Source organism: Sapajus apella, unplaced genomic scaffold (assembly GCF_009761245.1).
Source record: "Sapajus apella isolate SASKATOON/1434 unplaced genomic scaffold, GSC_monkey_1.0 scaffold40, whole genome shotgun sequence".
In the NCBI taxonomy this organism is placed as follows: Eukaryota; Metazoa; Chordata; class Mammalia; order Primates; family Cebidae; genus Sapajus; species Sapajus apella.
Window position 1 is genome coordinate 3539963 of NW_022436980.1, and position 72089 is coordinate 3612051.

General features: G+C 37.3%; 1 long non-coding RNA gene across 1 annotated transcript; it reads left to right on the forward strand.

Moving 5' to 3' along the window:
- Positions 1-32276: 32276 nt before the first annotated feature.
- Positions 32277-48367, forward strand: LOC116565585. The gene is made up of 4 exons (XR_004275518.1): positions 32277-32287; positions 34403-34407; positions 39018-39022; positions 48085-48367. It is a non-coding gene; the product is annotated as an uncharacterized LOC116565585 (long non-coding RNA).
- Positions 48368-72089: the final 23722 nt, after the last annotated feature.

Here is a 72089-nt window from a genome sequence, read left to right on the forward strand (position 1 = left end):
TACCTGTATTGTGAAGAGCCAAAAGGAGCTTTCCTTAATAGGATATTATCTAGCTTCAGGTCCAGATGAGATTTTGAAGGTCATCTGACCGTTCTCTATCTTTCTGCTCCCCTCCCAAAGAGGAGATTCTCATGTTACTTATTATTAGAGGCAGAATTAGAACTAGACTCCCATCCCCCTGATTCTCAGCCAAAGGGTCTTTTCAATACGCTCTCTCTCCAAACAGACGTTTGTCCACATATCCATTAGGGTTATCCAAACCCATATTGTGGTGACAGCCTGCTGAAATGAGCATCTAAACTGATAATGATAGTTCATTTCATATGGGCCATAAAGTAGCAATAACTGTCTTTAGCTTCTTGGTTGAAGCCAGACCTATAATCTCAAGATAAATAGCTTTGCATGCATTTACCAGTCTCCTGAGCAAACGAGTCTCCCTTGTTCCTCCACTCAGAAGCAGCATCTGCTTAATTTTCAGACTAATGAAATGATTTCAAGGAGCTAAATACATATGATGTACTTGGTTAGTTGTTATTAAGTGGCTTCTTAAAATCCTGATGTTGTTATGTATCTGCCTGCTGATGCTTCCATTTCCAAATTGTACATCCTTTCTGAATTACACATGGTTAACACGTCTATATTAGATTCCATTGTATTCCCCCTTCAATACCACTACTTCCAAACAAATTATTTTGTTAATTCTGTAATCACTTATTATAAAGTACATGTAACACAAGGTTATGTATCCAGTGTCTCTATAAATATAAGCAGGAAGATTGCAGAAAATACTCTGAGTATTTTAGCAAATACAACTTTGGATCTAATGTAAGACACATGTTCATGAAGCAATTTTTCTCTAATATTAGATGTAGGCTAAATCTATTTGTTTCCTTAGTCTTTTTAATGACGTATCTTCAGCCTAACCTTTAACTAGATCGTTGTTTGGATTTCTTTGTATTTTTCCTAGCTTATCCTGATGTAGTTTTGAAAAGTGACCTAAAGATCCTGTTTCTCAAAATGATGACAACTTTTACTTTTCTTTCTCTTTCTTTTTCTTTCTACTTCTCTTTCTTTTTCTTTCTTTCTCTTTCTCTCTCTCCTTCCCTCTTTCTCTCTCTCCTTCTTCCCTCCCTCCCTCCTTTTCTTTCTATCTCTTTCTTTCTCCTTCCTTCCTTCCTTCCTTCCTCCCTCCCTCCCTCCCTTCCTTCTCTCTCTGTCTCTCTTTCTTTCTTTCTTTTCTTGACACAGTCTTGCTCTGTCGCCCAAGCTACAACGTAGATCTCTGCTCACTACTACCTCTGCCTCCCGGGTTCAGTGATTCCCCTGCCTCAGTCTCCTGAGTAGCTGGGAATACTGGAACGCTCCACCATGACCGGCTAATTTTTTGTATTTTTTTGGTGGAGACGGCATTTCACCATGTCGGCCAGGATGGCCTGGAATCTCCTGACCTCTTGATCTGCCCACCTCTGCCTCCCAAAGTGCCAGGATTACAGGCATGAGCCACTGCACCCGGCCAACAACCTTTACTTTTCTATATAATATCAAATACATTTTTGTATGTTTTGTGGTAATACCATATCTAACATGGTTTCCATGTGTGTTCTAAAAGTAAGTTATATTTCAAGTACCCAGTTTTAAAGTCCTTGGAGATGGTAGGGACTTGTTTTTCTTGCTTGGATTGAAAACCAGCACATGCATAGGATATTTTATTTTGGGGGCCAATCCACAGGGAATACTTAAGTCCCTGAAATATACAACTGTCTGTGAGTGCTGTAAACTGTGTATGTGCAAGAAAAAATATTAAAACATGGTTTCTGTTTTCAAATAACTTCCAATTGAGTGGAAAAGACAAATGCAACAAAAAAATGGAAATATTTTAGAATATTGCAAGATACTGTAGTACATATAAATGCTTTTATGTGTAGTATAGTTAAACCTTGGTGAGGAACATTAGAAAAGTTAGTAAGAACTGAAATGGAAAAATGTAATGGTGGACCTTGGGCTGAGAGCTGCCAGTGGGTAAAATTGGTTTAGAGGGGTAGACTGCATTGTGGCTGTCAAACATTCACTACCCTCCCTGGAGAAGATTATATTTCACTAGCCCGAGACTTGGCCATGTGTTTGGCTCTGGGCCAGTGGAATGTCTGTCATTTCCAGAAGGGAATCTCGAGGATCAGTGTTTGCTTAGTTATGGTTATTTTCCTTCTTCCATACAACTGGCAATGATTCAGATAAATGATTCATTGTGAAACAGAACCAGAGCCAACCCTTAATAGGCTTGTAGCAAAAGCAGAAATAAACCTTTGTTGTGGTAAGAAATTGATATTTGGGGGTCATTAATTACTATAATATAACCTAGTCTACCCTGACTGAAGCAGGTAGGAACAGGTGTTCACGGCAGAGCAGGAGGTCAGAATTAAATAATTAACAGTGTTCTTTGAGGGGATGAGGAGACCAGTCTAGCTTTAGAGAGAGCATTGATTCAAAAATAACAGCAAATAAAATTTAATAGTTAGAGTTGGACTAAGGATAGAAAGACTGATTGTTGCTTTTGAAACTAAGAGTTCAAGTTGACTAATGGCCAATAATGTGTTATTTTTTTCTTTACATTTCCTTCCTCTAGCATATGGTAGCTATTCACTCATATCTTGTTTGTTGAATTTATAGACAGAATTGAATTGACACAGTAAAATGTAGTGAAATTTTAGTTTCTAAAATACCATGAGAAAAAAATAAAAGACAAAATCATGACCTATAATTGTAATCTAAGGAGAAAAGTGATAAAAAAAATTATAGAATGACAATTATAGCTAACCAGTAGTAAGATTTCATAAGTGAATATGCTAGAATTCTCATCTCGAAGATAGTTTTTAACCATTATTATGCTAATTTGACCATAGATTATAAACCCCCTACTGACAGTAAATAAAATGCTTCTGCCTGGGAAATTTATTATATAATTTCTGGAGGGGGAAAGGCAACGGTAGGTATACTGCAATGATTTGTCTCTGTTATAGAATTTAAAGAGTTATTGAGGGTATTGAGAGATAATCCCAATCAAAATACGACATGCACTTGAATGAGATGAAGCTTAGCCTTCAGTGCTAAGCTGATTGGCTCTCAGCTGTTACCCTACTCCTTGTGGTTTATGGTCATTTATGCCAGTTACAAGTATGGTGGAATCACTGGGCTCTTCTTCCTCTTATCTTCATATTTTCAGATCTATAGTACTTTGAACTTACAGATGTAAAAGTTCTGGGTAATATTCATATAACCCTAACTAGGTTTATCTTTAGTCCGTCATTTAACTTAATAAATTCTGAACCTAGTTTTGGCCTGCATAAGTTCTGAGCAAATACAAATAAAATTTCCTTTATATCCACGGTAACATCCCTTGCTAAGAAGATATTAGACCCAGGAACTCATAATGTTTCACTTAACGCAGGATCTGCTTCATCTCATGCTCTGCCATGCTAGCAGTGTCAGAAGTAAAGTAATTCAATTTAGAATCCAATTCAGTAGCCAACAACAAAGTTATACCGGATTCCATAAGGATCAAGAGGAAACGCCACTCCAGGATCAGACACTGCTTCTCTACAGAGCTCTAATATCAAACACCTGAGCAGGTTTCTTCTCCTGGGTGCCGATATGTTATTTCTGATATCGATTTTTTTAAATCCGCTGCTTTTGTTTTCCTTGCAAAAACAAGGAGAAAACAAATGCACTGAGTTCCTAAGAGAAGGATACTGTTTTATTAATATTGCATGTCATACAGGTTCAGGTCTCTATATCTACTTATATGGGGATGGCGTTGGGGAAGAGGGAATAGTACAAACTGTATAAATTGCTCTTAAGCACCAAAATAGAAATCCAAGCAACTGCTTTCAGTCTGCACCTGGAACATCTGCAAGATGACTCCTCAATGTCCCAGTAAAATGATCACGTGTCTGAGAGTGGAAACCCTGAGGCTGATTGGCTAGATAGCTGGGTGAGATGCAGAATCTTGGCTTGGAATTCTCCCTTTAGACTCCAGATATTGTGTTGCTGTGTGCTTTCTCAGATTTTTGGCAGCCTGCCATTTAATAACAGTAATTTAGGCTTCTTTGCTTTTCTTTGTGCTGACCCGTTCAAAGAATGAAAAGGAAACTCATGATATTCAGAGAAACGCATCTGGGACTACAACCAGCTCTCAAGAGGCTGTGGAAGTGCCCATAAACCACTCTTGGGGGATTTGCAGGGCGGCAAGCGAGGACGCACCCCTCCCCTCCTGAACTTTTATTTTGCCCTTCTCCTGCTTCTGTCCTAGCAAGTAAAATCTTAGGGCCATACAGAAAGAGTAAAGTACTGTGGTGAGAGAGAGAGAAGAGGGAAGAAATATATTTCAGAGCTGCATACCCCAAACCTTTTCTTTGATTTATGTTCTGTATTTACATGTGTGTTTTTTTTTTTTGTAAGTAAAGTCTCATGTATCGTGTCCAGCATAAAAGGAAAATGAAATCTTCTTTAGTTCCCTAAGTAAACTTAGAATCAAACAAATTTGTGTTACAGTTCCACCTTCACCATTCAATAGCAATGTGACCTAGACCAAATTGCCTATTTTTGATCATCTAAATGTAAAAATCTTTTTTTTTTAAATTTTTTTAATTTTAAAGTTCTGGGATACATCTGCAGAACGTGCTGGTTAGATACATAGGTATACATGTGCCTTGGTGGTTTGCTGCACCTATCAACCTGTCATTTAGGTTTTAAGCCCCACATGCATTAGGTATTTGTCCTAATGCTCTCCCTCCCTTTGCCCCACAACCCCCAACAGGCCATGGTGTGTGATGTTCCCCTCCCTGTGTCCATGTGTTCTCATTTGTCAACACCACTTATGAGTGAGAACATGTGGTGTTTGGTTTTCTGATCCTGTGTTAGTTAGCTGAGAATGATGGGTTTCAGCTTCTAAATCTTGTATATAGCACATAAAGGCTTATTATAAAATGTAATTGACTTATTGTACAGATTGTACATATTTATCAGTATCATTCATAAGGGTGTAACTATGAATGACCATGGGGAGAGAGCATGGTAGAGTGTATAAATTGTCATTTAGCATTAAAAGAGAAGTCCAAGAAGCTGCACCAGGAACCTTGCAGATTGACTGAATATTCCTTTGAAATGATATGGAAGTGCGTGTCATGTGCCAAACACACACAGTAGGTGGTAAAAACACTAGCTGTCTTCCTCTTCTTTTCTTTTTTCCTCATCCCCCATCAAAGCTTTTTAATTTTTCAAAAAAGACTTGCTTTAAACAACATTTTCTTTTCATTCAAAATACTGTGGAAAAGTTCACACTAATATTTTCAAGAAAACTGTTGCTTCTTAATACAAATCATCCTCTTTTAAAGAGAACAACAATGCCTTTTAGTTTAGTTTCATTTATCACTGAGTATATTCCTTACAGCCCAAAATGGAGCTGAAAGCATGCCGGTAAGTATGTAGAAGATGTAAATTGTTAAAATAATGACAAGTGAGTGGGCTGGGGAAAGGAGAGATGATGATAATAAAACTTCATATGTAATCCAGTTTTCTTTCTTTTTTTTTTTTGAAATTTTTTCAGAGTCACCACACTTGACATTTATTTAAATTGTTTTTCCCCCTAAGAAATAGCAAGTACAATACTTAAGATGAGTATTAAAATTATCTAGTGAACATTTTATTATGTTTCTGCATGGTTGAGAGGCAATATAATATAGAGCAGTGATTTTCAAAGTATGATTCGCAGGCCAAAAACATCACCATTAACTTAGAACTTGCAGATTCTTGCACCCCATCCCTTATCTATTGAATCAGAAATTCTCGGGTAGAGCACCACAGTCTGTTTTAACCAGTTCTTCCTATATTTTGGATACAGCCTTTGAGAATCACTGATGTAGACAAATATGGTTTTGAACCTGACTTAATTTGGCTAAGTGATTTCAGGGTTTCTTTCCCCACTGGAAAATGAGAAATTTGGACATGTTCAAGTAGTTGTCATCTTAGGCTCTCTGGTTTTCTACAGTGTGTGAACGGTAACTCATAAGCAGTGAAGAAGATTCCTCTAGCCTCTAGAACAGTTCTTGTCACTGCAAGAATCTACGCTATGGATTAAATCCTGAATATGTCAGTAAAGTGACTCAAGTCCTTCCTACTAACTGTAAGAACCACACCAGGTGACACTCAAATAAAAACCAGCTCAATTCTCAATGAATTAGTAACATACTCTTTATTTACAAATGAGGACATAACAGCATGCTTTTAACTACCAGGAGTGCTGGGAAAAGTTCAGACAGGAACTTGATCCAAAAGCAATCATCGCTGTTAGTCAAAGCCTCTTTTAGTTCTTCCAGGGAAGCTCCATCAATAACCCCTGGAGAGTTTGTAACAACTAGAAAGCGCTAGACTTCCTGGGGCGTAAGCAAAGTTTATGCAGTTGTGACTCCGGTGCTTCGGTTCTTGTGTTTCTCCTTTCTTCAGAGGAAAGAATATTTTTCTGGGCAGTTTGGGTTAGTATTAGGGGAGGAATGTGAAGTGATGTAAAGGGCTTTGCTTGTAGCTTTAACCACGCTTAGGATGAGAGAGGAGGTAGCAGAAGAGGAAGGCTGAGATGAGCCAGAAAACTGGCTGGGTAAAGGTGAACTGGAACTCACAGAATCAGACCAAATAGGAATAAAGAGTCAGGGAAAGGAATTCCAGGTGCTCTAGCCTGGAATTGAATTGAATTCCCATATCAACACATTGCTGGTCACTAAGTGCAGTTTTATAGTTGTAGAGAACCACTATGCAGCTTCAGTAAAACACTGGCCTATTTTTCTTCTTCTTATTGGAAAGGCCTCTGGCTTAACTGTGAGATTACTATATCAAAATTTGGTCCGGCGTAAAATTAGAGCTATATTCTCAAACTTAAAAGGAGAACATATATGTCTTGGATTTGAATCTCTCATCAAGTCAGTTAGGGTGGTGATGATGCTTATGAGTATGATGATGATGATGATGTTAATAGCAGCACATATATTAGAGATTCAACTATGTGTAAGGTCTTGGAAAAACAGCCCTGTGAAATGAGTCATATTCACTTCAATTTAGATAAAGAAAGTGAGGATCAAAGAAGTTAAGCCACTGATCAGTGTTGTGCTGCAGCAGGATCCTACCTGGAGAGCCGAGGTTTCAAACACAAGTGTAGCTCTGGAGCTTAAGGTTTTGCAGACTACAACCTGCTGCCTCATTTGAAGAAAAGGTACTTCCTGACTTAAAATGCAGTGGTTTATACTCATTTTTTTGTTATTCTTCTATAATAGAACATGGAAATAAAAGGATACATAACAAGCACATGGGTTTCAGCTGAATGAATTGAGTAGAAGTATAGTAGTGCCATTAAGTAACATTTTTAGAAACTTTATTTCAATGAAAGAGCTCCCTAATTGAGGCAAATTCAAATCAGCATAGTCATTGTGATACAGTAGTTTGATTATATTCGTCTTTTACATGTAATTATTGTTTTTAGGGCCTTTGATTGTCTTCTGCTAAACAGACATTATTTAAGGCATCTGATCCCACACCAAGGATATTTATAGCCTCTAGAGTCCTGGATTTTCCCCTGCAATTCATCTTATCTACTGCAGGACTAGAGTAATCATTCCACGCGTACAGTTTAACCAGCTCAATTTTGCAAACACTGACATTTATTCTACTTTTGTGACTTCCTTGTCTGCATGTCTTCAAAGATGGCATGCATTCCCTGTGCTATTAAAAAGTGAACTTCTCTGTTTACCAAAACTGACCTGTACTTTTCATTGAGTTTGATTTACCACAAGTCTCCAGCATGGATTCTTCAGTGTAATCAAGCAGGTTTTCTCTGTGCATATTTATGATGTATGTATAGTTCCATCTCCCCTTTTTGTAAAAAGTATCCACATGCCAAGGTGGGGGCTTGCTTCTATCCTCAAATTCTGGATAGATTTTCAGACATGCTTCCTTTCTTATTTCTTTCATGATTTTTGGATATCACTGTCTTGTCTAAATTTGGATTATACCACTTATACTAATTACTATCACTTGCTGCTTCATTATATTAGTATCAGTATTATTTTCAAACTGGACTATGAAGTTATTTGAGTACAGTCTGTGTTTCATAATAGAACTTACCAAACATCGGTGTACATATGAATCATCTTAGATTCTTATTCAGTAGGTCTGGGGTGGAACCTAAGATTATACATTTCTAACAAGTTTCCAGGTGATACTGGGGCTGCTTGTCCACAAATCACACTTTGAGTTCAAGGTACCATATCATAACCTTGCCACAACACACACAAACTGCCCCATGAATAATAGGGGTGTAACAACTGTTTATTCACTAAGCACTGGGAAAGGATTTTATCTAAAACATATTAATATGTGTGAGCTAATATTTTGAGATCATAATAGGGTAATTAATTGTAGAAGGCTCCAGAATATTTGCTGCTTAGAAAAAATTTAGCCCCATCTGTCAAAAAATGACAATGTGACACTAATTTGAAACATAATGAACAAATCTTGTATTACTACTTCTTTTCTCAAGATAGCAAGAAGACATTTAAAAATTCACCCTTGGAAAAAACTTACAACAAACTCTATGCAACTTAGCATACTGAAGCCAAGCAAGCTAGAATGGATGGGAACTATTTTCTCAAGTTTTCCCTGCTGATCCTTAAGCACACGCTTCTGCTGTGGATGCATTTTCACTTCATTGTTTCCTGCCTATCAGCCACTTGTGTGTTCCCTGGGACTTTTTTCAGCCCCAAATAATCATTCTTTAAAAATATTAGACAGTTCCTCCCTCATATTCCCACTTGCAGTTTCTATGAAACATTGTCCTGAAGATTGTGTCATGAATATAGTTTTTGTTGAAGAAATTAAACTTGCTATGTATATAGGTGGCTAACAGCAAAGGAACAACACAACTTTTCTTTCTCACCCCTCAAATAAAAAGAGTGCTTCAAATCAGGGCTACTCCCATGATTTGTGCCATATCTACTTGCTTTATTATAATGCTAATATTTTCTTTAAATATTATTTTTTACTTAAATGTATTCTTAAGAAACACTTTATTACTACCATGAATAGAAAAACTAGTCTCACTTGCCATAAATAAATGAAAAACATTAAAAATAATCAATAAAATGAAAACAAAATATTACTTTTTTTTAACTAGATACAATTTCCCCCGGAAGATCCTGAGTTTAAGGGCTTCTTTACTTGTTAACATGGGAATTGACAGAGTAGTATTCAATGCAGAAGGTACCAAAAGAGCCTTTTTTTCCTAACTTGATCAAAGGATTGGAAGAGAATTGAAGAGAGAAATGGTGCACACTATATAATTTAATAATATGTAAGGCTGCAATACTGCACCATCTCTAGTCATTTCTCTTATACATATTACAGTTAGCAATTATCTAGTCTCTTCTAGATCACAGGGAATCAGTCATCTGTGGGAAATGTCAATTTCACAAGAAAAGCCAAAAAAGTTATTAAGCTTGAAATTAATCTTTTTAAATTTATAACTTTCTTTAAGAATGTCACTGTGTCTTAGAGACACACACACACACAAAATGGACTGGACTGAATGTATTCTCTCCTTTTCTTGTTATCAGAATTACAGCTATCATGATGAAAACTTTAGTATAATGTAAAATAAATAATGTATATGCTTCCCAGAAGACTCTGATCTAGGGGGAAGAAAGCTCCTCTTGTAATTTTAAGTTAAGCAACGCTGATGGCTTACCTGGTCCAGTAAGGTAATAGGTTTAAACACATTCTATATAATATGATGCAGAACATATGCTAAAAGGAAGGTAATGTCACTGAAAATCAGAAAGATGACCTCAACTACTTTCAGGAATATAATTCTGTCAGAATGGATAAAGCAGAAAGAATAGAAAATAAATGACTTCTGCAACAAGTTTTGCTTTATAAACTGATATTTCCCAGAGGAACGGGAATCACAGCAAAGGAGATGGAAGGGGCCCCAGGCTTTCTTTCCTGGACTTCCTGAGGAAGGTGCCGCTGTTCTGTCATCACTTATGCCACTAGCCCTGATTTGTGTCCTTGACTTGATTAGTGATTAAAATACTCAGGATTCTGCTTTTGTTTCAATCTTGGCCAGCTACTTATGGATGACTTGTTTAATGAGTCAGGCTTGTTTCCTTTTCCTTTTCTTCTCTTCCTCCTTTTTTCCCCCTTGCAGGCATAGACAGACAGGTTTTGAAGTACTAATGATGATTAGTTCATTTAAGCCAGCACAGACCAACAATGGGTTTGAAATGTTAATCAGATGAAGGGCTTATTGCTAAACAGCCCACAGAATAGCAAATGAACCCGGAAAGGAAAGCAAGGAGAAAAAGAGGCTGAGTGGAGATTTGACACAAGCATTTTCAGCTGCTGGGCCTCTTTGATGTGTGAGTGGGACAGATGTGCTGCTCTTCTTCTGAGAGAACACTCTTTGTACACAATAGTGTGCTGATTAATATCACTTCACTCTTCCCTGGAGAGGAGCAAGGCTGGCTCTTAGTCATTCTGTCACTGGGCATCATTGGACCCTCTTCTTCCTGCTGGTAGGGAATTGACATTCAGTCTCTTGTTTTTCTAAAAGCTTTGACTCACAGAAAACTCATAGTCCTCCTGTCATCACAGACCCAAGAGTGTGTCATGGTGAGGTCATTTATATCATTATTATATGTAAAGGCTACAGTAGATGAAACCATTGATGCCAAGAAGATACATGGAGAGGAGAAGAAACCAATTAGTCAAGGCAATTTGTCCACTTTCAATATTGCTGCTATGCTCCAATAGAACTTTCTGCAGTGATGAAAATGTTCTGTGTCTGCTGTCCAGTGTGGTAGCCACTATCCACATATGCTAGTGAACGCTCAAACTGGCTGGTGCAAAAAAAGAAATGACTTGTTTTTTTTCAGAGATGGAGATCTCACTATGTTGCCAAGGCTGGTCTTGAACTCCTGGCCTCAAGCAATCCTCCCACCATGCCCTCCCAAAGTGCTGGGATTATAGGCATGAGCCATTATGCCTGGCCAAAAGAAATGAATTTTTATGTTATTAATTTTATTTAAATGTAGATAGCCATATGTGACTATTGGCTACCACACTGGAAAATGTACCTCTAGAAGGTCTAGAGCTTTGCCATTCAAAGTGTGGCCCAAAGACCAGCAGCACTGATATCACATGACACCTTTCAACAACACACAACCTCAGTCCCCACTCCAAACTTTCAGTAGTAGGTTCTGTATTTAAGGATATTTCCTTCTGGTGACTTGGATATACAGTACATTTTGAGAAGCCTTGCTCTGGAGCATGTGTTGAAAGCTAGATATCTAAAGCTGAGAGTTTTCATGAAATGGCACAAGAATAATGCTGAACTGTTTGGCTATCTGCTTCCTGAAAAACTACTTTTCCTAAAATGCAATGGAGTCGTTCCTGATTTCTGGGCTCATGAAAACCTTAGGTGGTCACTGGGGCCTGGTATTTGGCAATGGAAATTTGTAAGGGAAAAGATCAGGGATTTGTTAGACCCTAAAACTGCACCTAATATTTGTATAGTCTCTAACCATTTACAAAACACTTTCATAAATGGTATCTTCAGTTTTATCTTTATCTCCATGTGTTGTGTGAAGAAACAGTTTCAGAGGATTTACCACTGAACATAGTTGAGTGCCAGATTCATGGTCCAAATCCAGACCTTCTGCTTCTTGGGTCTTTCTACTCTATAGCAAAATGAGACAAGCCCACATTTCTTTGAGACTCTTGTGTTGACAGAATTTAGAAACTAGTTCTATATGAGAATTCTAAGTCTATGTCTAAGCCATAAAAACAAAACAAAGGGCCATAGGCCCCTATTTTCTTTCTTCTCTCAAGATAGTGTCTTCTGTATTATAGTTGCTTTAGACATTTGAGTTTCATATCTCATTTACATGTAACCCATTGCATGTCACTTTTTTCCCTTTTATGAAGACAAGAATAATATATTGTGATTTTAGAAACAATATTAAAATTTATTCAAGAAACCAATTGCATTTTATTCAACAAGTGATTTTGAGTGTTATCCAATTGAGAAAAACTCAGAAGGCTATAACTCTAGTTTACCAATTTATGTAAGGTCAATTTGGATATGTTAACTTTCAGGAAAAAGAGAGCCAGGCAAGTTTCTTAAGTCTCAAAGAGGAAATTTATGGATCTATAAACAGAAAAGGTACCTATGCCAAAATTTAACTTGTTACTATCATACCAGCCTGAACAATCTCTTACCTCAACGTCAAGAGATTGTATAGGCTGGTATGATGGTAACAATTAAATGTGTTATGTAAACTCATCAATGACAGAGTATGATTGGACTTTTAAGTAAATCTGGCAATATTTGGATATACGCTTCACATTCAAATGCTGATGTGACACAGCAAGAATTCTTTTCTGTAAATCATCCTGGATTGCCTCTGCCAAATTTAAATTCTTGGCGGAATGTGCCATGGATCTGACTTTTGGCACTTCTTGAAGTCTTAGTCAAGAATCTAATGCAAATTAAATAATTTATTATTTTTATATATTCCAGATAATTTTATCTATTCAGCTTGCAACATAGATTCTGATTTTCATTCCTGCCATCAAAATTCAGACTGGCAAACACAGACTTCTGAATGTTTTTCCATACCCTTCAAGTCCCACATCAGATTGGGATAGGCATGTGGAAATTGAATTATTTCATTGGTATTTGTTGTTTCATCTAAATCTCTTCCCAGACTTACTCAGCATAACCTTTTGATTAACTTATCACTCTGACATTTGTAGGGGTTCCCTCACCCTAGTAGAGAGAGGGTATTACCCACCAACACAGCAGGATCTCAACAAAGCAGAATGAAGCCTTAATTACAGATTTAATGAGGAGAAAGCTCTGTCTTCGTTTCTTGCTGATTTCCCAGCTGTAGGATGATGTCTGATTATTTCTATTACGCCAATGGTTTACTTTCCATCTGCTGCTGTCACCACCGTCACTTTCATTGGGCAGCTCTCTGCTGGTCATCCTGTTCTTCCTTGGTATATTGGCTCTGAGACAATTAAAATGTCAAACTCAGGAATTCTCTCTGCTTTTGTTAGAGAGAGGCATCCTAAGAGAGGTATGACTCTAGCTTTGCTGAAAAATTACAGTTAAAAATAAAATATATTTCTGATTTCCTAAAGAAACACAATGTATATATTACTCATTTCTCTTAGAGTATCAAAGGGATTACATGTCACTTTTTATCATATCCCTCTCTTTTATTTGGTTGAACATTTTGAAAAGAGTATCCAGAGGATAAAAATTAGTACAGCCCTTTTTGCTCTAGAATATAACATTTTCAACAAAGCATTTATTTTTTTATTAGATAAATTAGATAAAAAGAAGCAATATGTCTGTGCAGCTTGGTTGTTGACTTAAGCACTCTGTGCCTCAGTTTTTCTCATCTGTAAAATCAAGACAATATCTATATTAGTCGATTTTCATGCTGCTATGAAGAAATACCTGAGACTGGGTAATTCATAAAGAAAAGAGGTTTAAAAAAAAAAAAGAAAAGAGGTTTAATTGACTCACAGTTCCGCATGTCTGGGGAGATTTCAGGAAACTTACAATCATGGTGAAAGGCATATCTTCACAGGGCAGCAGGAGAGAGAATGCGCTCAAGCAGAGGAAATGCCAGATACCTATAAAACTGTCAAATCTTGTGAGAATTCACTCACTATCACAAGAATAGCATGGGGGGAACCGTCCCCGTGATTCAGTTACCTCCCGCCAGGTACTCCCATTGACACATGGGGATTATTACAATTCAAAGTGAGATTTGAGTGGGGACACAGCTCCAAACCATATCAATATCTATCTCCTAGGACAGTTGGGAGATGTAAATGAAATTGATAAAGTGCTTAGCACAGTTTCTGTCATATAGCAAGTTGCCGGTAAATTTTATTTATCATTTTAAAAAGTATTAGTAAATGTTATTCTCTAATAATAGAGTGTCTGTTTACAGTACTATTGTGCCAGATTGGAGTACAGTGGTGCAATTATGGCTCACTGCAGCCTCAAACTCCTGGGCTCAAGCCATCCCTCTGCCTCAGCCTCCCAAGTAGCTAGAACTACAGGCATAGGCTTCCATGCTTGGCTAATTTATTTTTATTTTTATTTTTGTAGAGACAGTGGTCTTGCTATGTTTCCCAGGCTGGACTGGAACTCTTAGTCTCAGTGATTCTGTCACCTAAGCCCCCTCAAAGCACTGGGATTACAGTTGTGAACTATTATTTCCAGCCTCTTCAATTTTAGACAACATTAATTATTTTTAAAATTAATTTACTTTTTTAGTTTTTCAACTTTTATTTTAGGCTTAAGAGGTTCACATGCATGTTTGTTATATGAGTAAAGTGTGTGTCTGTGAGGTTTGGTGTGTGAATGATCCCACTGCCCAGGTAGTAAGCACAGCACAGGATAATAGTTTTTCATCCCTTATTCTCCTCCCACCCTCCCCTCTCTAGTAATCCCAGCATCTATTATTCTTGTCTTTATGTCCGTATGTACTCAGTGTTTAGCTCTTCTTATAAGAGAGAGTGTGAGGTAGTTGGTTTTCTGTTTCTGCAAAAAAAAAACTTAAAGTTTCTTTGGCTAAGTTTGATTTAAAAATATCTAAGTGACTAGAAAGAAAATTATAGCTCAGCAAATTTGGCTGGCATATAATGAGACCTTGAAACCTTAGGAAAACCATTTCTCACCAAGAGGACTGGTTAAAGAGCAGAAGCAGAAGCTGTTATTTCAGGATATGCAAGGAAGATACATTTGACCTTCAAACCAACACATGGCATTTTTTCTCAGAGAATCATTTTATACTAGCTTTCTTATGTTACTAAATATCCAAACAGATTAAAGTGAAATAAAATTCAATATTGATTAGAATTATTATTTCAAAACATAAAAATATTAAATGGATGCTTTGGAAAACCAATACATCCTGTTGTTCTTGGACTTAATAATGTGATAAATATTGAATTGCCATGACTTGTTTTGTATCTAATATACTGGGTTTTCAAATTCTACATGTCTGATTTATTATTACTCTTGATATTCCAAACACTTGAGGTCAGATTTGGTCTTATTTACCCTTGTATCGAAGCCTCACCAAACACACACGCACACACACAGTAGAGCGCTGAATATTATGCATTTAAGTGCTAATTGGGTATCAGTGCAATCTTTTGAACTTATGAATATGTTCATTAGTTTTACTTAATAATTCTCTTATCATTATTCATTCAGTAAACACCTCATTCTTTAAAATAAAATATTCTAGAATAGTCCATATTTCTGCGCCTTTTTGAATTTGCCCCTTTCTACCTCATGGCTTCAGCATCTGTCTGGCTTTGCCACTTATAGTGCTGGAAAGCATGAATCTATATTCTTTCTGACTTCCATATTCTCCCCTTTCTCACTTCCAACACTGTCCCATTTCTACTAACCAAGAATTCTAGAACTACCTCCCACTGACTGACTTCTTTTGTTAGGCTCACATCTTCAATAAGGCCTTTTCTGGATCAATAATGTACCTCCTGTGGGCCAAGGCACTTTCTACTTCTGCTCTTTTTCAAGGCCAATGCATTATAGGCGCCCAACTGTTATTAACGGCAGTGAGAAAAAAACTGGCCAAGGAAAACAAAAATGCAACTCTGTAGTCCTTGTGTAGTTCATCTTTTCTACCGTATTTGGTGAAATAATTTTATTCGTCAGTTTTACTTATTTTCAAAGAAATTTTCTATTTGGTTTTTCTCGTTTTAGTTCAGTATGGTATTATTTTGATTCTCAAAGTTGACAAGAAAGTATCAATAAGAACCAACTGTTATTTAATAATATAAAAATAGAGATTTTATTGTTAATATGCATAGAAACTATTTTTAATTGATTACTTGTTTTATATTTTATACACTGTTTGCAAATGCTGCATATCTAGCTCTTTATGAACTAGATACTTTACATAAAGCATATTATTTAACAACAGCTTCATAAAGCAGATATTATTTATCTCGCTTTACAAAGCTCAAAGAAGGGAGCCAATGTGGAGCTGAGATTTTCACCGAAATTTTCAGGCTTCAAAACTCAATCCAATAGTTTCTGAAAGTTTAGTGTTTGAGTTTCCCTAGGTATTTTTTAAATTTTTTCAGACTCACAGACCTCACCTGCAGGAGATTATTTTTCAATAAGCCTAGATTAAATCTCAGGGCTTACTCTGTGAAACCACCTCTTCCTTTTTTAAGTTCGATGTTAAACACCAGAGAATTTTATGTAAAATAATTTCAGAATGTTTGGCCCCTCTCCCAGGGATTTCTATAATGCTCATTGGGTTTAACACTATTTCTAGAAGTACTCATTTTATTGCATGAGAATATGTTGTCGCCATTTTCCCAGACTCTCAGAGAAAATAATTTTTTCCCATTTATTTATTTTATTGCATTTTAGGTTTTGAGGTACATGTGAAGAACATGCAAGATTGTTGCATAGGTACACATGTGGCAGTGTGATTTGCTGCCTTCCTCCCCATCACCTACATCTGTCATCTCTCCCTTGCTACCTCTCCCCAGCTCCCCACCCCCCACTGTCCCTCCCATATTTCCCCCCTACTGACCCCAGTATGTAGTACTCCCCTCCCTGTGTCCATGTGTTCTCATTGTTCAACACCCACCTATAAGTGAGAACATGCGGTGTTTGATCTTCTGCTCTTCTGTCAGTTTGCTGAGAATGATGGTTTCCAGATTCATCCATGTCCCTACAAAGGACACAAACTCATCATTTTTGATGGATGCATAATATTCCATGGTGTATATATGCCACATTTTCCCTATCCAGTCTATCATCGATGGGCATTTGGGTTGGTTCCAGGTCTTTGCTATTGTAAACAGCGCTGCAATGAACATTTGTGTGCACGTGTCCTTATAGTAGAACGATTTATAATGTAGTTGTCTCAGCCCTAGCCAGTACAACTGTTATTTTCATTAAAGACTTCTTTTAATATGCAGTGATTATAGAGGATATAGAATAACCCAATAATATCATGTGGTAATATTAACTATGGACTTGATTAACTCAGAAATAGCCAATCCGGTATTAGGTTATTGCATGAGAGGAAGAGGGCTGAGAAAGAAAGTGGGAGGTTGTAATCCCACCCTAGAAAAGGTATTTTGCTCTCAGAGAAAGGACTCGGAGAAGTAAGTACATAGGAAGATAATGATGAATGAATGGGCCAGAGGGTAAGGAAGACAAAAAAGAACATGCCACGTTCATCTGTGCCTCCCCATCTACTGGCTTTGTCCCTGGCTCAAATGGAAGTCTTGGTAAATGCGAGTTGAATTAATAAATGAATGAGCAAATCATGGCAAAATTCGAAAGACAATGAAAGAAAGCAGAAAGACTGGACAACTAAAAGGAGAAGAAGGAATCGTGGTCAGGGTGAAGCGAATTGGTGCTCATGGAAGAACAAAATGATCCCTCGTGGACAGTAAGAAGCAAGACAAAAGTGCTGGCAGGAATGCTTCCTTTTGGGTTTGCTGTGGACAGGAGGCATCTCCATTCATTGTATAGCAGCACTTCATAATCGTGTTTTGCATATGAAAATCTAGTTAAGCTAACAAGGTCCTTAATTAGGGCTTTTATTATCCTTTAATTCCTTGCTTAAAGGAAAATGATTACAAAGCTCATCTTTATGATTTAGGAAACTAATCTTTCATTTCTGAAGTGTTTCTTTCTTTCCCTCATCACAGATTATTAAAATAAAAAGAAATAAAACCCACAGAATGTTGTGTAACTCTGCAGTAGTAATGGGGAGAAGTACTTGAACCTGTGTGTTAGACTTGTGAACTACAGAAAAGACTTCTGTATCAGGAATGACCCTTCTGTGGTTCTTAATTTAATGAGGACCTATAGTGACTCTGTATAAAGCAGAACTAAAAATGTCAGTGCAAACCAAATTCCCTTGCATGTATTCTTAAAACTGTAATTATGAGAATGTCCATGGGCCTCCCTCTCCTCATAGCCACAAACACCCTGTTCTTCTATACCCCTGCTAGAGCATTTGCTTGCATCCAGTTGAGGATCAATCTACACTCATTATCTGAGGCCATAAACCAAAGCATACAACACTTATGTCACCCCTTTCAGCAGGGATAATTTTTCCAGATAAAAGCAAATTGAAACAGAGATAAAAGGGTGTACTGGAAAGAGGGGGAAATAACCTGAACACAATGTTTATTTAACTGGTCTGAGAAAAGTAATGCAGAATTGTCTGTGTAATTTTTGGGTTTTGGTTTTGAGGCAGGGCCTTGCTATCTTGCCTAGGCTAGTCTTGAACTCCTGGGCTCAACTGATCCTCCCACCTCAGCCTCTCAAGTATTATAGCTCGGATTACAGGTGTGTACCAGCTAATATTGACTGTTAAATGAAGGACAGGCAGGTAACCCTTTGCCTTTAGTTCTGTAAGCACCTGATGACTACATGTCAGTCTACTGAACATTGTGTGTATAACTATGAATGAAATTTTCTTGAAGAAAAAGACATAAACACGAGTATTTTCAAACAGTGATCAAATGAATGATAGGGTAAAGATATGGCTGACAGGAGAGTGGCAATGGAGTTCTGTTGGAAGGTTCAAGGAAGGATTCTTGCAGGAGATGGCATATAAGCAGTAAGTGTACGCGATGGATTTGAGAAAAACAACACTGGAACAGCAATGGAGACTGGGAAGGCCAGGCAAGTGCCTGTTACGATATCTCCAGTAAGGAGACATGTGAGCTTGGAAGTAGGAAAAAGGTAATGGATATGAAGGACATGTGGTACCATCCACATGAGTTGGTGTTAGTGTTATGCAGATATGTACAGGACAGAGTCCAAGAGAGATTCTAGGTTTTATGTCTTGGTTAGACTGTCATGAATTTAGGACTATGTAGGGACTTCTGAGGGTTCTGTATATTAATCTGAGTATTGGTTACATGGACCTTGTCACCCTCTAAAGATTCAAGCTGTGCACTTCTGATTCATGCAGTTTATTAATATGTGCTTAAGTTAAAAACTTTGGGGAAAAAAAACAGTGAAGAGGAGTTTCAGAAAGATTTGATGAAGTTAGAGGCGTGGGTGCTTGGTTGCATGCAGGTGTGTGTGTGTGTGTGTGTGTGTGTGTGTGTGTGTGTGTGTGTGTGTTGATAGCATTTTGTTCTTTCTGAGCCTTAGGATACTTGCCCACTTTCCCCCTAAATTACTATGCAGGCCTTAATTACTAAGGATGGGTGAAGACTGGGCCTTCCTTCACTAGTTTTACTGACTACTCTGCATAGCATAGTTATACTTCATAGGTTTTCAGTCCTGCTTCAAAGATTACTTGAAAGATGAAAGAGTGATGACTCTGGAACTTGCCTAAGAGTGTGGACATCAGTGGACAGATGATTTTTAGCTTAGAGAATCAACATGCAAAAAATCAAATGTGTTCCACCACAACAACAAAAACTAATTCAAAATGTAACCAGTGAAAATTATACAACTCATGATAAAAACAAACTGTAAGATGACTAGAAATAAATATTAAAAATAAGCACATCCTTTATGAAGAAAATTTTAAATATTAAAAAGGATATACTATAGACAATTAAAATGATACAATTAAATATGTGTATAGTTGAGAAATCTTAATGTCTGAAGTTATAAAAAACCTCCTGAATTAAATTGTAAATGTAATTTCAATAAAAATTCACAGTATTTCTTGAACTTTGACAAATTGACTTTAAAGTTAAATATAATGATCCTGTTCTTAAACAACACAAAAATTTAATTTTGCCACTTACTAACCACTTGATTCTTTGCAAATTTTGCTTTTTAAAAATACAAGTAAATTTGTAGCAGCAGTGGTTACTAACTGTGTAAAGCTGAAGTAGCTTGTTTTCTTAAGCCTGTATTTCCTCAAGGTGTGAAATGGAGCTGAAATATTACCTACCATGAAAATTTGGCAAAAAAAAACTCATGTAAAATAACACCTATAAAGTATTAATTAAATAAAGCAGGAAGTACTTATTCAATATAAGCTATTATTGAAAAAGTAAAATACATTGACTCTTAAGCATTTTTTTTTCCAATGGAATGCAAATTTCCTCTATTTCATCAACACTTTTGCACAAAATACACCAAACAAGTACATGTTGATTAGACTCAAATTATTATTAGCATAGACTTCCAATTCACTCACAAGACTGGACACACATTTAAGACCCTCTTTCTCTCAGACCCTGTGTAGATAATTATTTTTTTCCACTTTTATTTTATTTTATTTTTTGAGATGGAGTCTCCCTCTGTTGCCCAGGCTGGAATACAGTGGGGCAAACTTTGGTCACTGCAACCTCCACTTCCTGGGTTCAAGCGATTCTCCTGCCTTAGCCTTCTGAGTAGCTGCACTTACAGGTGCCCACCACCATATCCAGCTAAATATTTTTTGTGCTTTTAGTAGAGACAGGGTTTCATCATGTTGGCCAGACTGGTCTTGAACTCCAAACCTCATGATCTACCCACCTCAGCCTCCCAAAGTGCTGGGAGTACAGGCATGAGCCACCACACCCAGTCTCAACTTTTACTTTAGAATTGGGGTGCATGTGCAGGCTTGTTATAGAAATATATTGTGTGATGCTGTGGTTGGAAGTATGAGTTAATCTGTTGCACAGGTAGTGGGCATAGTAGCCAGTAGGTAGTTTTGCTCCCTTCTCCCCCCTCTTAAATTCTCCAGTGTCTGTTGTTTTCATCTTTATGTCCATGTGTACTCAATGTTTAGCTCCCACTTACAGTGATATTTGATCTTTTCTTTCTGTGTTAGTTCACTTAGGATAAGGGTCTCCAGCTGCATCCACATTGCTGTAAAGGATATGATGTTTCAAAATGTTTTATGGCTGTGTAGTATTCCATGGTATATATGTACCACATTTATTACAACTAAGTTGACAAACTTCTATTTCCTCGTTCAAAACTATTTCAACTTATAATTTCATCTTATTTTTGCTCTACTCATTATCACTAGACTTCCCCCACACACACCCTCCCCCCATTTTCTCTTCTTCATATGTTTTCTTTTTTCAGGTCTGTTTTTTCCATCAGTGGGAAATTCCTGATAATGAACTCTAGCTCTGTTAGTTGCTTTTTCTTGAGTAATTTTCTTCTCTTCTTACCTCCAAGTTCAGCCAAGCATTTTTACCTGCTGTTTTCTTATGTGTTTATGAACAAATAATTAATTCAAATTTGAAAGGTAAGTGCCACAGACCAGAAAAGCTGCTTGAATTGCCTCCATCAGGTTTGAGGCAGTAGTCACTGACCTCTGGTTTGAAAATGGGGTTCCTAGAAGTGATGCTCAGTTCCAATCACACAGGATATTTTGCAAAAGCAAGATAAGTTTTAGATTATTTTAGATAAATCTTAGACGTAATGCTAAAATGATGTGAATTAACAAGTCCAAATGTGCCTGCTTCTTGTAGTTTATAAGGCACTGTCTGTACATATTATTACTTTTAAGTACACTTAGACAGTTTTGATTTCTCCTCAGCAATTATCAGTCATCACTTAACTTAATCAAACCCTTGGATGCCTTCCCAGACCTGAATTACAATTTCCTCTTATCTTTTTGTGAAAGCTAGGAGCCCCTGGACTATGCCATTGACAGTGGTACATCTAAGCTAGTTCAGGCTTTGCTAGGAAAATCCCCACCAGCTGCTCCACCTGATGCTGAGTTAATTGCCTTAATTAGCTTTCTTACAATAGCCTTCTTAATCAGTTCTTGTGAGATCTTAAACTCGCATCATGATTCCTTTCTTACTACACACTGACCTTTTAAAAATACCCATTCAGTGTTTTTGCACAACTGCTCTTGAAGTCTCAAATGAAAAATATAAAAAGCAAGAGAAAAATAAAACCTTCTGTTTGCTGTTTTTTCTGTATTCCTCCCCTGAAAATGACCCTTAATTCTAATCAAGGCAGGTTATTTTGACTTTCTAAATTACCAGTAGTTAGATGTACTTTTTTTTTTTCCCATGGCTCACTTAGCCTTTCTTTCTAATGAATGCGTAATTAACATTGATATACCTTCTTTCTGATGAAACTGGCAGTTTTCAATTTTGCAGCCTGTTGCAATCCTCCCTGTAAAGAGGCTCAGCTTTTAGTTATGAAATTTTACAACTTGTGGACACTGTTGAAAGAACAAAGCAAATGATTTAAAATTTAGCTCCTTCTGTAGAAATTTCATGCAGGCCCAGGTCTTGATGATGTCAAGCAGGATCATCTCTGTCCCTCCCCTGTAATCTGTGACATGAATTTGTCATTTCTAGACAGTAATTAAATTAATTCAACAAGATTTGATTTTCATAAACAAGTTAGCCTTGCTGTTGACCAGTAATACCTTTTGCCCTATGAGATATGTGTTAATTGATACTTTGATTTATTCTAAATATTCCTAAAATGCTTCAGCAATATTTAAGTAATTGTATATAAATATGCAGAGGTTCTCAAGTCTGATGAGACAGAACACTAACACACACATCAGGGACAGCAAATTTATTACTTACAGATAGACAGCAAGAGTAAATAGAAACCTAAAGTCCATGGCAATCTTGTCCCCCAGGTCTCAGGGAGGCTGCCCAGGGTAAGAAGTGTCTTGTCTGCTTATACCCACTTCACACTGTAGCTGAGGGACACCAGAGACACTCTGCCCTGGGTTTTATATCCTTGGCACAACCTTGCTCACTGGACACAAGCAATGTAGGACACTTAGTTCTAGGAAGAAAAAGGACATAGCTGGGAATGTTCCAGACATTTCCTTATTATCTGAGGACATTTCATTATTGACATATCCTACAGTTATTCCAAGAGCTGCAAGAGTCAGGGTAGGAAGAGCTGGGTTAGCCAAGGCCATCTGGAAACCTGTCTTCCTGCAAAATAATGTTAGTGATTGTGTTTGAGAATATGTGTTTGTGTTTGTGTTCCTTATTCAGTAATCTTAGGCTACACTAAAGTTTTCTATTTCTGTCACCGTCAAATGGATACAAAAGAAAGAAAAGAACCCTACATAATCCTGTTGTCAACTAACAGGGAGAGAGAGGGGAGGGAGAGACTAGCATGTACTATGCACTAAATTATTTTATGATTAAATAATTATACTGGTGTTAATTCTATGTGGTGACTTTGACACATTTTATGGCTATTTTGTCAATTTCTGGATATTATAAAACTATTCACCGGTAGCTTGTCATAATCAATCTTCCTCTTCCTACCCCCTAGCCCATGAAAAAGTTTAATTTGTTATAGAGTATGTTATCTTTTTGAGTGATTTCTAGGACAGAGGAGCCAAGTCTGTACAGAGGTGTAGGAAATATTAAATGGGGGCTATCTTAGGTGGATATTGAGTCCTGATGAGTAAGTGTAGTGTGCTATGAGAAAGACAGGTATAACCTGTAATAAATGCATAATGAAATACAATGAAGATGGTACCAATTTGGGCTTTGTGACTCTGAGTATCTCAGTATTGACTGAGCTTCGAGCAAGTCCTAAGTAATTTATAGTACTGTTAAAAGCTAGAACCTTTTTTTCAAGAATTGATTAAATGATTACTTAAATGAAAAGATGATTATTTAAATTTTAAAATTTAAATAGGTATAAACCAATTGCATATGTTTTTCCTAAATTTGCTTGGCATTCTGCAAAGGGCAAAAGTCAGCTTAACCATGGATGCATGTAAATAAGGGAAGAAACTAGAAACAAATGAAATAAAGTCATTGAGGAAGCAGTAAGGTCCTGATACTTTGTAACATTATTGTTATCAAATATTATTGTTTGTTATATATAAAATTGGTCCATTCTGATTTCCCAATTTCAAAAACTCAAGTGCTTATACTTAGAGCAGAGTTTTTTTTAATGTCAAGTAATAATTGCTCTTTTACAACATCACTTATTTCTAAAGGAAGCAAAAATAAAATTCCTGTAAGAAAACAATGAATTGTTTTACCTATTGGACTGACATGAATGAGCTGTGTTAGCTTGTGTGTGGCATATATGTAAGAGGTGATTGCACTCCTACCTTCTTTGCATGCCAGAACCTTAACTGCAGTTGTCATTTAGGGTGCCTCCTGGTTCAGTCATTGACAATAGTATTATAATACCTGAGAGGAAACTTCAATTTGGGATCGTACAAAGACTAAATGCATACTATCGAATGAATTTTAATACAGTTTATTATACCACTAATTTAAGCGTAATGAAATGCAATAAGCAATATGAAATATGCAGTGTGTTTCTGATATTCTAATTTCTTCTCCCTCTCTCTGAAATGGCTATAGTACACTGTGTCTGCTGTGCTCCTGGTTTGTTTTTTATTTATTTATTTTGAGACAGCATCTCGTTCTGTCACCAGTGGCACCATCTCAGCTCACTGCAACCTCCACCTCCTGGGTTCAAGTGATTCTCCTGCCTTAGCCTCCTGAGTAGCTGGGACTACGCGCACGTGCCACCACGCCCAGCGATGTATTAGTTCTGCTAATTCTCCTCCCTGTCTTCCAGAATATGCCCAACATGATTACTACTTTGAGTAAGGGTCCCTGTTTTTTGGTTTTGTTTTTGTTTTGAGACAGAGTCTCTGTCACCCAGTCTGGAGTGCTGTGGTGGGATCCCAGCTCATTGCAATCTCCGCCTCCTGGGTTCAAGCAATTCTCCTGCCTCAGCCTCCCGAGGAGCTAGGATTACAGGCACCCACCATCATTCCTGGCTATTTTTTTTTTTTTTGGAGAGTTGGTGTTTCACCATGTTGGCCAGGCTAGTCTTGAACTCCTGACCTTAGGCAATCTGCCTGCCTCGACCTCCCAAAGTGTTGGGATTACAGGCTTGAGCCACTGTGCTTGGCCAGGGTCCCTATTTTTGATTGCAGAGAAACCTAAGATTGGCTTCAGTAGTTAATCAGAGTTCAGGTCTTTTAAAGATTTCTCATCACCTGTAGATTAAGAAAAGTCGCATTATGCTTTCCACTGATTAGAGATCAAAGATGAGTTCTCTTTATTTTTGTGGAGCACATATTCTTTGGCAATTTGAGAACAGACTCTGAAGTTATGTATGCAACTGCTGCCCTGAGTATTTTATTGAGTATTGCTTTTTTAGATCTGCCTGGGAAACTCTCTCCCATGTTTGGGTGAGAGAGAGGTGGGGTGAAATTTATCCACCTGACTATAGCAGGAAGAGCCAGTTCTCAATTGGGGACAGAATCAACAGGATTTTTCGTGGGCAGATACATTGACTGTGTAATATCTGAGACACAACATGGAGTGGCCTTCTTATTTGTGCCTACTAAGATCTTCTTTTCCACACTTACAGTCTTGCAGGCTATACATGTATCCGTATTTCAGGACTTCTTTCCTCAAACTCTCTTTCACAACCTATTACTCTTACATGAGATGATTTGTTTAGACTTGGTTAGCAGGTTTTTCAGCCCATGCCGTTATTCTTTGCTGTCAGATTGCTTACTGTCAGAGCAGAAACAAGAGCTTAAGGTTTATTGCAGTTGCAACCAGTTTAGGTAGGGTTAGCCACTCTTACATATTGTTCTAGATCTTGACAAAATGTGGTTGGGCTTTAATTATACAGAAAATTTCATCTGTGTAACACCACCTTCTCTGGTGATATAAAATAAGTGTGTTTCCTGAAATCAGCAGTATCTTATAAATGATGTGTGGTTTAGCAAAAGTAACCTTTAGTTGATTCATTAAACTATACCCATTGTTGAAAATTTATATTAGCAACCAGAATTGCCTTTCCAGAAATACCCCTAAGGAACTCCATGGCCTGTTTCAACAAACAGTCATTGTTTAAAGGGGATCTCACAAGACAAGATGTGGCATTTCAAATTAAGTATTTTCAATGCAGCAGGTCACCAAAAGCTGGGATTGACATCTGCTTCTCTACCTGTAGGTCTCCCAGCATCTTTATTTTCACTGGCCTGTTTGCTTTTGTTCAACCTAACTATGAAATCTCAGACATTTCTGGCATCTGAGCTTGCTTTTCTACTACAAAGGTTCCACCTTATAAAAAGTATTTCCTCTGTTTTAAGGACCTTAATTAAAAGAGATCTAAGTAGCTGAGGGATTACTACAGGATCCCCCTTATGAAAACAGAATAAGTCAAGTTATATGGGTTCAAATCTTAAAATAATGAAATTTCCTGCCCTTGGAGGATTAGATAATCTCACACATCAGATAGCTCAATGAGGAGATGAAAATCTTTTAAGAAGTATATAAATTCCTTTATACCTCTTCTGGAGTCGCAGTCTGATGTTGTCCAGCATCACCAACCACTGTTTCTGCTGTGGCACATATGACAGATGACATTCATATGCTCAACACACCCAAAGGCATACCCAGATTTCCAAAAAACACCACAACGTTTATAGTAAAGTCAGGCACTGCAATAATTCATAGTCAACCTAATTATTAAAGTGGCATCAGTATCTGTTGCTCCCTGTGGGCACCTCAGAAAGGCTGGATGTTAAGCATAAATAATTAATTTCATGCTAGCTGTACCTCCACCCCCATTTTCTATCACTCTGGAAAGAGCATGAGATACCAATGAGTGATAGTGACATAACTAAAGATACAATTTTATATAATTCAGAATCGGATATAATTCTAAATTATATTTATTGTCTAAATTTCCAGACTTTAATAGCTTATGATAAGTAGGGAGTGACTTTCAGCCAGATACCTCACAACCCATTAAGTCAAATGACCATTGATTTGGAACCTTACGAGCTGGGATTGGGTATACAAATCTGCCGTGTAATCCTCGGTGTTGTGGCAAACTCTTGGAGAATCAGTATTGGCATCTACTGAAAGCCGAGATACAGACCTCGATGTCACTGAGGATTAAATGAGATATTTTTACTCATACATTTTTATTAAATATGCTAATGTTTAATATAATAATGTATAATAATATACATTATTTGGGGCTTCATGATGACACATACACACCCTGTGTGTGCTTTTATTTGATATTCTTGGAACCTCTGTGAGGTACACATGGCAAGTATTCATCTACTTGGTAGATAAAAGAACAAGCTAAAGCTATAGCACTAAATTATTTGTGTAAGGCCTGTCTTTTCCCTATTCCAGTTTGAATATCCCCAAACAGTCCTTATCTCTAGCACTTAATGCTTTTATTTTAAAAAATCTCCATTGTGTATTAACTTATGCTCTTATAAACTCACATTCTTAAAGATTTTCAGAGAATTTTTAGGACATCAGAAGTTATTACTATCTTCCTGTAATATACACTATTAAAATGAATCACTATGGAGGTAGAAGAAATAATTTACAATAGGAGATTGGATTTGAAGGAGAAAAGATATAGGAATACATATACATATCTATATGTAGGGAAAGGCTAATAATTAAGACTCAGAAGAATCACTCCCAGGACCAGTTTTCACACTTATAAATGGTCCAGATGAGGGAATTCACACTAAAATATCTACCAAAAGCAGACTCTGATAAATGATTGACCTGACTTACTTTGCTGACAGTTTCATCTTTCCTAAGGTAGGAGATGTTATGGAGGAATTGTAACTTTGGGCTTAATTCAAATCTCAAAGGAAAGCTGGCTGGAGATGTGGTAGGGAAATCCACAAGATATATCTTGATTTTAGGTTTCTGTCAAGCCACCAAATCTGGCGGAGAAGATGAAAATATGGGTTGGGTTATAGTAAAAGAGGTATAACAATCCAAATAATATTAACTTGCAAATTATCTTGAATCTGGAAAGAGGTCTCTAAGTGTTTAACCTTAACAAGGCATAACCCTGCTCAAGATTTCTATCTGTTATTAACTATGTTATAGAAGTAACTTGTCCATTATACATAATAATGTGACAAGAGGTGAATATCAATAATGCATTAATAAGAGAATGAAGACTTAATCCTGACAGGCTAAACTCTTGGCCAAAATCAAGAAGATAAAGTTGCAAGTCCTGATGATAGTTTTTGTTGTTGTTTAAATGACACCTCATGGTGTTAATGAGCTGATAAATTAGTTTAATCTTCCTGGAGGGAAATTAGGAAATAAACAACTAAACCTCTAAAATATTCATAGCCTTCAAACTTGCTATTCTATCAGAGAGAATTAGTTGAAGAAAATAATCCGGAAAATATCTATTGACAGAAAAAAAAAAAAAAAACAACATGAATAGTCAGTTGGTCAAATTATACCCTGGCCATAAGGCAATACTATACATCCATTAAAAATACGTGGTATTTGCCTTTTCACATGAGACTATATCAATGATAAAGCAGTTAAAAATACTGTGGAAGAATATCGTATACTTTATTTTTACAAAATAAATGCTATACATATATAGATACGCAAATACCTGAAAAGAAAATATGTGAAGGGCTAGCCAGGATAGTGTTTGTGGTTTCTCTGGTGGATAATTTTAGGAATAAAATTTTCTTCTTTATGTTTATGTATGTCTTCTAATTTTCCATAACATATATGTATTAATTTTACGATAAAAATGTTATCCTGAAAATAAAAGATGAAGGGGCCTGCCATTTAAAATGAAAACATTTTTCCGGTTATTTTGAGGACAAAATAGTGATACAGTAGGTAATAAAAAGGACTGTAACTTAGGTTGCATAAATAACAATAGCGTTTTAATGGGGGTGAGGAATGGAGGGATGCCACAGAGCCGTAAACCCACATGGTCCTGTGATACTGCATTACCGGAACAACTGCAACAATATGTGTCTTTCGTGAGGTGGCAACTTGCCATATAAACAAAAGTTGTAATAATTTAAGATATTTTTCCCACAGAATTGACAGATTGGAGACCTGGGTACAGTGAGCCAGGCTAACTGTGTTCAACTACCTGAAGGATGACAGAAGGAAAGGAATTTTGATTATCTCTAAACAAAACCTTAAATAAAACACTTGAGTAAATGGAAATAAGATTCAGAGAGTAAAATATTCAGAAGGATTTCCTAATGTTTAGAAAACTGTGTGGCGGGCTATAGGAGAACTAAATTCATTCCCCATTTTAGGCCTGTCATTTTGGTTCCTCTCTGATGCAAATGATTGAAAATCTTGCTCAAAACTATGTAAATCAAAAAGGAGTCATATTGGCCGAGAAGCGATGGGCTTAATCACGCTTTAGTTTTGCAGAGGCTGCATGCAGGGCTCTGATGATGCCCACAAAATTCATTTCCCCTCCTTTCTTGTGGTTTCATCATGGCAGCAGCTTGGTTTTATGATAGCCAAATGGCTACAGCCCTCGAGATTTCCCACCCTGTGTCTCCTGTCCAGGGAAAGACCCTTCTTATACACAGGAGAATGAAAATTCCAAACCTGAGTTGCCTGACTCTTAATTGGCCTCCTTTCCTACTCCTGAGCCAATTACTATGGTCAACTGGTATGGGATAGTTGTTTCATTACAAAAGTCAGCCAGGGCCTACCCTTCCCCCAGTTGAAAATAGGGTCAAACTCAGGCAAATTGTCTGGATGACAGTGTGGACGGGTTGTTTCTGAAAGATAATTCAGGCTGGTTTTCTATCAGGAAAAAGGACGTCTAGACAATGGGCTGCAAAAATGACAGATGTCTATTAAAACTAAAATGAGAAATGTAACTGGGTGATTTCTTAGGTTCTTTCCAATGCCGAGATCCTATGAGACTGCTATTCACCTTTGCAGTTGGCATTAAAGTTTGTGGGGAGCAGTGTACAAAAGGAAACACAGAAGGAATTGTTGACGAACTCTGGGAAGGTATGATCAGTACTCAATAAGATATAGGAAATTAGTGCTGTGAGTAAGAAAAGGCATTGATAGGGAGTCCATTTAAAACATAAATACCCCTCCACAGTTATTTTAAATTTTGAAAAAATTGGGATGTCATGAATTAATCTGACTCTCTTCCCCAAAGGACTCTCTGTTTTTACTTAACTAGGTATGCATTTTGTGTGGCTGTAATGCAGTGTCTATGCATTTCTCTCTTGATGTAACCCCTCCTACTACCTGACACACAACACCCATGCCTGGAAGTGTGCAAAAAAGAGAAACAAGAAGCCATCTCTCCAAAACAGACTCCTCCTCACCCCTGCGCTTATACATATTCCAATGCTCCCCAAAATGTGATCAATCATAGATTATTTAGGTTTGTCAAATGCTTTTCAAAATTCATGTGATTCCTGGAAGGGTTAAGGCTCATTCACACTCAGAGTAAATTGCTTTAATGAGAAAATCAGATCACCAGCTCCTGAGGGCTGCCAGCTCAGCAAAATTTCTTCTGCAAATTTGCACTTTTGTTTTGAGATTAGGAGCGGGTAGGGAAGGCAAGAATTTGGGAGCAGATGGTGATTTGGGGTACATTTTGGACAGCCAATAGAATTCTTAAAGAAATGTAGGGAAATGCATAGGAGGGAATAGAAACCTAGGAGTAATGGACTTAAAAAGGGGACTAGATGCTAACAAAAACAATTTTGCCTAGAATCCTGTCAACTGCTCCAAGGACCAGCTGGAATTAATGAGCATCTCTGCTTTCCCAAGCCACTGCAGCTCCTCTAATGTCCTGTCATCCAATCCCCACCCACTTTCCACTTAAGAAGCAAAAGGAAGTGAAGAAATAAATAGTCAAAGACAGAAAAATGTAAAAAGAGAATTTTTACTCATGTGCCTATCTCCTTTATTTTTATTTCTAGTTCTATTTCACGTTTCAATCCCTGGGATTTGCCTTTTTTAGGATAACTACACTGCATCCCCCAGGAACACCAAGGGCAATGCCCTTGTACAAAACCTTCGTTCATCTGCACTATATGTGGTTCTGGTTGATGAACCTTAAAAGAGAGGAAATGGAGCTAGGAAAGGTCTGAACAAGGGCAGATAAAATGATCAGAGGGATTCTTTAAAAGGGTGCTATGTGAGAGCAGATTAAAATGATTACCTTCCTACATGCTGACCTCTACAAAAATATAAGGGGCACGGATAAGGTAAACACAAACTGGATGGATAGACCCTACAGTGCCACAGCCATGGGAAAGCCGCAGAGACCAACGGGTAGACAGGTGCATAGATGGTAGCTGTTACATTGCAGAGATTATATTTATGCATCTCTCTACTCTTAAGTAGTAAAAACCAGGGAAGTTAAACAGGCTTTGTTAACATTACAACTGAAAATCATACAATGAGTTATCAAAAATAAGCCAGATGATGGTTACCAGTGCTTATTAACTGTTGCTGTGGATAATTTAAAATAATGTTCTTCAAATCCATCAGCAGATCAGACTCACCTGGGGGTACTTTAAAACTATACATAGATTTCTACAGCTCCATCTAAGACTTAAAAATATCTAGGAATAAGACCTCAATATATGTGTATATTTTAAAAGATTCTCATCCCAGCACTTTGGGAGGCCGAGGTGTGTGGATCACGAGGTCAAGAGATCTAGACCATCCTGGTCAACATGGTGAAACCCCATCTCTACTAAAAATACAAAAAATTAGCTGGGCATGGTAGCGCGTGCCTGTAATCCCAGCTACTCAGGAGGCTGAGGCAGGAGAATTGCCTGAACCCAGGAGGCGGAGATTGCAGTGAGCCGAGATTGCGCCATTGCACTCCAGCCTGGGTAACAAGAGTGAAACTCTGTCTCAGAAACAAAAAACAAAACAAAACAAAAGATTCTCCAACTGACTCTCATATGCATAGGATTTGGGAATACAGTTCAGAGGCTGACCCTGCTACCCTGGAAGGCAGCAGTAATGTAACGGGAAAGTATCATGGCTTGTGGAATCAGGAAGAACTGAATTTAAATTCTGCCTCTGCTGCTTCTCTGGGTGTGACTTGGACCAGTTACCTACCCTCTCTGAGCCTGAATCCATCTTACAGGGTGGTATATAGACTTTCTAGGGCATATTGGCACTGAGTAAATGTTGACTTGTGCAGTCCCCCTCCAGCCTCCAACCAGGTCTTGTGAGTCATTGAGCACAGAAGCCTGTGCTAGTGAGACTGTGGATGTAAGCACATGGATCGTTCTTAGTGCATCCAAGTGTTTGTCTCTGAGAGGGAGAGAAGACTGTTTTATAGAAAAGTGTGAATGTAGCTATGTTGTCTTTTTCTCTCTACCCTAGCTCTTCTGTGCTTCCCATTACAGGTAGAATAGTCAAAGAAGAAACATATGTTTCAGAACTATCAGGTTTAACTTATTGGATTCATGGTGTTTTTAGCTCATTTGTCAATATTTTAGGTTTTTGGCTCCTGTTGAGGCCTTTACCTTTTAAGATTAGTTTATTGACACTTCTGCGAAGTTGAAACTAAAGGCAAAAGCAAACCAGTGGGGATCTGAAAATGTGTGTGAACACCTGTTGGGCTGGGGTGTACACTCAAGCATCTGTTGAGGAAACAGAAGATTCCCCACCAAGTTGCAGTTCAGATCTAGAGACATGAACAGAGAACAGAAAACTAATGTATGGGAGGGAACAGTCAAGAAAGCGATTCCTTCAAGAGGCAGTTGCAAATAAGGCAAACACAGGTGTGCCAGGCTTCTGTGGAGCTGGCTGGAGAGAAACGGGAGGCAATGCAAGACAGTGGGAGGAGTCAGGCTGGATCCAGCTTCAGAGCCCTGTGGGCTCCATGGCTGCCGCTGGGCCTTAGGACACACAGCTGTTTTCAAATTCTGTTTCTTTAAATGGAAACACAGACTTGTAGGGAGAGAGAGCTGTTTTGCATGGTGAGCAGGAAGGAATCGGGAGGCAGTGAATCTGTTACTGAAGCTCCCCCAGCACCACTCCAGAGAATAGCATGTCCATTTTCCTGACCACGTCTTCTCCCAGGCGTTATCTCATTTGGAGCCTCTCAGGGATTCTCTTCAGCAGTCTCTATTGTGTACCCATTTTGGTCCCAGACCCAGGAACACTCGAAGCTCAGGTCAAAAAGTACTAAGTAACCAGATTCCATATTCCAAGAGCCACCATCAATGATGATCAGACATCTCCCAAAGAAATTTACTGAAAGGATGCTCTCTGAGACAAGCAAAATCAATTCATTGCCCACTTCGCTTCTGATACCTCCAGCCTACACACACAGACACAGACAAACACAAACACACATCACTATAAGAAAAGAATTGAGACTCACAGGTGAGGGGAAATGATCAAAATTTAGAAAGCATAGATTCATATATTCTGCAGTTGGTTGGGATTTGGCCAGTTGTCCTACTGATCTGACTCTTTACAACCTGAGGTGGGAATATTTGGAAGGAGACAGCAGGACTGTGAGATAACCTCAGAGTGGCTCCTGCTCCCCTACTATTTGGCACCTGCTATAGACTGAATGTTTGTTTTCTCCCCCACCCTTCCCAAATTCATCTGTTGAAATCCTAACTACCAAGGTGATGGCTATTTGGAAGCGGGGCCTTCGGTAGGTGACTAGGTCCTGAGGACTCTGCACTCATAGGATTAGTGCTATTTTATAAGAAACCCCAGAGTTCTCTTCTTTCCTTTTACCATGTAAAGTCACAGTGACAAGATCACGGTCTATGAACCAGGAAGTGGGGCCTCATCAGACACTGAGTCAAATGGCCTCTTGAGCTCTGACTCCCAGCCTTGAAAGTTGTGAGAAAGAAATGTTTGGTGTTTAAACTTGGTATTTAAGTCACCCAGTTTGATGCATTTTTGTTATAGCAGCACAAACAGATAAAGAAAATGTGGCATTCCTACGTGAGTTTCCCATATGTTTCCAGGACACTGCGGAGAAGGTAGGCTTATTACTGGCACTCCACCTAAAGTCCTGGTGAGAAGACTCCACGCAAAGGGGCTGTATCCAAATGCCTGGTGGTGGGAAATAAAGACAATGAACGTATATGAATCAGAGCTTTATTTCTCATCTCAGAGAACCAGATAATAGGGAGACACCCCAGGATTGCCCAAAGTGCATATACACGTGTTCCATGAGAATATCAGCTTTTTGGTCACTTGCTACACTGTAGAGTTTTGACAAGAAGTGGCACTGGCCAATCAATCAATAAGTAAAATAATGACCAGAAACAGGATGACACCCTCACTCCCAAGAGACCTGTAGTCCATGTAGTCTTCCATATACCTCTGAAGAAGAGTCAGAAAAGAAAGGGAGAAAACAGGAGTGAAAAATATGTGGTCTCCTCTTTTTCCCTGCTTATTTACACACCCACCAGAGCCACAGGGACTAGCTTGTGTTAGGAGCTGGGAAAGATAATTTTGAATTGAGTTCGAGGCTGACATTTTAAAAAGAAATCGGTAGCAACCTATCTGCCAGAAGTAACTGTTTCAATAAATGCAAGTGACTGAGCACTTAGAATTGGGACTAGCTATTAAGCCAAAGTTTCATTTCAGGGAGATGAAGCATATTTAGAGGGCCAAAACTGAAAAAAAAAAAAAGTGAAATCATTTCCCACGTATATCTCAACTCATTGAGATTCCTTAACTAAACAGTTTACACAAAAAGGAACCAGACCCAGTGCTGGTCCTCAGGGGTACTACCTCTCAACATGGGATATAAGACATTGCAAAAACATAAGGCAGAACTCGAGTTCCACATGGAAGCTTTGGAAAGCCTTGAGGACTTGACAGAAGAATGCTTAGCACCATCTGGGGGCTTTCCTGAAGAGCTAGCATTCAAGATGGGCCGAGCAAGGGCTGGCTTTCATCAAAGTGGGCTTAAGTGTGTTGGAAAGAGAAAGCAGTTTTGATAAACAGAAGAGCCTGCCTGAGTGGAAGCCTGGATTTGGGAAATGCAGCATGTGTTTGAAAAACAGTGTCTGATTTGATTAGCCAGGGGCAGTGGTGAGAGACAAGGTCTAAGGGGAAGGTGCTGGTGGGGGGACCCTTAAGTAGTGTATACTTAGTTTGAAAAAGATGTGGAAGATGCTTTGTCATCTGTCCTCTGTTTTGGAAAGAAGACTGTAGCTCTGTTTTACTTTAATTCTTCACAATTTTATGAGAGATACATAGATACATTCTTAATGTAGGAATTAGAATATTGAGGAGAAAGACAAACCCCCTTTACCAGCATTGTAGATTGACTTTTTCTCTCTCTGTCTCTATCTCTCCTCTGTGTGTGTGTGTGTGTGTGTGTGTGTGTGTATATGTATTCATATACACACATATATGAATGTGTGTGTATATATGTATACACACATATATGTATGTTTATACATATATGCCCAGTATATATCCAAAGGAGAGTACAATGTGTTAAGATATTGCTATTTTTCTCTGATGTAGCTTTTTAGTATGATTAAACTTGTCTTTTTTATATCAAATTATTTTTTACATATACTGTTTAAAGTAGACCAAAGAAAATAAAGCATATTGTTTAGAGCCTGGATTTACTGCCTGTGAGACCTTAAACAAATTATTAATATTTCTGTTCCCCAGTTCTTCATCTGTAAAACTGGGATACAATAGGTTTGTATTCTACTTTGTGTATACTCCCAGGTTTGCTGTGATAATTAGTTAAGATGCATAAACCCTTTAAAATAGAGTTGACATCTTGCAAAAGCTATATAAGTGTTTGTTACAAATAGATCAAGTTCATTCTTTAACTGCTACCATAAATTGTAACATGAATATGCCGTATTTTATTTAGCAATATCCTCATTGATTGACATCTAGACTCTTAATTTTGCATTATTGCAAATAATCCTGCAATAAATATTTCATCAATTTATAACACATGTTTTTAGAACATGTGTTAGAATTGGTATGGCAAATGCTATTATTGTAATAAATGCTCTTAAAATCACATTGATTCTAAGAATTTAATGTAATTTCCTTCCAATTTAAACACTTGAGATCATTTTTCCCATCTCTAAAATGACTTGAGAGAAGCTGTATCCCAAAGATTTAATGAGGTTATGTCCCTTTTAACTGTCAAGAGCTTCCCATTCTCTACACTGATATTCTTTTGAATTGTTGATAATTAATCAGGAACATCAGTAGTGAAATGTCACATAGATATCACTCCAACCCTTCGATCTGTAGCTTTAAGGAGAGATTTTTCTCCCTGTCTGCTGGCCCTGTCATTGCCAAGTTTCCCTCTTATTAACCTTGAAGTCACATGGAACAGCCTCTCCTGTGATTTCATCATATCTCCCATCTGAAGAGATGCTATCACACTCCAAAAAATAAATTGAAAGGACCATATCACCCCCACACAGAGGCAGGTCACAAGTTTAATTTTTTCTCCCCCAATGGGACTTCCTGCCCCACCTGTCACAGACAAGCCCTCCCAGACTTTGCGGTGGGTCTAATAACACATCCTAGTTTGCCTAGACAATTTGATCATTTTAATTTTAAAAGTATTCCTGAAGTTCTTTTCTTCTGTTGAAGCTAGTCTTCTTTGGGCTTTTTGGAAAAGGAACTATCTGCTTCCTTAAATCTCTTAAATTTCACAATAGTGATCTTGAATAATAAACAAAGGTAAAACACATTTTTATAAAATATTTCTACCACCTCTGTAAACTGTACAAAGTAGAATGGGCTCTTTGTCAGGTATATGTGAAAATATATCCCATTCACAGCTTTTCTTGAACTTAACACGCTTGTCCACATATAGATCTGACCCTCAGCAAAATGGTGAAGGCTGTAAAGTTTGACTTCAGCATCTTGAGTTTTCTTTTAAATATTAAAAAACTCCCTCGCTGCTTTGGGGTATGGATGTTCCTCTGTTTTCTATAATCTTTTCAACTAAATGTCTGTGCTCTCTATACTACTGGAAATATTAGAATAATGAAGCAGTAGCAGAATTTCTAGAAAAAAGCAATAATTAGCAAGAAGGGTAGTGGTGGAGACACAGGAGTCAGAGCATGACCTTGGTGTGGGAGGGAGAGTTCATTTGAGTGATAAAGTGGATCAATTGTCAGCAAGAGACATTAAAGTAAATGAAAGGTCTTGTTTTATTTCCAAAGCATCAGAGGCTCCGTTTGCACAAAGCTGAGGGTCAAAGCAGTCTGAGTAACAGCCTTCAAGATAGGATTGTGGAAATTAGAAGCTTCCAAGCTTGGGTCAGAATTGAATCAGAACTAAGATCAAGCAGGTATCAAGTCTATAAGGGGTAAATCTCTGGAATATATTTAAGGGTCAGACTGGAGAGCAGGAAGATTGGTTGTGATGTGGCAAGTTATGATGGCAAGGTTTCTTTGTTTGTTTGTTTGTTTTCTTTTATTTTTTACAAGACAGAGTCTTGTTCTGTTGCTCAAGCTGGAGTGCAGTGGTGTGATCTCCACTCACTGCAACCTCCGCCTCCCGAGTTCAAGGAATTCTGCATCAGCCTCCTGAGTAGCTAGGATTACAGGTGCATGCCACCACACCTGACTAATTTTTGTATATTTAGTAAAGATGGAGTTTTACCATATTTGGCCAGTATGATCTTGAACTCCTGAACTCGTGATCCGTCTGCCTTGGCCTTCCAAAGTGCTGGGATTACACGCAGTAGCCACTGTGCCCCGCCCTTTTTTTTTTTTTTTTTTTTGATTGAACAAGGAAGGGAGTTCTCTTTTACTCAATTTTATCAAATTATTGAGTCTGTGATTTCCTAGATAATTAAAGGCAGAACTTTTCATCTTTAGCCTTTCCTGGTCACAGGCATTCCTAGTGCAGCTCTTTTTGCATTGTTCTGTTTTTGGCAAGCTCTGGCCTTTTCTGTATGCTGTATACTAAAGGCCTGGATGCCCCCTCAGAGATGTTATTTAGTCCTAGTGAACACACAGCCACCGCCCCCACCCTCCCTTAAGAACTATACCTGATGTAATCATCCGGGTTCCCAGGGAGAAAGTCATAAATGACAGTACTCTAAAAGACTGGACTTATCGGAGGCCCCAGGGGTCTAGTTCTCTGACTTCCTGAGGGTGGAAGGGCTTTTGTCACCAGCTTCTTTTAGTACTTGGAGCTTTTTCTGCCTTATCATGATTTTGTCCTGAACCTCTTTCTGTGTCAGTTATATTTGAATACACCCCTCACTTCCCTCACGCTTCCTCAACTTCAAGACAAACCTTGTTCTTCCAACTCTTTTCCACCACTACTAGGTACATATTTTGCATTTCCTGGCACATTTTGACTTTGTTTTAAATAACATTAATTTTTAAAACAACTGTCTTCCATTCTTGACATCTCAGAACATTTATGGTTTTTATATTATTTCTGCCTTTATTTATGGAGCCCCTGACAAAAGGAAAAATTAGAATTCATTTTCCACTTAATAAAAGTATCTAAACCAACTTGTATCCCAATTAAAATGAAAAGCATGCTGGTTTATTTGAAAACTGGAAAAGTAAGCTGTGAGGGCATCAGGGACAAATTTTAAGATTAAGTGTATATAAAAATACCTGCAGAGTAGGTTTGACCCACGAATCAACATTTTAATCATCACCCCAGGTAATTTTGACATGGGTATTACCTGGATTCCACTTTGTGAAATATCACAACATTTGCTCCTGCTACGTAGATGTTGTCTAGATCAGCAGGTATTTGAGCTAATTTGCTCTTTTCCAAAAGGCAGTGCAAAGGGGGTTTAAGATGAGCCATAATGCTATGAAATGTTCTTTTAGGTAAATTTCACAGGAGATTCTTGACACTGTATTTAACCAGATGTAGAAGGATACCAGACGCTGAAGTCTGAAATAACTGAGCTCTAAATTTCATCTCTTGTGGTAGTTTTATGTGTCATTTAGCACATCATTTAATCATTTTATTTTATTTATTTTATTTTTATTTTTGAAGACAAAGTCTCGTTCTATCCCCCAGGCTAGAGTGCTTTGGCTCACTACAACTCCTGCCTCTTGGGTTCGAGTGATTCTCATGTCTCAGCCTCCTGAGTAGCTGGAATTATAGGCACCTGACACCATGCCTGGCTAATTTTTGTATTTTTTGTAGAGATGGGGTTTTGCCATGTTGTCCAGCCTGGTCTCAAACTCCTGACCTCAGGTCATCTGCCCACCTTGGCCTCCCAAAGTGCTAGGATTGCAGGCATGATCCACTGCATCTGGCCCCCTTAATTCATTTTAGAGTCCATTTCTTCATCTGTAAAATGATTATTATAAAATTATCCCACAGTGTCGCTGATAAGATAAAATGCATTAATATGTGGAAATAGCACAATTTCTAGCACATAGTAGGATTTCCTCAAATAGTGTCCACACCAACCTTTGTCGTTTGCTTTCTGATTTCTATAGTGCAGGCATAACTTTGAGTACGTATATGCAAACTTGTGTGTACATACACACAGATATCCATACACAGAGAGACACAGAAAGAGGCACAGGGACAGAGACAGAAACAGATACAGAGAGCTTGACAGGGACTTTTGCTTTTGGAAGACCTCTAGCCTCAAAGGTTGCATGACTAATCTTACCAGGAAAAAATTCTAGGTAACTATTTTAGGTATGTAAAGAACATAAATGTGCATGAATCTAATCTGAGGGAAAAAATAGCTAGTGCTAGGTGTGAATTCTATCTCTGTAATGAATGCTTCTATCTTTTGATCCATCATCCCAGCAAGTAAGGGATTCCTTCTCATTGATACTTCTTCAAAAGGCAACCTGTGACTGCCTATGCTGCACCACAGAATTGCTCATGAATGAATATATAGAGCACTTCTAAACAATAAAAAGAAAGAAAAAATATTCTTTCTTTGGGACAGTCCAAGAAATGAATGCTACTACTCTGCTAAACTCGGGAAATCTCTGTTTGGCTCAGTGTCCCACAATGTTATTTGACCTGATGACTGGTAATAGATAAAAACGTGAGCATGGAGTTGATTAGCAAAGTTGAGGTGGTGTAAAGCGGTCTGCTAAATGACCCGAAATATACTTCCATGGATTCCTTTCGCTTTGTTTAATTTTATGCAATTTAAGCAGCAAATTAAAAATCACGTAGAATTTGGACCATCAGAATTCATGTGAGAAAGATGTCTGTAAACTGAAAAGTGTCTTGAGACTGACCTGTACAGTCTGAAGCCCTGCAGGAAGTATGTCTTAAGGTCAGCCTTTGTCTTCATACTATAAGGGTAGCAAGAATACATTTCTGTTCACCACCTCTTTGAAGCTGATCCTTTTCCACTTTTTTCTCATGTAAATACTCTCAGGGCCTTTTAAGACAGCGTAATAGGCATATATGTGTGGTTTTCAGCAGGGCAAGAGTGCAGTCAGCTATTGGTTTCTTATTTTGTCCCCGTTCCAAATAGTCTGCAAGCTGAACATAATCTCATCATTCAATTCAGCATTTGTGCTTGTAGGTATTTATCTAACTGATTTGAAAACTTATGTCCACACAAAAACCATCATGTGAATGTTTATATCAGCTTTATTATAATCTCCAAGAACTGTAAGCAACCAAGATGTCCTTCAGTAACTGAATGAATAAACAAACTGTGCTTAGATCCATACCAGTATTCAGTGATTTTTCAAAATGTGTAATCAAGCCATGAAAAGACATAGCAAAGCCTTAAATGCATATTGCTAGGTGAAAGAAGTCAATCTGAAAAGGCTGTATACTAGATTATTTCATTTATGTAGTATTCTAGAAAAAAATTGAGCTTTAGAGATGATAAATAGATCAGTGGTAGCTGAGGTTTGTTGAAGGGGCACAGTTGTATAGGTGAAGGTGAAAAACGGGATTTTGTAAGACGGTGAAACAATTTTGTGTGATAGTGTAGTGTTAGATACATGACAATATGCATTTATCCAAACCCATAAAATTTTACTACCCAAAGAGTAAACACAGTAAAAACAATCTAGGAGGTCAGGTTATTCCAGGTAGTAATATAGACTGTGACAAAGAGTTTACCGTATTGAAAATGTATGAAAAATCTAACTTAAGTGTATGGGCAGAAAGGGACCGATCGAAGTAACTTCAGGAATTAGTGTACGATATAAGATTAATTGCAGAAGGAACTGTAAACACTATAACCCAGTTGGCAAAGTTTTTTGATGTGGTGGTACAGGCCAGCAATTCTGAAACCATTTACCTATCTACTGGAATTGCACCATTAAATAAATTAATATAGCATATGGCATCAGCTAGGTTTTTCACTGTTGAGTTGTAGAGTACAGATAAGCAACGTACAAGGGAGGCCAGAAGGACCCATGTAGTACAGGTTGACAGTTGGAAACATCAATATGAACTCATATTTACTTTAATAGAGACGGATATACATAGAGATATTTGTGGATATTTGTGTGCACATCAGTTAGTGTATATACATATCTTGTTGCTCTGTCAGCTGAGTGAGCCTAGAGGAAAGGCAAGCCAGTAGTAATATGCAGAATCCAGATGTTGGTTTCTAACACCATTCTCTAATAAAAGAGGCCAGGGCTCCTTGGAGAAATGGCTAATTCTAGGGCTGGGTCAGGGAATACATAGGATGAGTGTAGACCTAAAGAAACACACACAAACAAAACAAACAATTAAAAAAGTGTAAAATCCTCCACAAGGATGGAGAAATGTTAAAGGAATACAGGAGCCAACTGGAAGAGCTTCTAATACTCAAAGCTGGAAGGATTCAAGCCACAGAATGAATAATGTAGTGTTGGATTACAACCCAGAGAATAAAATAAGTATCTGTGAATTCATACTGATATAAATAAATGATTAAATAAATAAATAATTAAATAGGAGAGGAGAACCAGTTCACAAATCTCCCATGCAGAAGAATTACAAATTATTTATAAGAATATTCCCATCTCAAGAAGGTAGAGCATATTTTTTTACCTTTTAAAAATGGCTGCATATTGTGACATTTTGTCAAAGATTACAGTATAGGTAGAGGGAAAAACACTGCATCAGCCATGTGATGAAGGTCAACATCACCTCATGGGTCATGTTGAAATATGTATTCTTGATGTAATGACAGCGGCACCTTACCTCTGTGGTCTTCCTCCCCCAAATTTAGAAAATCTCTGAAATAAACTCTGTTTAACCGTAAGAAAATACATCAAAGAAACTTATATTGAAGGGCATTCCATAAAGTACCTGACCCGTGTTCCTTAAAACTGTCAACAGAAACAAAGAAAGTCCAAAAAACTGTTACAGCATGAAGAGCCTAAGAAGACATGACTAAATGTAATGTGATATTCTAGATAAGATCCTGGAACAGAAAAACGACATGAGGTAAATCTTAGGAAATCTAAATAAAATATGGATTAAACTAATATTGCTTAATTGTGACAAAATGTGCCTTACTAATGCAAAGTGTTAACAGTGGGAGGAATTGGGCACAAGTGAACTCTACTATCTTTGCAATGTTTTGGTAAATATAAAACTATCTAAAAATTAAAATTTCATTTTTTACATTTAAATTAGAAAATATGTGATTTTTATGTTTAAGTGGCTTATGAGTTTTATGTAGTTTTCTTCAAGTATAATTTAGATGTAGAATTGAACATCTCTTCCTCATTCATGAATATCATTTTCATAATGGGAAAAAGGAGGAAAGTCACCAGCTTAGAGATGATGAAACCTTAGATACCACATTTCAAGTTAGAGGAATAAGCTGAATTCCTGAGTTATAGTGGCCAGTTATTCCTCTCAGTTTTCCTAACTAAAAATAGCTTCCCCTCATTTCCAATGCCACTCATCCTGTCCCCTTTGTTATTCTTCTCATTTAATCAGTTCAGATTATTGCAGTGAAGATGTTAAATTGAAAGTCCTAGACTGGCATCTCATTTACCCGTAAGACAGGTAGAGCTGTAAGGGCTCCTGCTGTATGCACCATTCCCCTGGGTGCTTCAGCCTTGACCCACACAGGACGAGCTCCTAATGAGAATCAGCTTAAGCCTCCCTAACTCATTCATCCCTGTCCTCTCTCCTGAGACTACCAGCAAGAGCAGCAATTAGGGCCAATTGTGGTGATGGTTGGCTGCCTTTCAAAATAGAAACTATCTCAAAATCCACGTAAGGGCTTGCCTGACTTTCAGCTTCCTTAAAGACTGCAGAGACTTTTGGTGACAATGCTGAGAATTACCCAGATTATCCGTGGAAGCCTGTAGTAGTGCAATTACCAACACTTGTTTGCAGTCTTATTGTGAACTTCCTCTGAAACCAGAAAAGGATATGCTGCCACAGGTACAGAGGTGGTGGGTGAGACAAGAAAGGAAAAAGAATACTGTTCTGGGAATGCAATTGTTTGCATCAGTGACTCGACTCCAACAGATGAGGTGACTACCAGAGGCCCTGATGTGGGCTTTAATAACCCTTCCCATCATGGAAAAATGGCTTTTCCATAGACTATGAAATCTCATAGCAAACTTGTGTCCGTTATACATTTCCCATTGTATATTGACTTGTAGAAAACTTTGTTGATTTTTTTGTTTTTGTAATAGATCCTATGTTTTCTCCTCATGTGTTAGATAATACCAAAGCATTCTAGAAAGCTTAAAAAAAAGCTGAAAACTACTGTGCTTATCTGTTGCCTAGTTTAACACTTTGAACAGGTTTTTCTTGCTTTGCAATTAAGGAATAATGACCCAATTCAGATTTAACTGAAAAGTGAGGAAGCCCTTGTTAAACTGTTACAGGCTATTGTTAAAAGTTCCATCCTTCAGGGAAGGAAAAAGAAATCAAAATTTATTTTCCCTCTGAGGATGTTTCTACTTACCAATTCAAAAAAAAGGATTATATAGATACCTATTAAATGCTTAATTTCCATAATAAAGTCCTAAGTTATTTTTTCTTTTAAATAATTATCAATATGCTGTTATTTGGAGTCTGTGCTTTTCTTACTTACCTTTTGCTGTCTCGTCATAAATCAAGAGCTATCATTCATAGAGATAGGAAATGACTGATTTCTCAGCTTCGCTTAGAATTCTTCTGAACCCTTAGTCCTATCCATCAGCTTCAGCAATGAGAAAGGCACCATGTGAAGAGACTTCTCTATTTATTCTTTCTGCCAGACCTTTGTTTACATTCAAATTTCGCCTCTCTTAAAAGTTCTAAAAAGATTTCTTTTTTCTTACAGTCAGTATCATTTAAATTATAATATTAACATATATGCAGACCACCATTGCTATATTTCTGGAGTACTAGAAATTGTGAAATTACATGCATGAACCATTTGCTCATCTCTTGTGGTTTAGAGCATCTGTGTTTCTTCATGACTGATCATTTCTATAGCTTATAATTTTCATTTTGGAGAATTTTGTGCTCTGGACCATTCTACACAGTGGCAGCTGTATCACCTCAGATAAGATGATAATTTAAAATTGAGGGTTTTGTCAACAAATCACTTGCAAGGAAGGCATAGGGTGTGTGTGTGTGTGTGTGTGTGTGTGTGTGTGTGTGTGTGTGTGTTAATGGAAGTGTTTATGTGCGAATCAAGATTGTGTTAATCAACTGATATCCCTTTGATCGTTCCCATTAGGCCTCTTGTAGCTTATTAGCGCTCTGCTGTCAGGATCCCTCTGGCTGCTCTGTCACTGCCCTTCAGAGTAGGAATGCAGATTCTAGTGAACCTGGATTTGTTTAGATTCAAATGCATTGGTTGTTCAGGTAGAAAAGACTCCTTTGCCAAACTGTAAACTTTCATGATACAGATATAGAAAAAATAGGATTTCACAGATCCTATGAATGGTATGTAGAGCAGAGGATGCTCAAACATATCAAGTGCTGAACCCTGGAATTTGTTCATGTTACCTTATACAGAAAAGGAGTCTTTTTGGATGTAATTAAGTTACAATCTTGAAATGAGGGGATTACCTTGGATTAATCCAGTGAATCCTACATGCCATCACAAGTTCCAGTATCTATTTTATAAGTGCCCTTATAAGAGAGAGGCAACGAGTGGTAATATAGACACAGGAGGAGAAAGCCATGTGAAGGCAGAGGCAGCGATTGGAGCCGTGCAGCCACAAACCTGGGAATACCAGGGCAGCCACCAGGAACTGAGAATGAAAAGGAAAACATTCTCCTGTAAGTCCCCAGGGAGGGTGGCCCTGCTGGATCTGGACTCCCACCTTCCAAAACTGTGAGGTAATACATTACTATTGCTCTAAACTACCAGGTTTATAGTAATTTGTTATAGCAGCCTCAGAAAACTAAAACAAACAAACACAAAAACTCGCAGAACGTTATGTTTCATAAATACGACTCCTTGTAGTCTTATTAAACTATGGAAATTCTTTAGGATCTTCATCAGCACAACTGTTGGGCATGACCACACTCCCCTTCCTCTACAGCTGTACTGTTCAATGCTGTAGCCACCCACCACATGTGGCTATTGAATAATTAAAATGTAGCTACTGGGACTTGAGGAATTGAATTTTTAATTTTATTCCATTTTAATTAAATTTTTAAAACTTATACTTGACTCAGTTATTGGAAACTTTTAGAGCATGCTCAGAACAATTTAGGTATGTGAATTTACTTTCCCAGCTCTAAATTTTATGAAATATACATACACATTAAATATTTCCAAGGAAAATTTAGCATTGCCAAACTGAGATGTGCTCTACATGTAAACCACATACCAGATTTCAAAGACTTATGAAAAAATAATGTAAAATATTATATTCATAATTTTATATCGATTATATGTTAAAATGGTAGTATTTTGACATGTTTTATCTAAGAAAATATACTATTAAAATTAATTATATTTCTTTGTAATTTTTTAAATGGGACTTCTAGAAAGTTTAAAAGTATCTCACATTGTATTTATTTTGGACAATGCTGCCCTCTAATCTCCCTTCAGAGTTAGCCAGCAAACTGTTCCTAGGAAAAAGTCTGATTTCCTGTACATTGCAGACCAAAGCATTCCCCCAACTTGCCGTTGTCTGGAGGACTAGGAGCATACCTCACTCTTATGGTGGACCACATCCCCACTCTTACGGATAGTATTCATCTTTTTGAATAAAAATGATCACCTTTAGAAATGGAATTTAAAAATAAACAATATTGCCTTCATTCATTATAGCATATGAAAGAAAAATAATCCAAGATTGCATATCTACTTTTTAAATATTTTTACATTTTTATTTTTCTTCAACTTTTAAGTTCTGAGATACAGGTGCAGGATGTGCAGGTTTGTTATGTAGGTCAACGTTACATGTCTTTTTAAAGAAGAAAAGTTCTAGGTGATTGTTATTTGAGTATATTTATAATGTTTGGAAATTAGACACCCTGTCTTGAATTTTCAAGACCTGTGGCAAATATTTTCCAGGCCAATTTCTCTTATCTCTTGAGAGTTCTTTGTGTAACAGCAATATTTTTACTCTTGAAATGCTTTATGTGCCTCATTATTTTAAATAATTTTAAAATAACATGCTAGATACTTGTGCAAATAAACTTTATTTTGATTAAATTAATTGAAAATGTCATTTTATTTGAGTAATACAATAATATTCCTAATTTCTCTGTTATTACATTGAAAATAGTGTATGTTTACTGGTTTTAGGCATTTACCATAGTGAAAAATAACTCAGTAGAACCAAAGATTATAAGTAAAAGGTTTTTTTATCTACTATGCTATGCTGGATTGATTGTGGATCTGAAAGCTATAAACAATAAACAACACCTCAGTGTGACAAACCCCTTATTTAGTATTTGGAAGTGTTCCAGTTTTGTTTTGTCTCTTTCTCCTCCTGATTCTGTAATTAAAACATGCTCTCCCATGGGCCCCTCCCACATTGCTGTCACACTTACCTCAGTTTCTGTTGGCTTTAAAGGAGTCTTAAAAAAAGAATTGACAGGTATATCACTTAAATCACAAAAGTTACAGGAGCTGGAAATAATTTAATAGTCCCCTTATTTCACAGATGAGAAATTGTTTTGAGTCAAAGCCAAAACGAGAACAAAAGATCTTCTGCCATCAAATCTAATTTACTTTCGGCTAAATCATGTTTCCACTAAAAATGACCTGAAAATACCTTGAATATTTCATTTCTGTATGAGCTCCCAACTCCCAAAATATGGAATACAAAATGAAAGACCAGTTCATATAAAAATTAGAATGACAGTAGTTGTTCTGACACCATTACATCTGTGGATGTCTCCTGAAGTCACAAGGTGCTGTCCAATCACTCACCCCTCCTCCTTTACTCAGAACGTCTGCTAATAAAATAGGATTATGTTTGTAAGGTAGGCACCCTAGACATGGGTATTTCCTCCAATTGTTTTAACTCTGTCCAATGGTATATATAAAGGTCCATGTAAAGTTTCCAAGAGGAGTATTAAATTCTGAGTCACTTATGTAAGTGTTCTGGACTTGGAGATTAATATGCATATTTCAATGTTTTAAAGTAAATGTATTATTTAATACAGCATTCAACTTTCAAAGCTAAATACTAGTTATTTTATGAATTCAGACTTAAAGTGCAATTTGAAGTAAATACTATGGTCTGTATTGGCACATCTTTAAAACACTTATTTTAAGTTCAGGAGTACAAGTGCAGGTTTGTTACACAGGTAAACTTGTGTCATGGGGGCTTGTTGTACATATTATTTCATCACCCAGGTATTAAGTGTAGCACACATTAGTTAATTCTCCTGATCCTCTTCCTCCTCCTCCTCCCACCCTCCACCTTCTGAAAGGCCCCAGTGCATGTTGTTCGCTTCTATGTGTCCATGTGTTCTCATCCTTTAGAACACTTTTAAAGTGCCATTTATTTAATATCTAAGTTTGCTTTTTAATGTTCATGCCTATAAACTTCAAACTTATATATGATAATCAAGATGTGCTTTTCTCCGCACCTTAAGTCTTCCTCTTCTTATGACTAGATTGTTGATTCTCCTGTGGAGGCCTTAACACACTGGTTTTAGTAATTGACATAGGGCAGCATGTGCATAGTTATACACTGAAGGTGAGCATCATGGCTCCTAATGCTGCTGTGCAACATGTTGCATCCACTAGTCTCTTCTTGGTACAGTCTCTTCTCTGGGTTTTGTAGTCTGGAAAACCATGTTCATTTAAAGACTGTCTGCCTCATGTAATTATTATGGGGATGACATGAGATAGTATATTCATGCATATTATGAAACATATTAACTATGAAGCATGAATAATTGCATTAGGTTGCATTAGGGACTCCTTTCTGATAGGATGTTGAAAATAATCATAAGGGGAAAGAGAATGAGTGATACAATTATATGAAATGAAAAAATAAATGATGGAGAAGACCATGGACTCAGAATGAGGTAGACTCAAAGGCACAGCATTGGTGTGGGAGTATTAATTTTCCATAAAAAAATTAAAGTTTTGGCTCATGTCTGTAATTCCAGCGCTTTGGGAGGTCAGGGTAAAAGGATCAACCTTTACAACAAAGCAAGACCCTGCCGTTACAAAAAAATTTAAAAATTAGCTGGGCATGGTGGTGTGCACCTGTAGTCCCAGCTTCTCAGAAGGCTGAGGTGGGAGGATCACTTGAACCCAGGAGTTCAAAGTTGCATTGAGCTATGATTTGATCATGTCACTGTACTGCAGCCTGAGTGGCAGAGAGAGACCCTGTCTCAAAAAATAAATAAAATAAAATAAAAATAACAACAAGAAAAAAAAAACTTAAGAGTTTTAGAAAATCCTGTATGGCTGAGAAAAATGTGAAAAAACTTTTTCAGATACTGCAGTAGTAGATTTTGATAGAGAGATTGGGACAATGACAATAATTTTATTCTTATTATTGAAAACAGTAAGCTATAAACATGCATTACAATTGCATAGTATTATTGATATTATTGTCAGGTGATAGGTGTAGGCGACTCAATAGTTGAACAAAGTTTGCATTCATTGGATAAGGGGTTCTTATCCATCAAAATGGAGGGCTGCGTATAATGGGTCATTCTGAGAAGCTGCTATTCCAATCATTTAAATGTGTTGGCATTAATTTTTTTTTATTTTTATATGGAAGGTTAGGGTAGCGATAGGGAAAAAAGGAAGAATGAATTAATTCCTTTAGTTGAAAAGTAGATATCCTGTGAAAAATATTTGTAAGAACTCTTATATCTGCTTCTTTGAATCTTAAACAGTTTAGTGGCCTTCAGGCATATATTTTTTTTATTTTTATTACTGTTATTAACTATAGGTAGTATCATCTTCTTCTTTTCTTAAAAAGTGTTTCAGCTCATTTTCCATTACAGTGGCCAGTTCCCTGTTTAGCCATTATGACAGATGACCTCTGAAAGCAGCCCCAAATGGACATATAAACATGATATGTGAATACAACTAGTTCTGTCTGATATTTCCTTTGTACACAAAGTTTTCTTCGAGGCAATAGCTAAAGCTTTTTGCCCTTTTCAAACCCTCCAATCCTCAGGAGGTTATTTTCAGTGAAGTGATGAGAAGGAAGAGTTCAAATAGGATTGATTTAATAGAGCTATGATGTGAAAAATCTTGCAACATGTTGTCTGTCTGAAATGGCCAATCATGGAAGCATTAAAATCAGAGTGAGGAAGGAATCAAAGGCATCCCAGAGAGGCACCCAAATTGAAGAATGACAGCACCTTGCCATTTCTGTGTGTAGAAATGAAAGTGTTAAAGAATGAGAAATAGCGAAAGATACATTTGAAGCAGTCATCATCTGTGAGCTACAACTTCAGCTGTGAATTTAGTGCAAGAAAATGTCACCACTACTCTCTCTTCACCGATGACCCAAGAAATTTAAAGAAAACCTTCATATTTCTTTTGTGCGTCTATCTACCTACTCCTGCCAAAGAATCCACTCTCTCTTTCTTACTTGTATTTTGTTCCTATCATCACAAAATTTTTTTCTCTTTAATATTTCGGTAATGTAATTGACTTGTTTCTCTTATGCTATTCACGGTTCTCAAAGAGTACTATTCATTTACACACTCTTTAAAGCGGCCTATCAGGATATGACAAATCTAGCCTGAGGGCAGAGGCTAAGAGATTCCTTCCAAAGAAGGACGGCAGTCGTGGCAGCAAGCATATGGATTGCAGATCACCGAAATCAAATATGGAATAACTAAATAAAACGTTAGCAGTAAGTCCTGCTAGAATTGTGAGGGTAGGCAGTCCTGAATCTTTGGCTACTTCCCTCTGTTCCAAGGTCACTTGGGTGTTAGTGACATGATATGCTTTCACAAAATATGCAGGAAATTGGCTTTGCAAATCAGAATTCTAGCTAATACCTTTATAATATCTATATTATCATAAATGTGTGCTTAAGGGAGAGTGTGTGCACAAACATAGGAGGTTTCTTTAAGCATTAAAAAAAATAGTAGGTGTAATTCCATCCCTTAGAGCGAACTAGATCTTTTCTGATGTCTAACCTTCCAATTTATGTATACATATGGATACACTCTTTTTAAAGAAGATATAATGCCCTGTACTTTGATTTTTAACCTATTTTTACCATAATAGGGAGAAAAGTGCAGGAAGGAACTGGAGGAGACATATGTATATAGATCTTTTCAGAGTTTGTGACTGAAAAATGCTGGGATTCAGGTTGGAGGAAGAAGAACAACTGAATAATCAGTGTTTTTGAGATGGTGAGAATGAATAGAACCTACAGAAACTTCGAACTGGGCTTTGATGACAAGAGGGCTGCTTTGGTTGTAGCAGGAGGTAGAGGGGTGTGGAAGTTGGTGGGTTTATAAGCAGATCAAGTGATAAGAGAATAAATAGAGTCCATGTTGGTGACTTGCTCTTGTCTTTCCTAACGAAATCTGAGGGAAAGTCTCCAGCTGACTGTAAATGAAAAGGGAATTGTAGGGACTTTGAGAAGAAAGGGAAAAATATGAAAATTTTCTTGATGAATAAAACTTAGTTTTCTAGCACATTAGGGTGGGATTGCTGGACATTTCTGAGTTATTTAAGGTTTATGATTGTGCAATTAAAATGAGTTAGAGGATAAGAGGTATGATTTTTGAAGAAATGTTTGGCAGTGATGTTTAGCTGTTTAGGCACAAGTACAGAAAAGGTTAATGTTATGATACACTCAGAGTTGGAGTTTTGCTAGATGACTCTAACAGGTCAGTGAGAACATTTGCAAAGAGAATGTAAACAATGACAGATAAACAAAAAATGGAGACAGAGGAGGATAATTGGTATATCCAGGAAATGAAAGAATTGTAGCAATATGGGTATCAGAGCAAATGGGGTTGGGGGAGGGAGATTAGAAGTAGTAATTAAATATTAGAATGTTTAAAATTGAGTTTCTCATGAGTACAAGGTCTGGAGTGTGTCCTTGACAATGTACTTGAATTGGTGAGAGAATGTGGAGAAAATGGAGCCTTGGAGGAAGGGAGAAGCAGGTTGAATGATTCATTAACGTGGATGTTGAATTTACTGTGAATAATGGCAACAGTTGTGGTGGAGAGGAGTTATGTGGTAACGTTTTTCATGAAATAAAGGAAGTAACAAGGAGATAGGGAGGTAACTGTAGCCAGTAAGGTAAGACTGATTTATCAAGATGGTGGACATCTTAAAGGAGCAGTGGTTTTTATAAGGGACGAGGGCTTGATAGTCTAGAAGCCACAAGGGGAAGCAAGGAGGACACACCAGCCTCACTTTCTGGCCTTGAGGTAATGGGGTATAGAAGAGAAAACACAATCACTGTTTGAGGTTATAGAAAATATTTGTTCTCAGAGGAAAATTAGGTTTCAGCTAAGAGAAGGAAGTGAAGGAAATGTTCTGAGAAATGAACAGTAGAAAGCAGCTTAAGGAAGTGAGGAGAGGATAAAGATTGGGTCTGAACAGGAGATGAACTGGAAAATCTGGAGATGAGTCTGGGTGAAAACAAATATCCAGTGAAGTCCAGGTTAGCAGTGGTGACTGAAGCAAGCAAGAATCAGAGGCACTGGTGGGATAGTCCTCATGCATCTGAGATGAATTATTTATAGGACTGTGGTTCCCTGGCCCCTAGATCGGTGTGATGAAAATGCTTAGGCCTTAGAGTCCCTAGAAAAGGGTTAGAGCTGAAACAGTGTAGCTTTACTTCATCTGTTTCATATATGGACTTGCTCAAAATGTTTTGTATGAAGGCAGTGTCAAATGGCTTTAGAAAACTAAAGATACTGTTATAGGTCATCGGGCTTAATTTATACAAGTCCCTGGGTAATCCAGAAAGGGACAAATGAACCTTTAAAATTTTATTATTTTTTACCATGTTTTCTTTCACACTGAATGGTTGATTTGATCATAATTGGGTTTGTGGGTAGGAATTGGAGCAAAGGAAGCAAAAATTATCGGGAGACAGGGAGTCAGGCTGAATAGGCAGAAAGTTCTGATTTTGTTTTTCATGTCAGACAGAATGTTGAGTCTCTTTTCAGGGAATTGCATGGCAAACTGGGGACAACCCTAACCATTAGGGAAAATTCATACACGTCAACTTTCATTCCAAGCTGAAAAGAGGGTTAAGAGCCAGGACGGACATGTCTGAATGGTGTCGATTCACATGTAAGTGGGGATATGTCCCTCTCATCTCCCTCTCCACTCTGTACAGCAGATGACAGCCGCTTCTATTAGCTATCATTTCATTCGATGGACATGTGGTAGTAAGACAGGCCATTGTATTCTTCCCTGGACTAGTTATTTTCCATCATAGAGAGAGTATGGCAGTGACATCACGTCTCTCAGCCACCCCGACCTCTTTCTTCTTTTTTTTGTAATCCAAAGGAACAACATCTGGATAATTAGAATGATTAGCGTTCTTTTATAGCTAGAATTCTTGAACATTTGTGTTGGCTGAGATAATGGAATTTCCCCTCACATAATCTCCTATCTTCAGCAATGCTGAGAAACATAATTTTCATATTATGAAAGTTCGGTCTTTCCTTTTGGGGTAAAAATTCAAGCTATCTCTGAGCATAGATGTGAAAAAGTGATTTTCTAAATTAACACCTGTCAGAGAAATTTCTTTTTCAAAAGCTCCCTATAAATTCCTCAAATTTTATCACTGTTCTTAATTGATCCCACTGTTTAGCCAGATATGATTTTGATGTTTACTCCTTGACCTGCCTATTAAACTTACTTTCTCCTTATTCTTCATTCTTTCATAGGAAAGACTTCCTTCCAAATAACCCCTAGGCCAGGGTATATGCTGTTGCTATTTTTTCCTTTATCACATATATAATTTTTGGTTATTTATTTATTTTATTTTTTTATTTCTTTAAGACAGAGTCTCACTCTATCACTCAGGCTGGATTGCAGTGATGCAATCTCAGCTCACTGCAACCTCCGGCTCCCAGGTTCAAGGGATTCTCCTGCCTCAGCCTCCTGAGTAGCTGGGGTTATAGGCACCCACCATCACTCCCGGCTAAATTTTTGTATTTTTAGTAGAGATGGGGTTTCGCCATGTTGCCCAGGCTGAATTTGAACTCCCAAGCTCAGACAATCCGCCTGTCTTGTTCTCCCAAAGTGCTAGGATTACAGACATGAGCCACCGCACCCGGCCGGTTATTTAGTTATGTGTATCTGTAGGTCTATGAGTGAAGAGTACATACCTTGTTCCTTTTTATATCCCTGGCATCCTGCACAAAGCCTAGATCAAATATATGCTTAATAAATGTTTATTAAATTAATAAATACCATATTTTTGAATTTGGAAAATTAATAATTGTAAAATTCCATCAAAAAACTGACCAGAAAGTGCTTTCGAACTATATTCTCTCACCTTCAATGGGTTAATATATTTCAGAGCCCTAGGTCAATTTTAATACTAGGTGTTCAGCGGGGGCACTCAATGTTGTTGAATTACACCATAGGAATTATTGTATAGTATGTATTCAAAACTGGGAAAGGTCAAATCTGGAAAAGTAACCAGGTCTTCTGAAGGTTTAAAAGTAGCCTTACAGTTATCTGAAATTACACTAGGAAGTTCCTTTCCATTTGTCTTTCTTCCTCCATTGTGTCTGAAGAAGTTAAACAATTTTATTATAGGAAACTGTTTTATTATTTTTTCTCTTGTTAGGCAACTTCTAGTGAGTATTCATCAATAGGGTGATTTTAATCTAGAAAAGATACATTTATTCAGAAAGTAGACCCCCCCCCCTTTTTTTTTAATCTTCCATGAACTGTTTATTGAACTTCAAGGTCAGGATCCAGTACTGATGCTTAGGCAATCAAATCAGACACTGCTGTGTTAAAGAGTCAAAACTTTTGTTTTATTGCAAGGCAGCTGTTCTGCATAAGGAAAGCAGGAGTATGAGTGGCAAGATTGTCAGTCATGTGACAATCCAAGTCTTAAAACAAGGCTGACTTCAACTTTAGATAATCAGCATAAAATCCAAATTCAGTGCAAATGCCCCTGTAGGAATAGGATCAACAGGTAAGGAACAGGAACAGGTAACAGATTTTTTAAAAGGAAAAAGGCACAAAGAGCTTGCCTTCAAATGAATGAGAGCCTTCACCTGCCATCCTCTTTGAAGCCTATAGTTGCATCTGAATCAGGTATGATTTGGCAACAGATGATGTTTGCCATACCCTGGCATGTGCCATCTAATCTTTTCAGTTGTAGAATCCAACCAGAGAAGAATAGAACCCATGTAACAAATCATTTGATATCTAGGTCCAGAGCAGATTAAGGTAATTTCCAAATTTCACTGGGTATTCTAAGTTTAATATGGCCAATGATCCTACCTGTCAGAGCTTATGTTTTCTTGGGAGCTACATTGTTCTCTCTCTCTCTCTCTCTCTCTCTCTCTCTCTCTCTCTCTCTCTCCTTTTTTTTTTTTTTTTTTTTGAGACGGAGTTTCACTCTTGTTACCCAGGCTGGAGTGCAATGGTGCAATCTCAGCTCATCGCAACCTCCTCCTCCTGTGTTCAAGCAGTTCTCCTGCCTCAGCCTCCCAAGTAAATGGGACTACAGGCACGTGCCACCATGCCCAGTTATTTTTGTATTGTTAGTAGAGATGGGGTTTCACCATGTTGACCAGGATGGCCTCGATCTCTTGACCTTATGATCCACCTGCCTCAGCCTCCCAAAGTGCTGGGATTATAGGCGTGAACCATCGCCCCTGGCCCATTATTCTGATTTTAACACATTTTGAGGACCTACAGCCTCCTAATTGCTGAGATAGCTAGGCCCTAATACCCTTGAATTAAAGATTATTATATTCTAGTAGAAAGGGAACAGATGTATACTGCTATGCATACATAAATTTATACATAAATTTAAATAGAGTGTATAAAGAGAATATGGAGAAAAAGTACTAAATCCTAATGTAAAACTTCATAATAGGACTCTCGAGCATAGTACCTAAACTGACTTTTTAAGGATGCATATGTTTTAGCCATATGAAGAAGCAGGAGGAGCTATTCTAAGTAGAGAGAATATTATGAACAGGGTATGGAATTTTGTGTGTGTGTGTGGGGGTGGGTTATAGGGTAACTAAAAGTAGCTCCAAAGACTAAAAAGGAAAAAAACGGAGAATTAATCAAGGCTTAGATGATAAAAGAGATTTTATGCTATATTAATGAATTTGGAATTTATCCCAAGGCAAGGAACTAAGTATGAATAATGTGATGTCATATCTTCATTCAGGTGCCTCTGAGGAGTAGATATATGAAGAAAACAACACAGAATAATAGTCCAATGTAGTAATCTGGAGTTGAGATATAAGGACCTGGAGAAGAGGTTATTATTTTTTTAAGGAGATGTCAGAGTAGAGAAGTAATAGATTTTGTGCCACCGAAAGGACAATTATTCTACTATTATTACTTTTATGGCTTATTACAAGATATAAAAAATTGTTCTTTAAATAATGTATTAGTCTGTTCCCTCACTGTTATAAAGAACTACCTAAGACTGGGTACTTCATAAAGGAAAGAGGTTTAATTGACTCACAGTTCTTGAGGGTTGGGGAGGCCCCAGAAAACTTACAACCATGGTCAAAGGGGAAGCAAACATGTCACTATTTACATGGTAGAAGGAAAGAGAAGAATGAGGAAAGTGGGGAAAAGCCCCTTATAAAAACATCAGATCTCATGAGAACTCACTACCACAAAGATGTCATGGGGAGACCGCCCCCATGATCTAATCACCTCCCATGCAGTCCTTCCCACAACACATGGGGATTACAATTCAAGATGGGCTTTGGTTGGAGACACAGAGCCAGACCATATCAAATATATTTAGATAAATTGGATGAGAGGTATATGCTGTTTGTTTGTTTTTAAGTAACTAAGGTGTTTGAGGAATTGCATGTTGGGATGCATACAAAAATCAAGTCAAGAATAAGTTATATTCTGAACTGAAAAAGATGGGCTTGGATCTGTGTGTAAGGAAAGAGATGAGAATAGAAATTTGTCTTTGTATAAACTGAGCTCATAGAAACCTTCAGTTGACAGTCCTGTCTGCATAAGAGCTTCTACAAAACAACCTTTAATATTCCTGTGGTATCAGTTTACACCTCTTCTAACATGTGGTTAACACTTTTAACTGAGACATGTAGAATTCCCAAAATTTACTTTTTCTTTAGTACTTGAAGATGTTCATAACCCATCTTCCACTATTTTTGTTAATACTTCAGCTGTCATTATTTAGCTGTTTCAATAATTTGGAAACACCCCAGTGTCTGTCAATAGATAAATGTATAAAGAAACACACACAGAAAATGGAATACTACTTTGCCATAAAAAAAGAATATATTGTTGTCATTTGCAACAACATGGATGGAACTAGAGGTCATTATAAGTGAAATAAGCCAAGCACAGAGATACAAATATTTCATATTCTCTCACTCATATGTGGGAGCTAAAAAAAGTTGATCTCATGGAGGTAGAGTAGAATAATAGTTACTAGAGTCTGTAAAGGATGTGTGAGTGGAGAGGATGAAGAGAAGTTGGTTCATGGGTATAAATATACAGTAAGATAGAAGGAATAAATTCTAATGATTAATAGCAGAGTAGGGTGACCAAAACAACGTTTTATATAATTCAAAATAGCTGGAAGAGAGGACTTAGCATGCCCCCGACCCATAAAAATTATAAATATTCAAGGTGGTAGATACCATAAACACTTTGACTTGATCAGTTTATTCTATGCATGTAAAAAAAATCACATGAACCTCATAAATATGTACAAAATATGTCAATGAAAAATTGAATAAACAACAAACAAACAAAACTCCAGCTTATTTTTATAGTTCTTTCTTTAAATGCAAAGTGTTCTCCTCCCCCCCCACCCCTTTGTTAGTGTAACTAACGAAACCCAGGTATTGTTTCCTTTGTATTTGTCCTAATTGGGGTTTGTATAGCTTCTTAAATCAGTGCCTCAGTGTATTTGATCTGATATAAAGAATTCTTTGTCAGTGTCCCTTCAAGTATTACTACTGTTTCTGTTATCTCTCATTCTGCTGTATCTTCTGTTAAACCATGCATTGAGTTAATGATTTCAGTTATTACATTTTTTAGCTCTAAAATTCCTATTTCATTGTTTCTTATAGATTCCAAATCACAGGTGAAATTTCCCGTCTTGTTATCTATTTTCTGAATATATTTGGCATAGTAATTTTTAACCCATGTCTAATAGTGCCAATATTTATCTATGAGCCTGATTCTATTGTGTGTATATAAATATATATGAATATATATTTTCTTTGTGGTTTTGATCCTGAATTCTTTTTACAACTGGTAATTTTTTTACTGGGTGCCAGATATTGTCCATTGTCCACGGTAAATTTTAGAGGTTGTGGTCAAAATTTTACCTTCTACCAGTGAAAATTTTGCTTTCCTCTGGAAGACTGATTAGGGCACTGTTTCTTAAGCTTTTTAAATTATTACCTTACTAATCAGACTTTTTAGACATTTTGTTTCTAATCACTCCCTCCTATGAAATTGTAATGCCATGCCTCAGATAGACAGCATATCTGTTTTTGAGTGTCTCTATATTTGTGCTTCATACATAAAAAGAATAAGCACAAAGCTTTTTTCAGAAATACATGATTAAGAATGACTGAATTCAAACAATTAAGTTTGCAAAGTTAGTTTAGGCCAGGCACGGTGGCTCTTGCCTGTAATCTTAACATTTTGGGAGGTCAAAGTGGGAGGATTGCTTGAAGCCAAAAGTTCAAGACCATCCTGGGTAACAAAAAGAATCTTCATCTCTACAAAAATATTTTTCAATTAGTTGGGCTTGGTGGTGTGCACCTGTAGTCCCAGCTACTCGGGAGGCTGAGGTAGGAGGATCACTTGAGCCTCAGGAGATCAAGGCAGTAATGAGCTGTGTTCACACCATTGAACTCCAGCCTAGGCAACAGAACAAGACTCCATCTCAAACAAAACAAAACAAAACAAGACAAATGTTAATCAGTATACATAGCTAATGCATGCAGGGCCTAATACCTAAGTGATGGGTTGATAGGTGCAGCAAACCACCATGGTACACGTTTATCTACTTAACAAACCTACACGTTCTGCACGTGTATCCCAGAACCTAAAATAAAATATTTTAAAATGTTAAATTAGCAACTAAAAAGCCATTAACATTTAACTTTACAACTGTGTTTACTGAGCAACTTTTAATACATTATATATGGAAAATTAGTAATTTATATAAATACATAATAATAATAGCAATAGACATTAAAATCATTTAAAACTAATGTTTCTGCCAAAGGTAAAACAACTGAAAAAATAATTCCTTAAAATTATTTTTAGTGAATTTTTCTTAACTTTTATATGATATGAAAAAATAATTTTTAACTTTAGTGCCAAATACTCCTTCAGATATTATTGACACTTGTTCTTTTAAGCATGTGACATAATAATATGTTGAATAATTTTCATAGAACAAAATTATAAAATATAAACACTTTTTATTACAAAGTCCAAATCACATGTAAAAACACCGTGGATCAAACATAAATAACATCCATAAAGTAGTCATGTTTTAGGCTCATGCAAGCCACCTCTGGTAATATGGCATTGAGATTTAACAATCAATCAAAAGAAGGTCCCCCCATCACAGATAACCATTTAGCTGAGATTTGTAGGACTGATCTTGCATAAATACTGTGTATCTTCTGTGAACTTAATGTCAATGTTGCTCAGGTGATACTCAAGCAAGTCCAATAAAATAAAATAAGTGCTAAGGAATATGATCTTGTTGCGTAGAGTTGAGCTTTGGTGGGCTACAAAAGTAAACATTCAAGATTTTTTTTTCTTGCTTGCTATCCAAGGACCAATCTTCATTTCGTTGTAAGCAGTAGCACTCATTGAGAATGCACGAATTAGGAATTGATCAGCTTGATGCAATAAAGCACTGAGATGCTTTGAGGCTAATTTTCAGTCGTTGTGAGTGCTCTTATTCCTAGGCTATAGATTTTCAGAGCTCTCAACAAAAAGCTTGGGATGTTTATCCTTCCTTAGCTGGCCCTAAACTCGTTTGTTTCTTCTCAGCCCCTGGAGACTATTGAAGGCTCTGCTTAATTTTGTTCTTTCTTAGTTGCCTTTTATTATTATTATTTCCTTTTGGCCTCTGGGTCTCTTGCCTACTACTGCTTAGAAAACTTCAAATATAGAAAGTGGCATATAAACTTCACTTGTCTGAAGTTTCCTTTTTTCTTCCATCTCAGCCCCCTCATATCCTGATTGCCTTTCTAATCCTGAGCTTCAATTTTCGTCTCTCCAGTCTCAGGAACCTGACAAAAGTTTTGAGCTCCTACTTTCTGCTTGTGCTTTCAGTCCTGCACAGCTTACAAACTGGCAAATGCTTTGAGGGGAATAAAACAGTAGAGGATTTCCTTCAATGTGTTTTCCTTCTTGCAGTCTTGGATCATTATATTCTGGCTGCTGTGGTTGCTTTCTGATCCATTCACATGTGTTTTATATTTTATGGAGTTTTATGGTTGTTCACCGGGGGAGTGTTAGTCTGTTACAAGGTATTTTGTCATAGCTGGAAGCAAAAGTCTCAATCCAATGATGTGGATTAGTTGGAAGTTTGATTAGCTTCTGGCTGAGGAGACTGAGAAGAGCTCTAGGCAGATGTATGAAAAAAGTCTGACTGTTGAGATAACCAATTACAATTCTTAAGTTTATTTTTTCTCTTTAAGTAAGCCTGGAATATGTTTCATGAATCCTTATTTCAATGAGAATAAACAATAAAATGAAATTAATGTTAAAATGTTTGCTTCATACACACCTTTAAAAATATATTGTGTATCCGAAGCACTACTATTCTCTGTCTGGTCAGAGTAATTGCTCTATTTTCATAGCTGAACCTGGAAGGCTTAAGTTTTCTTGAGTTACCTGAAGTGGAACATTAAGAGATAGTATGTCTATATGTGACATCTTTTTTCTAATAATGTAGGATTGGTTTCTACACTAAGACTTTCTAATTCAACCACCTATTAGTTGCTTTGTTCTTTTCTTTTATGCCTCTGGTCTAATTCTCTGTCAGCAGTCATAAATGTAAGGTTCATTTCAGGATGCTTTTTGTCCCATCTTTACCCATGGCTGAAAGACAAGATTGAACTGTTTCTCAAGTCACTCCCAGGTGCTATTATAAAACTGTTTCATCGCCTCACTTCCTAATACTGTTTCTCGCTAGCTCTTTGGAAAGAGGTGGTATTATGTTTTCCTGGACAGTCATAAAAGTTTAATGCTGTTGCCTTCTTTTTGAGACCTGGTTATAGCAGCACCTAATTCCACAGATAAAATGTGATCTTGTGTACTCTTATGAAAAGCATTAGAAATAGCTTTCTGGATTTCTCTTATTTGAAGTTTCTTATGAAATACGTTAAGAGTCCAACTTATTTTCTTACTGAATACTCTGGTACTTTTATAGTACCTATTATCTATGTGCATGTTTAATTAAATTATTGTAATGGTTTTATTACATAAAGGGATTGAGTTGATGAACTTCTCTCCAGATTCTTTACTAAATACTGTTATTCTTTATTCACCCATTCAACATTTGTAAATTAAGTCATTCTGCCTGTAACCTCTGCACTTTGGGAGGCCAAGGTAGTAGGATCACTTGAGGTCAGGAGTTTGAGACCAGCTTGGCCAACATAGTGAAACCTCATCTCCACTAAAAATAAAAAAATTAGCCAGGTGTGGTGGTGCATACCTGTAATCCCAGCTACTCAGCTACTTTGGAGTCTGAGGCAGGAAAATTGCTTGAATTTGGGAGAGTGAGGTTGCAGTTAGCTGAGGTCACACCACTGCACTTCAGCCTGAGTGACAGAGACTTCATCTCAAAAAATAAACAAATAACCCTATCTTCTATTTTAATAGTTTCTAGTCTAGTGGAATGAATGCAATAACAAACATACTGCTCTTGGAGTAAGGAAGACCAAAGACCTAACTACCTGGGGAACTGGATAAGACTGCAAGAAAGCAGGATATATTTCTGCTGGGATTGTCCTCCTTTAAGGGAAACAGATTAAGAAGAAAAATAGGAAGTCGAGGAAAGGATCTAATTTTAACAAATGCAGAAATAAACCATTTAAAGACTGTTTTTCTAGTTTGGGGACCAAATGGGACCACTTCTGCTTTTGTTTCCTGTGCCTGCTTTGCCTTTAAGAGTTTGGGTCCCTGTGGGAAAATGATGAGCAAAGGACAAAGGCTGTCTATCCTCACAAAAAGAGAAAGAGCAAAGACCAAATAATAATAATGATTTGAGGAGGCTGTCCTTACATAATTCTTTGGAGACATCTGAGAGTAAAACTAACGCAGGATGGGATCAATTCTCTTGTGAAATATTCATTCCCCTAGGTCACAGTTGAATGACAATAATTTTTGAGAAAAAAATATATGTCTGTAGGGGAAATATTGATAAAAATTGGGTCTAATTCTTTGTTGTACAGAGAGACTTGATCGCTCTTATCATTAACACTTCCTTACTACCATTCGCTTGGATGTTGAAACACAAAGGTTGAATTTGAACCCCAAAGTTGATTTTGTTACAGGAAAAATTGTATTTCACATGAAAACATTGAGAGGGAAAAATGAAAGCAATATCACCTATTTATACGTTTTTCTACTTTAATCACAATTAAAAGGGGATCTAAGTTTCCATACATGTAAAAGACTAGATTATTTTATTTTATTTTATTTATTTTTCAGACAGTCTTGTTCTGTGCCCAGGCTAGAGTGCAGTGGTGAAATTGCAGTGGTGCAATCACGGCTCACTGCAACTTCCGCCTCCCAGTTTAAGCGATTCTCCCCTGCCTCAGCCTCCCAAGTAGCTGAGGTTACAGGTGTACACCACCATGCCTGGCTAATTTTTGTACTTTTAGTAGAGACAGTGTTTCTCCATGTTGGCCAGGCTGGTCTCGAATTCCTGACCTCAAGAGATCCTCCTGTCTCAGCCTCCCAAAGTACTAGGATTATAGGCATGAGCCACCATGCTCAGCTTTTTATTTTATTTTATTTCATTATTTAATTTTTTTGAGACAGGGTCTTGCTCTCTTTTCCAGGCTATAGTGCAGCAGCATGGTAGGCTTACTGGAGCCTTAAACTTCTGGGCTCGAATGATTCTCCTGCCTGAGGCTCTGGAGTAGCTGGAGCTACAGGCATGCATCACCACTACACCTGGCTAATTTTTTTGTTAGAGATGGGGTCCCACTCTGCGGCCTAGGCTGCGACTATAGAATTTTTTAAAATACATATAGCCTCAAATTTGTAGAAATGCACAAAACTTTGCTTCCTAGGAAGGCAGAATGATAATTTCTATCTAGAATCAAGAATATTTAACATTGGTATAATTTATGTTCCCCATTTATTTAGACTACTGGTGTGCTGTCCTTTATGTGTCCCCTTTGCCTAGGATAGTGGAAAATGTCACAAGCTTAATTTCTATTTACATCAATGCAGCATATTTTGGGGTGGACCCTAATATTTACCTATACAATTTTTCTTATATTTTAAAACTCCAGAGGGAACCATGGGCTCTGCTATGTCTCATAATGTCTAGTTATCTAATATTGACTGATATTTCAAGTACAGGGTATCTCATAATTATTTCTGTTTAAGATAGAATATTTCTGAAAGAAATTGATTCTTACAGTAGCATTTTTTTATTACCACATGCAAAACAAAAACCTCCAAAATTATTTTATTTAGAACTTTAATCTCAAATATAAGTTCTCTGTACCAAATTCTCCCTCCCTCCCCTCTGAATCTCCCCTTTAGATCCACCTTATTTCAATAGTAGAAGCAATGCTTTCTCATTTGATGGGCTTCTATTGTGGAACCTTAACAATTTATTGCCCTTTCTTGTTTAGGAATCTGTTTCCAACCTTTTCCCAAAGGTATGAATTATTTGAAGGCACGGACTATGTTGCATTGGTCATAGAGATACACAATGGAAAACACAGTTGGATCTCATTCATCTCTACTTTTCCTTTTCTTTCTCTTCATGCAAAATCTGTCTTAAGCAAAGATTTGAAGTAAAATAAATTGTGTAAATGGAGGCAAGCTAATAACAAACAAAAAAAAATCCTCCAGGTCCCAAAAGCCAATGTATAAACCATTTTTAAAACAGTATTTTATCTTATTCCTCATTTTAAGACTGAGAAATGATGAATGGAAATGATATTATTTGTTTATACTAAGACATGTAAAAGTCTGCATAAAGCATACAGTCTGATGTTGAATACAGAACAACATGTAAACAGACCACCTTAATCTTTAAAAAGGTTGCCATGAGGAAAAATAAATAACTATTCCATACCACCTTGATCTTCTAGCAATAATAACTTCCAGTTCACCAGTCTCCACTAAGAAGCCATTCATGGCATTTCTGGGATGTATGAATACTTAGAGTGTATGTGAAAGACCACATGGTTAGAGTTTGAGGAAGAAGACTGGAGGGAGAAAGGATATGATCTTAAAGTGGTTGATTCCATTTCTTTGAATAAAGCATAATGCTTAAATTCCTGCTGAATCTTCATCATTATTCTAGGGACTGTAACCCCAAGTTTGAAACCTAAAGGATCGTTTTATGGGTTATTCTTTCATTTTTCTAGAAGACTTTAAATATATAATAGGAGTAATTAAAATGCTGAGCCTTTCTAATCATGCTGACATAATGGGGGAATTGCATTACAGAGCAATTCACATATAACATTTCTAGTATCTTGTCAGACTGACTAAATAGATATTATTCGATTGATTGATTGACTGATTGATTGAGACAGGATCTCCCTTTGTCACCCAAGCTGGAGTACAGTGTACAATCATAGCTCACTGCAGTCTCAAACTCCTGGGCTCAATTGATTTTCCTGCCTCAGCCTCTTAAGTTACTAGGACTACAGGCCTGCACTACCAAGACCAACTAATTAAAAACAAACAAAAAAACAAAACAAAACAAAACTTTTTTCCAGTTTTTGAAACAGGGTCTCACTATGTAGCCCAGGCTGGTCTCAAACTTCTGACCTCAAGCAATCCTTCCATCTCATTCTCCCAAATTGCTGGGATTATAGGCATGAGCCTCCATGCCCCGCCTGGTGATATTTGTTGTTTGTGCTAAAACATGTAAAAGTCTGCATAAAGCATACAGTCTGAAGTTGAATCCGGAACAACATGTAAACTGACCACATTAATCTAAAAAAAGGCTGTCATGAAGAAAATAAGTAAATAAGTCCCCCACACTGATATCTTAGTCTTTACATAGTACTCTTATGGTTCTCCCTGGATTTCCTCCAGGTCTTTCCCTATTGCCTCCTCCACTACTCATTTTTCTCTTTTATAAAGTCAATTTCATTTTATTAACTTTTCAATTATTTTCTCATTATTTCTATCACCTCCTTTTTCGGTTTTCTCTTTTGTTTCATTTGTCTGTCATCTTCCTGCCCTCCATTTTATTCTTTTATTTCCTCTTCTCAACCACTGGAGTAATTCTCCTTTGCAACTTTTCTGTATTGCAGCCAACCTTAGGATTGCATAACAACCCATGAACAAATAAATCCCCAGAAACGTCTTTTTTTCAGAAATCAGATAAGAAATAGGACCCAGTAGAAAGAAATCTGTTGGGGTTTGATCCAGTGTCCTATCTCAAGATTGCTATCCTTTGCAAGTGTGGCTTCTTCACCTTCCTGTGAAGTCTCCTCTGTTCCTCAAGCTGTGGCTCAGAAAGAACAAGACAAAACTCCCTGCACGGAATGCCAAGCTCTTTTGAAGGTGAAGCAAGATATTCAGCAGTGGCTCTTTCAGGACCTCCGAAACTGCATTCTGTTTTAGAATAGCTGTTTAAATACCAGCTTAAAAATGCCAGATCTTTCCCAAGGACACAATAGTAAGAGTTTCTTTTTCTTCTTCTCCTCCTCCTCCTCCCCCTCCTCCCCCCCCTCCCCCTCCTCCTCCTTCTCCTCCTTCTTCTTCTTCTTCTTCTTCTTTTTTTTTTAATATATATACTCTAAGTTCTGGGATACAGGTGCAGATCTTCTAAAGCAAAGAAAGTTGGCAACACATCTTCAATCATGCTACTTAAAAAAGTAAATCATGCTCTATAGATCTAAACTTAGCCTTTCCAAATACACGTGTCTCCAGACACTGGTGATTAATGGAAGACACTGAAGCCTGGCACTACGGGACCTGATTAATGGCAGTGACATCATGACTTTTAAATATGCTATTAATGCTGGAGCCCATGACAAATGCAAATGTGACACATGGATTTTCATGGCATTTGCATAGATGCAAAAAAAATTTTAAACCACCTTTCCCCTTAGGTTAATTACTGACTTATAAGGCAGCATCTAAGGGCAGTAAACTTCACTTCTGCCTTATTTGGGAATGACCTTAAATTTTTCTAGAGGTGTTGGAGCAGCTATAAAATTTCTTTTTTTCTACCCTCCTAAGCTGACTCTAGAACATAAATGTTATCTATAGGATTCCTAACCTTGGATGTTCTCCCAGAAACAGTATCCTAAGGATTTGAGTGCTATACTTAGGAAAATTACATCAAACCTACCATGTGTTCTCTATTCGATTGTCTTTCTACACCTTCACTTGCCCCAGAGAGGAAAGAGGAAATAAGGGAGAAAAATCATTATTTCATTATTACTAGCCAAGAGAAAAATGCTTCAGCCTCTTCCTACTGAGGCTTGAAGTATGGATTCTTAGGACTGTGTATCTTTCTGAATATAGACTTAGCTCTTCCTAAGAATCCTTATCAGGACTCGACTCCATTTCCAGGGTCTCTGCCCCCATCAGATATGTTAGCATGTGGTTTATCTGCAGAGTGCATACATACACACGCACACACTTGTACCTCATTGTACATTGAGGCACCAAAAGGCAACAGCTAGGATGGAGTTGACTGCATGTAACATCAGTTCTAAGAAACATCAGCAGAGAATAATAGTGGCAGGTGAAGAAGGGCACTTGAGAACTTTTAAATTCCCAATCCAACATAGGAAAGATAAAGAACATCCAAGGATCTTGGGGTCCTCCTCAGGTTGAGGAAGTTATATTAAGCATTCAAGAAAGAGCAAGGTGGTTGGAGAATAGAACTATAGAAAACGTTAGAAGTATGAATGGATTAGAGTGGCGCTTTAAACAAAACTGCACACAGAATATAGTAAAAAGCACTATTTATTTAGTACCTACATCATGGATAAAACTCACAATTTCCTCGAAGTAGCTATGATCATCCTCATTTTTCTATATGAGATTTGGGATTCTGAGAAGGTAGTTACATTGCTGAAGGATTCAGAGCTTAGAAATGGTAGACTCATATCCATTTGTAGATTTGTCTGACTTTCTCAATGAAACTTTATTTTTTCATTACATTGCAGAATATATGTAAAATTGAAATGATATCATCTGAGGCATCTGAATTACTGAATCATCAGCTGGGGGTACATCCTATTTCCAAAGACTGGGTCAGGGCCATGGATGTACTCCTGATATCATGATCTCTAAGATCTTGTTTAGCTCTAACATTCTGTAGTTCTGTGACCATTCCGCTCAATGAATACTATATCCTAACCTTTCTCTCACCTCACTGCCCTTTTCTTTCACCCCCTGCTCTGTCTTTGACTAGCCTCCATTGCTAAGCTGAATTCTTCATTTTGACTGCAGAGCACACATTATTTTAAGAGAAAATAATTGGCTTCTAACTGCAGGTAGAGTAATTGGCATTCACTACAGTCTTTAGCCAGTTGGGTAGTTGTGACATTATAAGCAGAGGAGCCCGACCTCTGATTCAAGAGAAGAACAAAAGACCTGGCAAAGAGACTGTTTCTATGCAAAAAGTTAACCTTGTACGGACAGAAATAGGAGACAAGGTTAGAAGGAATTAGACAGCCTAAAATGCAAGGAACTGAATTTTGCCTCAAAGACATAGTGCTTTATGGAGGGTCTTCTTCCCTAAATTTCTTGAATATTAGCAAACCCCAAGGGGTACTCCCAAACACAAAACACTAAAAATAAAAAATAAAAACCCTTAAAACTAGCTTAATTCACCTATGCATTTTTTTTTTTTTTTTTTTTTTTTGAGACTGAGTTTTGCTCTGTCACCCAGCATGGAGTGCAGTGATAGATCATAGCCTCAAATTCCTGGCCTCAAGCCATCCTCCTACCTTGGCCTCCCACAATGCTGGGATTACAGGTATGAGTTACCATGCCCAGCCCAATTATGCCATTTTTTTATTTTTAAATTTACTTTAAGTTCTGGGATACATGTACAGAATGTGCAGGTTATTACCTAGGTATGCATGTGCCATAGTGGTTTGCTGCATCGATCAACCCACCATCTAGGTTTTAAGCCTGCATATGTTAGGTATTTGTCCGAATGCTCTCCGTCCCATTAACCCCCATCCCCTGATAGGCCCCGGTTTATGATGTTCCCCTCCCTCTGTCCATGTGTTCTCATTGTTCAACTCTCACCTATGAGTGAGAACATGCAGTGTTTGCTTTACTGTTCCTGATTTAGTTTGCTGAGAATGATGGTTTCCAGCATCATCCATGTCCCTGCAAAGGACATAAACTCGTTCTTTTTCATGGCCGCATAGTATTCCCTGGTGTATATGTGCCACATTTTCTTTATCCAGTCTATCATTGATGGGCATTCGGTTGGTTCTCAGTCTTTACTATTGTAAATGGTGCTGCGATAAGCATACATGTGCCTGTGTCTTTATAGTAGAATGATTTATAATCCTTTGGGTATATACCCAGTAATGGGATTGATGGGTCCAATGATATTTCTGGTTCTAGATCCTTGAGAAATCACAACACTGTCTTCCACAATGATTGAATCGATTTACACTCCCACCAACAGTGTAAACGTGTTTCTGTTTCTCCTCAGCCTCACCAGCATCTGTTGTTTATTGACGTTTTAATAATTGCCATTCTCACTGGCGTGAGATGCACTTTTACCATTTTTTGATGAAGATGATGCCTAACAAGACTGTGACAAAAGAAAAAAAAAATCAGTTCCCTAATAACAAATACATATTTTAGCTTCTTTGTAGATCAGAAGTAAAATATTATAAATTAAGTCATATAATTTTAACAGTAAAAATTGTTCTGGCAAACTCATATGGCAAGTTTTGTGAAATCTCATGTTTCTGCTCTTTGGCAAAAATGTATGAAGAATCAATGTGTATTTAATATTCTCTAAGACAACATTATATGAAAATACTGGCAAGTTAATTATTTTATTTATAAAAACACCGTTTTCGATGATTTGTTCTGGAAGAGCAGCTAGCCATTTTAGAGATCTGTTTCTGAAACTAGAGATCTCTTTTGCAGAGACAAAATATAAACGTTGCTCAGTACCAGAGTCTCTGATGTATCCCTGCTTCTTACTAAGTATTATCCTGGAGAAAAAGGGCAAGGACACTTTCCAAATATTTTTTATTTAGTTCTATTTTCTCTTTGCTCCACTTTCTCATATGTAAACAAAGACAGAAAGACTAAGAGATAAAGACATAACCTTGATCTGGAGAAAAGATTGGCAAGAAAGTGCGAGAACCCTCTCCTAGAGAAGAATGAGATAGAAAAGAATTTTCAAGGATAAGAACTTGAACAGTGACCAATGCAAAAGCATATTTTATAAAATGAAACAACCGTGATACACCGGAATGGGTGGCCCTGGAGTTTGGAGGCCTGGAAGTAGGACTGATAAGCTGCAACTTGAAGTCCTCCTAACCCCTCTATTTTCCTGTATCCTACCTGCAATGTATTTGCAAATGGACTTAGCTTCATCTTCAAAAAAATAGAACCAGCACCTAACTGTTTCTCACCATCCCTACCTCTGACCAGCTGGCCCAAGTTACCATCACTGTCTGCCTTCAATGGTTACAATGCCTTTTAACTGGTCTCTGCGTCCACGTTTGCCCTTTATAGTCTAGTTCTGGGGTTAGCAATCTGTATTGGGCTAGAGTAAAAATTTTAGGCCTCGGGAGCTGTCCAGTCTCTGTCACAACTACTCAACTGTGCTATCGTATCATGAAAGCAGCAATAGACAGGTAAAATGAATGAATATGGATTTGTTCCAATCGAACTTTACAGAAATACAGAAAATTGAATTTCATATGATTTCCACATGTCATAAAATATTCTTCTTTTGATTTTTTTTCCAACCCTCTAAAAATACTGAAAACGTTCTCAGTTCACAGACTGTACAAAAATAGGCAGCAGGCCAGAGTGATCCTGTTAAACAGCTAATAAGTTCATATTATGCTTCCACTAAAAAATGAGGACAAAAATATTGATGATGTATGTGATCGGTCCTTTTACCTCTCTGACCTCATCTACTGCTCTCCTTTCCCTACTGCACTCCAGCCAGACTGTCTCTCTGCTCTTTTAAACCCATCAGTCATAATTCCACTTAGTCCTATGCACTCTTTGTTTGCTCTGCTTGGAACATTCTTCTCCAGATAGCTGCGTGGTTTGCTTCTTCCATTCTTCAAAACATTTCTCAGAAAGACCTCTCCTAATCGCCCTTATTTAAAATTGCCAACCAATTCTTTGAGGCGACATTGATTACCCTTTCTTGATAATGGTAATCCTTTACTAAGATATTCTAGATTTACATAAGTTATTGTCTGTTTCCACTCAATAGATGATAGGCTTAAAAGTGGCATTGCATTTTTGCATATTTTCCTGTTTTGTTTGCATACATTAGAATCTGAAACACATTGAATAAACACTCAAATAGGTATTGAATAGATTTTAGTAAGCATGACCTATTGCAGAACTCAAGAATATGGTTCTCAATAAAGCTGTTTTTTAAAAATATGGATCTAAAGGTGCATATTATCTTATGTGTCAGGTGACAACTGGTTCTACACTTTGGGAGCTTGGGGAGAGTGGATAAAACAGACTTAAGAGGCCTAAAGTGGGGAGAGGAAAATGGATGAAGATACTGAGTCTCACATTTTGCAACCTCTGTATTTATAGGGCTTAGACCACTCACACGGTGCTTGCCCAATATTCATTTATTCAGCTGAAAGCATCCATTGGTTTGACTATCACATGCACTGCATTGACAACATCTGCAAAATACACAGTAAGCTGTTGTCGTGTCAGTGCAGACATGCTCCAAGCCAGCCAGTCCCTTATGCCTCATATTACAGGGCGCTGACGCTGTCAGAGCACCACTGTTGACCTTGTGGTGACAGGTGCTCACACTGCCATCGGCAAAGGGACTGACAAACACACAGCTCTTACTTTTAGTTGATTCACAAATGAAATGAACTTGGTGTAGTCTGTGCAGCTTCACCACATACTACCAAATTTACCGTTTTTGTCATTGCACATGGAGAGAGGGCATTCTTTGCTCTACCATATGGATCTAGTCTCAAATTCTATGAAGAGTCCATTCTCATCTTTTCTAGTGTTTCATGGGGCTCAAGACTCCCTTTACTATTAATGTGATACTTTAACAAATTAATAAAGAGAATTTTCTCTTCACTGATACAATTTTTGGGAGAAAATTATCAATACTAGTATAGAAAATGTTAAGAGCCATGGATGTAGATGCAGAGAGTCCTGGTTGAAGTTCCAGCTCTGTCATGTGCTCGCTTTATGGCTTGAAAATGACATTTAATATAAATGACAATGATAATAAATAGCATTTATCAGGGCTTTATCATATGCCAAGTACTTTTTTATTTCCTTTCATCAACTCTCTGAGTTCTATAATATTATCTTTATTTTATGGATGAGGAAACAGTCTTAGATTAAGCAACTTGACAAGTTCACATAGCTAGTAAGAGTCAGAATGTAAAGGATAGCTGAAATCTACATGATGTCAGAGCCTTCACTATTGACTGCTCTCCTGTATTAACACTCCAAGGATTTGTTTTTCTTTATGTGCTAAGCTCTCCATTTAATCTTATTTAATTTTAAAATTTGGATAGTAATAATTTTTTATGCTAGGTTTTTGGTTTAGATAATTGTATTAGTCAATTCTCATCCTGCTAATAAAGACATACCTGAGACTGGGTAATTTATAAAGAAAAGAGGTATAATTGACTCAAAGTTCTGTAGGGCTGGGGAGGCCTCGGAAAACTTAAAATCATGGTGGAAGGAGAAGCAAACACAGTCTTCTTCACGTGGTGGCAACAAGGAAAAGTGCCAAGCAAAAGGGAAAAAGCCCCTTATAAAACCATCAGATCTCATGAGAACTCACTCACTATCATGAGAGTAACCAAACCCATGATTAAATTAACTCCTGCCAGGTGGACACACGGGGATTATACAAACTGCAATTCCAGATGATATTTGGGTGGGGACACAGCCAAAGCATAACAATTTTGTATTACAGTAGATTTTTGTTTTTAAGGTTTTTGTTGATGTTGTTTTTGTTAAATATGTGGAAAGTATTATATGACTGCCACTTTGTGGAGGATTGAGGTTTATTCCATGCTACCAACCAACATAAATAAATAAATACAAAATCTCTCCCTGCTTCAGAGCACTGAACCTTCCAGAATAATTTAGATATAATAAGACCATACAGAAATAGAATCATTTTTTGTATGTTTAAAATTAATCTTTTTTTACTAGGATAAAATACACAGAGAAGATTGGGTTTGGAAAAAAGCCTTTTCCCACATTTTCTCTAGGCTCCTCTTTATAAAGTAATTCATATAGTAAGAAATCA